The following is a 71600-nucleotide window of genomic DNA, read 5'->3' on the forward strand; positions in this document are numbered from 1 at the left end:
AGTAAATTAGCATGTTATGCCCCAGATGACGTTGCTACGGATGCAGCCAAGCAGGAGAAGTTTCTGGAAGGACTGAACGATGAGCTGAGCATGCAGTTGATGGTAGCCACCTTCAACAACTACCAGGAGTTGGTAGATCGTGATCTTATGATTGAAGGGAAGCAGCAGCAAATTGAGAATCACAAGAGGAAGTATGGACAAGGGAAGCACAATTCGGGAGCTCGGTAGAAGCCACGTTTCACCCCTAGACCGGGAGGACATTTTCAGCATACCCATGGAGGAGGTAGCTCGCACAACCACAATGGCACCAAAAATGGTAATGGGAATGGAGGAAGCAACGGCCAGAACCGCACCAACCCATCGACCCCAGCCAAGAGAGACCTGAGCCAAGTCACTTGTTTTAAGTGCCAGAAGACCGGACATTATGCCAATGAATGTCCTGAATCACAGAATAGAAATGGCAATGGAAGCTCTGGGAAGAAGCCGAACCCTTTCGGCAGGGGACAAGTGAACCACGTTAACGTGGAGGAGGTTGAAGAGCAGCCGGATGCAGTAATCGGTAAGATTTTGGTTAAGTCATTTACTGCACTCGTTCTTTTCGATACTGGTGCATCGCATTTATACATATCAAGGGGATTTGTGGATAAGTATAACCTGCCCACCAAAGTTCTTAGAAAACCTATATTAGTAAGCTCACCAGGAGCGGAGTATATGGCTAGCCAAGGATGTTTTCAAGTTCCATTAAGTATAGGTAGGCATGTGTTCCCCTCAGATTTGATAATATTGAAATCACAAGGTTTGGATGTAATTCTGGGTATGGATTGGTTGTCGATGTATGGAGGAAACATCGATTGCGCCAGTAAGTCAATCTTGCTTACCACCCCAGAAGGGAGAAGGATCAAGTATGTATCCCGGCATGAGCCGAAGAGGACTCAAGTAAATTGTTTAACAGGAGTTGTGCAGGAGGAAGTACCAATAGTGAAGGATTTCCCTGATGTATTTCCAGAAGAGTTGCCAGGCATGCCACCGGATAGAGATATTGGGTTTTTGATTGAGCTTTTGCCAGGCACAGGGCCAATATCAAAGAGACCATATAGGATGCCTGCAAAGGATTTGGTGGAGATTAAGAAGCAAATTAAGGAGTTACTGGATAAAGGGTACATTCGCCCAAGTTCATCACCTTGGGGATCGCCAGTACTTCTAGTGGAGAAGAAGGATGGATCATTAAGGATGGTTGTTGATTATCGAGGATTGAATGAAGTAACCATCAAGAACAAGTACCCACTACCTATGATCAATGATCTGTTTGATCGATTGCAAGGAGCTAAGGTGTTTTCCAAGATTGATCTACGATCAGGATACCACCAGTTGAAGATTCGAGAACAGGATATACCCAAGATGGCTTTTACCACCAGGTATGGGCTGTACGAGTATACCATTATGTCATTTGGTCTGACTAATGCACCTGCATATTTTATGAACATGATGAACAAAGTGTTTATGCAGTTCTTGGATAAGTTCGTCGTAGTGTTCATTGATGATATCCTGGTTTACTTAAAGAATGAAGAGGAGCATAAGGAGCATTTGCGTTTGGTTCTTGGAAAGCTCAGAGAACATCAATTATATGCCAAGTTTAGCAAATGTGAGTTTTGGTTGAAAGAAGTTGGATTTCTCGGACACGTTATATCCGGAGAAGGTATAGCAGTAGATCCCACTAAAGTTGATACCGTGACCAAGTGGGAAGCACCAACCACAGTTGGAGAGATCCGGAGTTTTCTTGGACTCGCAGGATACTACCAGAGGTTTATTGAGAATTTCTCAAAGATTGCGAAGCCTATGACGGAGTTGTTGAAGAAGGATACCAAGTTCATATGGACCGAGGAATGTGAGGCTAGTTTTCAGGAGTTGAAGAAGCGTTTGGTTACCTCACCAGTACTGATTTTACCGGATCGGGCCAAGGATTATGAGGTGTATTGTGACGCTTCACATCGAGAACTTGGAGCAGTGCTTATGCAGGAAGGAAGAGTTGTTTCATATGCCTCACGACAGCTTAAGCCCCATGAGTTGAATTATGCTACGCATGATTTGGAGTTAGCAGCCGTAGTGCATGCATTGAAGACTTGGAGACATTTTCTGATTGGAAACCATTGTGAGGTGTACACGGATCATAAGAGTTTGAAGTATATTTTCACACAGAAGGAGTTGAACCTCAGACAAAGGAGATGGTTGGAGCTCATCAAGGATTATGATATGAAATTGCATTATCACCCCGGAAAGGCTAACGTAGTAGCTGATGCGTTGAGCCGCAAGAGTCATGTCAACACCCTAATGACGGGAGATTTACCAAGTGAGTTAGCCGAAAATCTTCGAGAGCTATGTTTGGAAATAGTTCCAAGAGGATATGTAGCAGCATTGGAGATTCAGTCAACTTTGATGGATAAGATCAGAGAAGCTCAAAAGACTGACAAGGAGATTGCTTCTATTAAGGAGAAAATGAGCAAAGGAAAAGCTAAGGGATTTCGTGAGGATGAGCACGGCACCCTATGGTTTGAAGACTGTGTTTATGTGCCTAATGACTCGGAGATCAGGAAGTTAATTTTACAAGAGGCCCATGACTCACCGTATTCGATTCACCCACGAAATACTAAGATGTATTTGGATTTGAAGGATATTTTCTGGTGGACAGGAATGAAGAAGGATATTGCGGAATATGTAGCAGTTTGTGATGTATGTCAGAGAGTAAAGCCAGAGCATCAGAAGCCAGCATGGTTATTACAACCATTACCGATACCCGAATGGAAGTGGGATAACTTAGGCATGGATTTTATTACCGGACTGCCCAGAACACGTTCAGGCTATGACTCGATATGGGTTGTAGTCGATCGTTTGACAAAGGTAGCTCATTTCATTCCAGTAAAGACTACCTATACCAGTGCCAAGTTAGCAAAGATATACATGACCAGGATCGTATGTCTGCATGGAGTTCCAAGGAGCATTGTATCAGATAGAGGAACCCAGTTTACCTCAAAGTTCTGGAATCAGTTGCATGAAACTTTGGGAACCAGATTGGAGTTTAGCACAGCTTTCCACCCGCAGATAGATGGACAGACTGAGAGAGTCAATCAGATTTTGGAGGATATGCTAAGAGCTTGTGCGCTAGATTACGGATCTAGTTGGGATGAGAATTTGCCATATGCAGAGTTCTCTTACAACAACAGTTACCAATCCAGTTTGAAGATGGCCCCTTTCGAAGCCTTGTACGGAAGGAGGTGCAGGACCCCGTTGTCTTGGGATGAAGTTGGAGATCGTCAGTTGTTTGGACCGGATCTGATAAAGGAGTCTGAACAAAAGTGAAATTGATTCATGATAGGCTTCAGGTAGCCTAGTCCAGGCAGAAGAGCTATGCAGATTCTAAACGCAAGGAGACAGTTTACGAAGTTGGAGACAGAGTTTATCTTTGAGTATCACCACTTCGAGGAGTTAAGTGCTTTGGAGTTAAGGGAAAGTTAGCGCCACGTTTTGTAGGCCCATACAAGGTTTTGGAGCGTATGGGGGAAGTTGCCTACAAGTTGGAATTGCCCGAAGGATTGTCAGGAGTTCACGACGTGTTCCATGTATCCCAGTTGAAGAAGTGCCACGCAGAGATGGCTGACATACCGCTGAGAGATACGATACCACTGGAAGCAATTCAATTGGACAGTGATTTGACCTATGAGTTGAAACCAGTTAAGATTCAAGAGTATGCCAGTCGAGTCACCCGCAGCAAGGTTATCAAGTTTTGCAAGGTTCAGTGGAGCCACCACACGGAGGACGAAGCCACCTGGGAACGAGAGGAAGAATTGCTGAAGGACCACCCTCACCTATTTTCTAGCCAACTCGAATCTCGAGGGCGAGATTCATCTTAAGGGGGGTAGGTTTGTAACATCCCAAATTTTCAATTTGGAATGTTATACACTAGATCATCATTGCATATCATATTTATTGCATTTTGGTTGATCCTAGAAATTTCACGCAACTCAAGGACCCTCGGAGAGAGTTGGGGATTTCGTTATTTTCATATTTGAGTTGTCTAAAATTTTGAAAATAGGATCATTTGATTTTATTTATTTTATCTTCAATTATTTCTATTAAAAAATATGAGAGAGGGAATAAAATGACTTCCCCAAAATAAATAAATATTGAGCATTTAATAAAAAATCAATTAAGATTTTATTTTGGTTTTATTTGCTATTTTATTTGAATTAGGAAAAAATGCGCGTTTTTCAAAATTGCATTTAGGCCCCCAAATAAATGTTCATCCTATGCAGCTTGATTTTAGAAGCCGAGGAAAATTTATTTCGGGATTTTTGGAGTCCGTTTAGTATTCCTTTTGTTTTTTTCTGAGCGTAACTATTTATAAAAAAATGCAACCGACCTAACGGGCCGTGTCCGACCCGGACACTAGGCCCGTCCGGCTTTATAAGCCGGGGAGGCCCAGCCGGACCCCCCCCTCAAACCCTAGCGCCCCAGCCCCGCCGCCCCAGCCCCGCCGCCCTAGCGCCGCCACCGCCTTCGCCGCCGCTACCTAGCGCTGCCGCCGCGCTGCGCTGCCACCCGCCGCCGCGCTGCGCCACCGCCGACCGCCGCCGCCGACCACCGTCGTCGCCGGAGGTAGACCCCGCCGCCTCCGGTTTTTCCGATGGTTTGTTCGTTTTTTGTTTCGGTTTTTTTGAATGGATCGGTTTTCTGGTTTATTTAAATAGCGAGTGTTCGTCCGTTCGTTCTAACGAACGTTCGTCATTTTTCTTTTTCTCGTATTAAATCCGCGATTTTTCTGATCGCGATCTCTGATCCGATTTTCGTTTTAGTCTAACTTTTCACTCGTTTATCGGAATCAGGCGATTCAAGCGCCTGGAGTCTCGTCTCGAAACCCTCTTTCCGTTTAACCAACTCAAACAAGTTTTTGCCACTGTAAAAATTGCCCTACATCCAGAATAGTAAACGAAGCTTATTTCTTTTGCCGTTTGTCTTTCGTTGCTTCGTTCGATTTGATTCTTTTTGCCAACCGGAGTTCTTAAGTAGAACTTTCTGGTTAGATCTCTTATTTGAGTTTTACCTGTGCATTAGTTGAGTACTTATTGTATACTTGTTTGTTTGTGATAGAGTACCCGGAGTGCGCCGCTTGCTACTTCGAATCGCTAGGTTTCCCGGACCATCAGCAAGGCAAGTAACACTTTGATTATGTTTTCTCTCTACCCAGTTTTTATTGCATTAGATCAATCCTCACACATTGCATGATTAGGATCTAAATAACTGTGGGTTCTGGGAAGTAGTTGAGGTAGTACCTATTACCTGTTTATTATCAAACCTTTGGGAGTTACTTCTACGTTTCTTATTGTGCCATGCTATGCTAGTAGACGTGGATTGGGTGAGTGTATCCATGACAGATGTGAGATTGTTAAATTAATGGTTTATCTAAGGTGGCAACTTAAATACACATCTGGGTGGACTGAGGCACCTGGGTATTCCAGCGATTGCCTGTTTTTCTTTATGGACTGCCACCCAGGCTCAAAGGGATCATGAGATTATTCATGCTAGAAACTTCCGTGTGCAGCCACAAGCTATTATGGGCTCTAGCATAGTTGACTAAGTTGTGCGAACTCTTAAAGTGGTAGACTAGCAGATGTGGGGGAAAGTAGGTGTAACGGTCTACCCGATCGTAAGATGCTAGCGCTTCTGAAAGACTATGTCTCGGTCATCCGTCTTCTCAAACACCATGAAGTGCGAGAAACCAAACGGAGGCGATCGAGTCTTGTGGGGAAAAGTGCGCAAACCTCTGTAGAGTGTATAAACTAATCATGGTTAGCCGTGTCCCCGGTTATGGACATCTTGAGTATCTAGTACCTGGATTATCATGTGAATCTCATCATGTTACTCTAATTAATTTTGTTGGGTTTTGTTTAATGATGATGCTTAATTGGGATTGAGAATGCTGTCAACCATTCTCCGTGATTAACAACTACCATGATAGTTAAATAAAATTTATTCCTTTGCAGTAGGGAAAAATTGGCTTTCCGCAAAACTGTAACCATAGAGATTCCACCAGCCAAATATGCATATAGAATAGCCTGTTTCATTTCATTACTCTCTATGTGTTACTTTGCCAGCATATTCCATGTGCTGACCCGTTTTGGGCTGCAACGTTAATGTTGCAGACTTTTCAGACGACGATTAAGGAGTTTTAGGTCGTGGTTCTATACTCAGTGATGCCGTTGGAGTTGTTGGACTCACTTATCTTCCAAGCCTTCCGCTGTTATCATTATTAGATGGCCTTAAGCCATATTTATTGTAATAAGTTCTCTTTTGAGACACTCGATGTAATAAATGTGTGATTGCTACTCTGTTATAAATCCTTCAAGTACTGTGTGGTGTCATCATTACTGATCCAGGGATGACACCTAAGCACAGAGATTGGACCGTTTGAGGTCTGGTCGCTACAACACCATAGCCTCTCTGATGAAGTGTGAGTAGTTTACTTCAGACCTACGGGTCCATAGTTAGTAGCTAGATGGCTTCTTCTCTCTTTTTGGATCTCAATACAATGTTCTCCCCCTCTCTTGTGGAGATCTATTCGATGTAATCTCTTTTTGCGGTGTGTTTGTTGAGACCGATGAATTGTGGGTTTATGATCAAGTCTATCTATGAATAATATTAGAATCTTCTCTGAATTCTTTTATGTATGATTGGTTATCTTTGCAAGTCTCTTCGAATTATCAGTTTGGTCTGGCCTACTAGATTGATCTTTCTTGCAATGGGAGAAGTGCTTAGCTTTGGGTTCAATCTTGCGGTGTCCTTCCCGGTGACAGTAAGGGCAACAAGGCACGTATTGTATTGTTGCCATCGAGGATAACAAGATGGGGTTTTCTTCATATTGCATGAGTCTATCCCTCTACATCATGTCATCTTGCTTAAGGCGTTACTCTGTTTTTAACTTAGTACTCTAGATGCATGCTGGATAGCGGTCGATGAGTGGAGTAATAGTAGTAGATGTAGGCAGGAGTCGGTCTACTTGTCTCGGACATGATGCCTATATACATGATTATACCTAGATATTCTCATAACTATGCTCAATTCTGTCAATTGCTCAAGAGTAATTTGTTCACCCACCGTAGAATACTTATGCTCTCGAGAGAAGCCACTAGTGAAACCTATGGCCCCCGGGTCTATCTTTATCATATCAATCTCCTACTACTTAGTTATTTACTTTGCTATTTACTTTGTCTTTATTTTACTTTGCATCTTTACCATAAAAATACCAAAAATATTATCTTATCATATCTATCAAATCTCACTCTCGTAAGTGGCCCTATAGGGATTGACAACCCCTATTTGCGTTGGCTGCGAGGATTTATTTGTTTTGTGCAGGTGCGAGGGACTCGCGCGTAGCCTCCTACTGGATTGATACCTTGGTTCTCAAAAACTGAGGGAAATACTTACACTAATTTGCTGCATCATCCCTTCCTCTTCGGGGAAAACCAACGCAGTGCTAAAAGAGGTAGCATAGCATAATTTCTTTGAGCATTGTCTAGAGTTTTACTAGCATATTGAATACCATTTAGTTTCTTATCAACTCTTTGTCCTAGAATAGCACCTACAACATAATCACTAGCATCACACATAATTTCAAAGGGTAAATTCCAATCAGGTGGCTGAACAATAGGTGCAGAGATCAATGCTTTCTTAAGTATTTCAAATGCTTCTACACAATCATCATCAAAGACAAATGGTATATCTTTTTGTAATAAATTAGTCAGAGGCCGAAAGATTTGTGAGAAGTCCTTAATGAACCTCCTATAGAAACCGGCATGACCAAGGAAACTTCTTATACCTTTGATGTCCTTGGGACATGGCATCTTTTCAATAGCATCAACCTTGGCTTTATCAACTTCAATACCTCTTTCAGAAACTTTATGCCCCAAGACAATACCTTCATTAACCATAAAGTGGCACTTTTCCCAATTCAAGACAAGATTAGTTTCTTCACATCTCTGCAAAACTCGATCAAGGTTGCTCAAGCAATCATCAAAAGAAGATCCACAGACGGAAAAGTCGTCCATGAAAACCTCACAAATCTTTTCACAAAAGTCAGAGAATATAGCCATCATGCATCTTTGAAAGGTAGCAGGTGCATTACATAAACCAAAAGGCATACGTCTATAAGCAAAAGTACCAAAAGGGAATGTAAAAGTAGTCTTTGATTGACCTTTGGCTGACACAGGTATTTGAGAGAAACCAGAATAACCATCTAGAAAGCAAAAATGTGTATGTTTAGACAATCTTTCTAGCATTTGATCGATAAAAGGTAAGGGGTAATGATATTTTTAGTAGCCTTATTTAATTTGCGGAAATCAATTACCATCTTATAACCAGTAATAATTCTTTGAGGAATCAATTCATCTTTATCATTAGGAACAACAGTAATACCTCCCTTCTTAGGGACACAATGAACAGGACTTACCCACTTACTATCACCAACGGGATAAATTATACCTGCCTCAAGGAGCTTTAGTATCTCCTTTCTTACCACTTCTTTCATTTTAGGATTCAGATGGCATTGATGATCACGAACTGGTTTAGCATCTTCTTCCAAATTAATTTTATGTTGACATAGAGTGGGACTAATGCCCTTAAGATCATCAAGAGTATACCCAATAGCAGCACGGTGCTTCTTCAGAGTCAATAATCTCTCTTCTTCATGCTCTGAAAGGTTGGCACTAATAATAATAGGATATATCTTTTTCTCATCAAGATAAGCATATTTAAGATTATCAGGTAACGGTTTAAACTCAAACACGGGATCATCCTTGGGTGGAGGAGGATCCCCTAGGATTTCAACAGGTAAATTGTTTTTCAGAATAGGTTCCTGCTTAAAGAATACTTCATCTAATTCCCTTCTTTCATTCATAAACATATTATTTTCATGGTCTAGCAAATATTATTCTAAAGGATCACTAGGAGGTACGGCAATAGAAGCAAGACCAATAATTTCATCCTTACTAGGCAATTCTTCTTCACGGTGTTGTCTACTAAATTTAGAAAAATTAAATTCATGAGTCATATCATCTAAACCGACAGTAACATCCCTTTTGCAATCTATGGTAGCATTAACAGTATTTAAGAAGGGTCTACCAAATATAATGGGACAAAAACTATCTTGTGGGGAACCAAGAACAAGAAAATCAGCAGGATATTTAGTTTTCTCACACAATACTTCAACATCTCTAACAATTCTCATTGGTGAAATAGTATCTCTATTAGCAAGTTTAATTGTGATATCAATATCTTCTAACTCAGCGGGTGCAATGTCATGCATAATTTCTTTGTATAAGTCAATAGGTATTGCACTAGCACTAGCACCCATATCACACAAGCCATGGTAACAATGATCTCATATTTTAACAGAAATAACAGACATGCCTACCACAGGTCTAGGTTTATCTGTATCACGGGGTTTGGCGATTCTAGTAGTTTCATTACAGAAATAAATAACATGCTCATCTATATTATCAGACAATAGATCTTTAACAATAGCAATATTAGGTTCAACTTTAACTTGCTCAGGAGGTGTATATGTTTTAATATTGCTTTTACGAACCACAGTTGAAGCTTTAGCATGATCCTTTATCCTAACAGGGAAATGCGGTTTCTTAACATAAGAAGTAGGAACAATAGGATCATTATAAGTAATAGTCTTTTCTTCAACTTTAATAGGTGTAGCTACTTTTACTTCTATGGGAGGATGATATTTAAACCACTTCTCCTTGGGGAGATCAACATAAGCAGCAAAAGATTCACAGAAAGAAGCTAATATCTCAGAGTCAAGTCCATATTAGTGCTAAATTTACGAAAAATATCGGTATCCATAAAAGATTTAACACAATCAAAACTAGGTGTCATACCTGACTCCTTACCATTGTCGAGGTCCCAATTTTCGGAGTTGCGTTTAATTCTTTCCAATAAATCCCATTTGAATTCAATAGTCTTCATCATAAAAGAGCCAGCACAAGAAGTATCAAGCATGGTGTGATTGTTACCAGAAAGCAGAGCATAATTTCTTTGAATTATCATTTCTCTTGAGAGCTCATGATTGGGGCATGAATATAACATTGATTTAAGCCTCACCCAAGCTTGAGCGATGCTTTCTCCTTCGGGAGGCCAAAAATTATATATATAATTGCGATCACGATGAAGAAGATGCATAGGATAAAACTTTTGATGAAATTCCAATTTAAATCGTTTATAGTTCCAAGACTCCATATCATCACATAGCCTATACCATGTCGGTGCATCTCCCCTCAAAGATAAAGGGAAGACCTTCTTCTTAACAACATCTCCGGGTACACCTACAAGCTTAAATAATCCACAAACTTCATCCACATATATTAGATGCTCATCAGGATGTTTTGTTCCATCTCCTAAAAAAGGATTAGCTAGCAGTTTTTCTACCATACCCAAAGGAATTTCAAAGCAAGCATTTTCATTTTCAGTAGGTTCAGTAGGTTGAGGAGCAACTCTTTGCTCTACTGGTCGGGGTGAAGATACCCCGAACAAGCCCCTCAGAGGATTACTTTCCATAGTAACAAGTGACAGTAAATTTCAGCACACTATATAAATTTTTCCTTACCAAATTCCACCTACCAAAGGCGCTTCACTCCCCGGCAACGGCGCCAGAAAAGAGTCTTGATGACCCACAAGTATAGGGGATCTATCGTAGTCCTTTCGATAAGTAAGAGTGTCGAACCCAACGAGGAGCAGAAGGAAATGATAAGTGGTTTCCAGCAGGGTATTCTCTGCAAGTACTGAAATAAGTGGTAATAGATAGTTTTGTGATAAGATAATTTGTAAGGAGCAACAAATAACAAAAGTAAATAAGGTGCAGCAAGGTGGCCCAATCCTTTTTGTAGCAAAGGACAAGCCTGGACAAACTCTTATATGATGTAAAGCGCTCCCGAGGACACATCAGAATATCGTCAAGCTAGTTTTCATCACGCTCATATGATTCGCGTTCGGTACTTTGATAATTTGGTATGTGGGTGGACCGGTGCTTGGGTGCTGCCATTACTTGGACAAGCATCCCACTTATGATTAACCTCTATTGCAAGCATCCGCAAATACAACAAAAGTATTAAGGTAAACCTAACCATAGCATGAAACATACGGATCCAAATCAACCCCTTACGAAGCAACGCATAAATTAGGGTTTAAGCTTCTGTCACTCTAGCAACCCATCATCTACTTATTACTTCCCAATGCCTTCCTCTAGGCCCAATTAATGGTGAAGTGTCATGTAGTCGACGTTCATATAACACCACTAGAGGAGAGACAACATACATCTCATCAAAATATCGAACGAATACCAAATTCACATGACTACTAATAGCAAGACTTCTCTCATGTCCTCAGGAACAAAAGTAACTACTCACAAAGTATAAACATGTTCATAATCAGAGGGGTATTAATGTGCATATAGGATCTGAACATATGATCTTCCACCAATTAAACCAACTAGCATCAACTACAAGGAGTAATTAACACTACTAGCAACCTACTAGCACAAATCCCGGACTTGGAGACAAGAATTGGATACAAGAGATGAACTAGGGTTTTGAGATGAGATGGTGCTGATGAAGATGTTGATGGAGATTGCCTTCTCCCGATGGGAGGAGCGTTGGTGATGACGATGGCGATGATTTCCCCCTCCGGAAGGGAAGTTTCCCCGTCAGAACAACGCGCCCCGCCAGAACCCTAGATTGGCTCCGCCAAGGTTCCGCCTCATGACGGCGGAGTTTCGTCTGAGAAGATGGCTTATGATTTCTTTCCCATCCAAGGAGTCCATATAGAAGAAGATGGTCACCGGAGGGCCACCAGGGGGCCCACGAGGTAGGGGGCGCGCCCCCACCCTCGTGGGCAGGGTGTGGCCCCCCTGGTGAAGTTTTTGCGCTCAATATTTTTTTATATATTTGAAAAGTTTCAGGACTTTTGGAGCTGTACAGAATAGGTCTCTAATATTTGCTCCTTTTCCAGCCAGAATCCCAGCTGCTGGCATTCTCCCTCTTTATGTAAACCTTGTAATATAAAAGAGAATAGACATAAGTATTGTGACATAATGTGTAATAACAGCCCGTAATGCAATAAATATTGATATAAAAGCATGATGCAAAATGGACATATCAGTACCCAATAAGATGGAAATGTGTGTGTGTGTGTGAGTGTGTGTGTGTGAGAGAGAGAGGGAGAGGGGGTGAGAGAGTGAGGAAGAGGGAGGGAGAGAGAGAGTGTGTGTGTGAGGATTTAATGGTAAAAAAGGTCGCCAATGTCACTTGATATGTATGAGAATATTAATATTGAACTTTTAAAGTTAATGTGGCCCCGTTGCAACGCACAGGCGTTCTTCTAGTACGAACTGGAATCCATTCCAAAAAACTAAAGGGCTGCAAAGAAATTTTTTCTACAAAGTTCCTATCCTTTACAGTTCCTACAATCTTTCCCTAATAATTAAGCACCTATTGCTTCTGGTGGTATGCCACAAAAATTGCTCCCGGAGTTGCCTATAAATTACCCACTATGCCACCCCTAAGTGAAAAAAAATGGTTCGATTTTATGTCAGGATCGCCGCGGCGTATGGTTCTTATATAAGATGATACACTCATATAACATAACATTGTCATGAAACCAGCGCAATGGCCAAGGCCTCGGACTTCAACACGGGAGACCAGGGTTTGATCCCTGTCGTGCATCCGTTTTTTCTCCCCTTTTCTCTTATCTCTGCACGCGGTAATGGGCCGGCCCATATGCCTGTCGTGACGCCCTCTGATTTTTTTGCTTTTCCTTTGTCATTCTTGTTTCTATTTTTCCTTCTTTAAATTATTACGGGATTTCCAAAAAAAATAAATTTTGAAACTTGCGAGTATTGGGAAAATATATAGATAAATCATAAAATGTTTGTGCATTCATAAAACATTCAGAAAATCATAAAATGTTCGTGATTTTCAAAAAAAATGTCCGCATATCATAAAACAATCATGAAATAAACAATGTTCTAATTGTTAAAATATGATCGTGTATTCAAAATATATTCGGGAATTTTAAAAAATGTCCATGAAATTTTAGAAAATGTTCAAAAAATGTAAAACCGATTTGTAAGTAACTAACAAAACGAACCATCACTTGGTAGTGGTTTTATTAGGGGATTCGTAAATGTCGTTTTATGATTTTATTTAATCCCTCGCACGTCGCGTAAGAAAAGGTTTTCGTGTATTGTACAACACCGAGCCCCCAAAAAATTGGCAGAGCTTCCTATGGGTTAGTTTTTGTAAACTATATGAAAATGACTAAATGTCTGTTTTGCCTTCATACACAACAATTCTGGTACCACGCTTTTACTGGTTATGAAAAACACCACTACGTTAGGTCAAAGCGGGACACATCATGCATCAGTCTAACTCAGGCAAGGGGCCATTGTCATCACATTTTCAGTTTTTGAAATGACTTTTTAAAAATTCTTTCTCATCATGACATCACTCAGACATAATTTGTGAAATGACATATTGGAAATCCTTTATCTCATCCTAGCAGTTGATTCAGATTTTTTTTATCTCTATCATATTTGCATAATCTGATTGTTTTTCTTTGCTTACAAATGCATGGGCGTATTTGCTAGTATTAACCAAAGAAGGGGTTAATATTTACTCTAGGTTTGCTTAGCCCCCAAAAAAAATTTGGGAGAGAGAAGAAACATTATCCCCGCGAATAAAATGTCTCTCCGGTCGCCGCGGCTTCTCGTCCGCTCCGCTTCCGCTGGATGCACGGACGCGCGGGCAGGGCGCCGGCGGGTCGCCGGACTGTCCTCCGTCTCTCTCCCCATCCGTACGCCCCCAATCCTATCGCTCTCCTTCTGGGTTCCAAGATCTCGCGATCTGTTTTATCTCATTTCGATCTTTTGTCAAATGCTTTGTGGAGAATCCCGCTCGTGGCTGCTGCCGCTTCTGGCTTCTGAATCCCGCTCGCGGGGAACTGGCGACGGGGAGTGGAGAGCCCCTCGATTTGGGCGTTGGGGGGATTTTTGCCCCACTAATTTTGGCGAAATTCAGTGAGTGAGTGGAAGTACCATGCTGCTGGTTGCTGGCAATCACTCGGAAAGAAGTTGTTTGTTTCTTTTACCATAGGTAATGCACCATTGTGGCTAATTAGTTTCTGAATTAGCCTTCATAAGACATATTAGCACTCTCTGAATTTTGACAGTGAAGAGTATTTATTTTGACATGTTTCTCTTTTGGAGAATATGCAATGTTGTTCTGAAAGTACTCAAAATATGCTGGTAATAACATTTTTCTTGATTCATCGCTTGTATATTAGCAAGGTCTCGTGGGATGTTCGACACCAGCCCATACATATTCACGCCTGAGTATTAAATTGTTGGGAACGTTTGACTAAAATGGATTCAGCAAAGATAGAATTAGGCATATCAATACAGACACTGATGCATTTTCTGAAGAAACAAAGAAGATACAGAAGTATTATGGCGCTATTTGTGGCAGCTAGACGTAATTGCCTGAAATACAAGGTAGGCATTATTCTTCAAAGTCTAATCGAAATTTTTCTTGATTCAGTGTTTACATATCAGCATCACATTGAATGATTGTTTGATGCCAGTCGCCCAGACCATGTAGATATATAAAACTTCTATTAGTTACTAACCATATGTATTATGTATTCACCTATACCCCTCTTCTAGTGTAGAGAATGATTTCTTTCTGTTTACGAGGTATTGTATAGAATGTATGACAAAAACAGGTCAGAGATATAAGTAAGCATATAAATAGATATACAGATGCATTACGAAAAGAAGATACAGATGTTTTACAAAAAAAGAAAAGATACAGATGCATCAGTGATGCTATTTGTTCAGCTAAACATAAGTGCATTAATTCTGAAATACTATATTTGCCATTATTTCTGAAGCTTCAATAGAAAACAGTATCAGATTATCTGCGTATTGCATAATCTTGCTTCATGCTACAACTTACATATTTGTTAACAAGCAGGTCACTACGGAAGTGAACTGATGAAGGAAGAGGGATCCGGAGGCGTGGGGATCTGCACTGCTCCATCAAGCATCTGTGTCACTTTAAGCATGGTTGGCCGCATAGTCGGCTCCTCCTGGAGGCACCAAAGGGCGACAGCCACGAATCGCTCTGCCTTTTTTATGTTGAAGTTTGCCTCATCGTCGCCTTCCACCAGCAAGTCGATCCTCCCAGACCTGTAACAGTCGTTTGCCCAGTAAGTTAGTATCGCCTGCTCTTCATCGTCGATCTCTACCTCCACATTCCTCCTGCAGCACACAAGCTCAAGCAGGATCACACCAAAGCTGTAAACATCGACTTTGGAGGTGATCCCTATGTTCTTGAACCACTCTGGGGCAACGTAACCTCGAGTACCCCGGATGCCGGTGTTTGTCTGTGTCTGGTTGGCTCGAAGAAGCTTCGCCAGGCCAAAGTCTGCAATCTTCGCCATAAAGTTGTCGTCGAGAAGGATGTTCTGTGGTTTTATGTCGCAGTGGATAATCTGTGTGCTGCACTCCTCGTGCAAGTAGAGCAGCCCTCGTGCCACTCCAAGTGCAACTTGCACACGGAGACTCCAATGTGGCCGAGCATCACCAAAGAGGAACTCGTTCAGCGAGCCATTGGTCATGAACTCATATACAAGCAGTCTGTCAGTTCCCTCATTGCAGAAACCAAGCAGCCTGACCAAGTTCTTGTGAAATGTCTGCCCGATGGTTTGCACTTCCACCATGAACTCCTTCTCAGTCTCTTGCTGGAGCTTTCCAATTTTCTTGACGGCGATGCTGGTCGCATGCTCATCTTGCAGCCGTCCTTTGTACACAGTACCAGAGGCACCGCTGCCAAGCACCTCATGGAAACCACTGGTTGCCTTCTCCAGTTCATTGTAAGTAAAAATCTTTGGGGGCAATATAGAACTACCTGACAATTGTGGTGACTGGAGTTTCTTCTTGGAGGTGATGCAGATACCGCAGTAAGTGCCAAAGAACAGAATAGAGATAAGTAGAAGGTTTAGCAATACAGAACTCCCAAAAAACAATGAACTCCCAAGAATCCAATACTTCTTCTCCTTTTTCCATTTGCTAGAGCCACTGCTGAGCTGCGACTGTGTATTGTTGCTCCTACGCACCTTGATAAGAACCATCCTGTCTACGCTTTCCGCCATTTTCCCATTTGATAAAGGGAGCTTTTTCTTCCAGCAGGTATTTGTGCTTGCATGAAAGACGGCTGTGGCACAGAAGCAATCAATTATACACAGTCTCCGGCATTCAGTCAGATCTATGGGGCTGTACTCCTCATAGTCGGCTAGAGGCCAGTCAACATTATCAATCTGAGTCATCTCAAACTGGGCTTCCGCTGCTTCCTCATTCAGGTCACAGCTTTGTGGTTCAAAGTCTGGCCTGCACCCTTTGTATTTTCTCTCCTCGTCAAAGAACTTGTAATGGTCTGGGCATTGGCATATTGTTGTCTGATCCTGGGTGCCATCAAAGCTGCAGTAACTGTTGAAGCCACATGCCCCACTGCCGGCATTGTTTGCCATTATCACCTGGCAGATGTTCTGGGGAACTGAGCTCACCGCCGTCCATTGCAAGCCCCATAATCTTGCGGCCTGTCTGCTCTTTGGGTAGACATATTGCCGAAATACACCGTCTGGGTCAAGCGTGGCACGATTGAAGTAATCACCCATTGAGTTCACCCCTGCTGAAGTGATATTGATCTGTGTCCCATTTGTGGTTGTGAAGTATATCCTGCCAGTTTCATTGAACACCAACTTTGAGCCGTTCCCATCTGTACCAGATGCCCAGTATGCATCGTACCGTTTTGTGGTAGGCTCGGCAACTGGATAGAACACAAGATTACCATCAGATTGCACAGCTAGGAGAAACCGGCCATTGGTGTAGTCCGTGGCGATGAGACGGCTTCTAAGTGCCTTGTCCTGCTGACCCACAGGAAGCACTTGTGTGGGCAGGATGGTATCAGCCGGGAAATCAAAGGTCTTCCACTTTGGTTTGCCATCTGCACCGACAAGCCTGAAGTCGCCTGTGTCGAGCATGCTGGCGTAGGCCGCACCAGTGACCCGGGGACTCCAGACCTCATCGTTAGATGGGTTGCGAAGCGAGAGCAACCCATCAGTTGTGAGCTGGAGCACAGAGCTGGATGGCACTTGCACCAGTGTGTCTTGACTGCTCTTGGCGTACCAAGCAACAGTCTTTTCAGGGATCTTGTCAAACCAGACGGCAAGGAGGTACGAGGAGGTGTTACCTTCCACTGGCCGGAAACCGAACGCGAAGTCGCCGGAGGGCGAGAGCCATGAGCTGTTTGGCCCCTGGGGCGTCAAGGAGGAGCCCAGGGTGATGTTCACCTGTGCTTGAGCAGCAGATGAAACCCCCAGCAGCAGCAGTAGCAAGAACTGGAGGAAGCGCCATGGGAGGCGAGGTGCCATTGCTTTTGCTTTGGTTGGTGCCTCTACTGATGAGAGCAAGCTTATGCCCCTTGGAGAATGGCACTTAACAGTGGTCAGTCATCACGCGTCTTCTTCGTGGAACAGTGTGGGACATGGAAATGGTGTCCATAAATTGGATTTTGTGTGGAGCAGTCCATGAGGCTGGGGTTGAATTGGTCAATTCCTCTCCCTATTAGTGACATTTCATTGTCATGCGCAGAAAGGTCTCGCTGCTGACTGTTCTGAGCTTTCTAGAATGATTGTTTCGTCTTTACCAAATTACCATCAACATACGTTTCAAATGAAAAGTGCCAGTCTGGTTCCAAAAACATTTCTGCAGAGGACCTGAGAAAACACTGCAATTTATTTGTCCCTTGATACAGAAGGCGTCTTCTGTCAGTCTGAACTCTAAATCCTGATAAAAGCTTCAGCAATTCTGGCCATCGTCTCCTACTTGTCAATTATGATTTTTCTCATGGTATTCAGGAGTTTCCATTGACTTGACTTGGCATGTGACAGCTGGTCACGGGCCAAACACTGTAATGAGGACAGGGACAGTAGGCTAATGTCTACCACCAACAGGTCAGTGGTGGCATTGAACTGCTCGGCTGTGACCACTGGCATCGATTCCTTTTCTTTGATGGGGAGGATGCATCTGACTGTGACGTGCTGGATCTTTTGGCATCGAGTCCTTTTCTAAGCTGTAATTGGTGTTTCCGTGAAGGCAGGGGCACAAGGATTGGACCCATTGGCCTACCGGAATAATGGAAATTATTGTGTAATGAGGACAGGGACAGTAGGCTAATGTCTACCACCAACAGGTCAGTGGTGGCATTGAACTGCTCGGCTGTGACCACTGGCATCGATTCCTTTTCTTTGATGGGGAGGATGCATCTGACTGTGACGTGCTGGATCTTTTGGCATCGAGTCCTTTTCTAAGCTGTAATTGGTGTTTCCGTGAAGGCGGAACAAGGTAGACCACTCAATTCCCCTTTTCTAGCCTGAATTTCTGAAGAAAGCATTTAGTTTTTAGTAATTTGTGGTTAGTGAGATTTCACTTTTTTGAGGGAAACGCGGATTCATTTTTTTAGGGAAACTTGGATTTTTTGTGGAACAATCCATAAGGCTGGGATGGAATCGGTCAATTGCTGTTACAAGCTTCTGGAGATATATAGTTCATCCTCTGTTTGTGTCCCCTGCTGACTGTTAGTACACTTTAAGCAAGACAAAGGAGAAAATAAAAAAGGTATTCCTGACTACCATTTCCATCCTCTACCCCTGCTGGCCTGTTAGATCTTGGTTCAGAAAAATAGGTATGCCCTATTAAACTGCAGCCTGGATATGGGCATGATAATCTTCTGGTCAGCGAGAAATTTGTTCAGATTTACAGAAACTGCTAGGTTGCTACTGCTCTGAGCTTTCTAGAATAATTGTTTTGCCTTTCCTGAATTGCCATTAGCGTGCATTTTAATTGAATGAAAAGTGCCAATCTGGTTCCAGAAATATTTGTTGAGAGGAATTAAGGAAACACTGAAATTTATTTGGCCCTTGACACGGAAGAACTCTGAATCCTGCAGAAAAGTTTACCTGAACTCTGAATCCTGGAGAAAAGTTTGCACAATTCTGGTTCTGATTTCGTATGTCCGAAAATTACGATGTTTTATCGATTACGCATCTCACTGCATCCATGAGTTCCCGTTGACTTGACTTGACTTGACTTGGCATGGCACAGCTGGTCACCGGTCGAGCGCTTTATGAGGAACAGAAACAGATGGCTGATGTCTGGCTGTTCTTCGGTATACCACTAGAAAATTTGACCAGCAGCAGATTAGCGACAATGGACTGCTCAGCTGTGTGGCCAGTTCTCTATGACGGGGATCTCTATGACGGGGAGGATGGCTGTGACTGTGACGTGTTTACACTACATTGGCGTTTCCTTGAAGGCAGGGGCACAAGGACTCGACACGGCCACGGACACGGCCACGGTTAGCTCCACGTTTGAGTTTTTGGAAAAAAAGATTTGAATTGAACTGCAAAAACCGTCTTATGTTTAGTTACAGAGGTAGTAGTAGATACTTGGCCGTGCATTGCAACGTGATGTAAATAGTATGTTAGATTGTGATTTATCTGCACATATTAATTTGATTATGTCAACAAATAATATATTATTTGGTACTCCCTTTGTAAAGAAACATAAGAGCGTTTAGATCACTATTTTAGTGATCTAAATGCTCTTATTTTCTTTGTGGACGGCAGTAAGCACTTATTTGACTTCCTGAAGAAAATAAAATTTCATTTGGTAAACCGATAAGAGGTGTTGACGTGATTTTCAAGGAAAATCGGAAGAAAGAATTAGAGATTTGAGGGTTTTTCTTTTTCAAAACATATTGTTAGTGCAGTCTCCCCTATAATAATAAAGCATGGAGTGCTTCTGCCCGTACGCCATTAAAATTGCCTCCGAAGTTGGAAAAAGTTACCCACCAATGCCACCTATAAGTTATAAAAAACGTTGCACACAGAAAAATTCGGACTGGGCCGGCCCATTTCAGAATATCTAATACTACGCCCAGCGCACAGAAAAAGACACACCTTGCCTGGGCCGACCTATATATGGGTGATCAATTTTTTATTTTTTATTTTTATTTTCCGTCATTGCTTTTTGTCTACTTGAAATAATTTGTGAATTCAAAAAGGTTTCCAGAATTTGAAACCATGAATTTTAAAATAATATTTAATAAATCATAAATGTTTGTGGCTTTAGAAATTGTTTGTGATTTTTCAAAATATTAGCAAATTTTCTAATAAATGTCCGGAAAATAAACATACATTAATGAGTTTTTCTAAAAAAGTTCATGTATTTAAAAATGTTTTAAAATTTCACAAACTTTCGTCAATTCAAAAAATATTCATGTATTAGAAAATAGCATAAAATAAAACTGTTCATCTCCCCTAATAATAAAGCACGGAGTGCTTCTGCCCGTACGTTATTAAAATTGCCCCCGAAGTTGGAAAAATTACCCACCAATACCACCTATAAGTTATAAAAAACGTTGCACACAGAAAAATTCGGACTGGGCCGGCCCATTTCAGAATATCTAATACTACGCCCAGCGCACAGAAAAAGACACACCTTGCCTGGCCGAACCTATATATGGGTGATCAATTTTTTATTTTTATTTTCCGTCATTGCTTTTTGTCTACTTGAAATAATTTGTGAATTCAAAAAGGTTTCCAAAATTTGAAACCGTGAATTTAAAAATAATATTTAATAAATCATAAATGTTTGCGGCTTTAGAAATTATTTGTGATTTTTCAAAATATTAGCAAATTTTCTAATAAATGTCCGGAAAATAAACATACATTAATGAGTTTTTCTAAAAAAGTTCATGTATTTAAAAATGTTTTAAAATTTCACAAACTTTCGTCAATTCAAAAAATATTCATGTATTAGAAAATAGCATAAAATAAAACTGTTCATCTCCCCTAATAATAAAGCACGGAGTGCTTCTGCCCGTACGTTATTAAAATTGCCCCCGAAGTTGGAAAAATTACCCACCAATGCCACCTATAAGTTATAAAAAACGTTGCACACAGAAAAATTCGGACTGGGCCGGCCCATTTCAGAATATCTAATACTACGCCCAGCGCACAGAAAAAGACACACCTTGCCTGGCCGAACCTATATATGGGTGATCAATTTTTTATTTTTATTTTCCGTCATTGCTTTTTGTCTACTTGAAATAATTTGTGAATTCAAAAAGGTTTCCAAAATTTGAAACCGTGAATTTAAAAATAATATTTAATAAATCATAAATGTTTGCGGCTTTAGAAATTATTTGTGATTTTTCAAAATATTAGCAAATTTTCTAATAAATGTCCGGAAAATAAACATACATTAATGAGTTTTTCTAAAAAAGTTCATGTATTTAAAAATATTTTAAAATTTCACAAAATTTCGTCAATTCAAAAAATATTCATGTATTAGAAAATAGCATAAAATAAAACTGTTCATAAATTCAAATATATGGTTTTTGATTCACAAAATATACGCGGACTAAAAAATGTTCACTAATTTAGGAAATTATTTTATCAAATCTTAAAAAAATGTTAGCCGATTCTAGAAATGTTCGCAGATTAAACAAAATGTTTGCATACAATATGTTCATGAATTCAGAAAACGTTCTTGATTTTACAAAATGTTTGTGAATTTTAAAAAGTTCACAATTTCAAATATGCTCATGAGTTTAAGAAAATGTTCATGATTTTTAAAAATTGTTCATGTTTTCACAGAAATGAGAGTGATAGTGTATATCGATGATGTAGTAAGATGTGATCATTGCCATTCGAAATTATGATTTTTTTTTCTCTCATTGGAACACACGGGCATGTTTACTATATTAACTAGAAGAACACTCGTGCATTGCAACGGGGCCACATTAACTTTAAAAGTTCAATATTAATATTCTCATATATATCAAGTGACATTGGCGATCTTTTTTACCATCAATTCCTCACACACACTCTCTGCCTCCCTCTTCCTCACTCTCTCCCCCTCTCCCTCTCTCTCTCTCTCTAACACACACACATATCCATCTTATTGGGTACGGGACCATAATCCATCTATTTCACACACACACACTAGTACATAACAATATGGATTATGTGTATTATATTTGCCACCACAACTGAGGGAATTAATTTCATGTAAATCGGCCAGCCACAGCTCCAAGAATACGCGGAGGAGGTGGCCCGGGTCGGCGTCGGCGCCGTCCGGCATGGGCCACGGGCCCGCTTCCAAGCGCGTCTGCGCGTCGGCCACCCACGCCGTGTCCTTCAAGTGCCACTTCCACCGCACCAACTCCCAGGGTCACGGCCATGGCCAGGGCCAGGGAAGCCGCCCTTCTTTGCCCCCTTCACCGGCCGCGGCACCCGGCCTCGCCGTCCTCGTCCTCCAGCACCGTCGCGACCCAGTGACGCAGCCCAAGCATCGGCCTCGAGAATCAAGAACGCTCGACAACGTAGAGGGAAGGAAAGGTCATATACATGTCATAAGAAAGGGAGTTTATTTACTGCTCCCTCGATGTATTGTTTCCTTTGTTTGGAGATTGATTACCATTCGTGAGTTAAGGTAAGGTTTACGTGATTGAGCGATTTTTTGAAAATCAATTATTTGTTTTCTAATTAATGTAATTGAGTGATTTAAGGTAAGGTTAATTAATTTAGATTTGATCTTTAGAGATTGTTCGTGATTGATTCTACATTACTAAATAACTTGCGCCAGTATGGAAAGTTCTGATCTGTTTAGATTTCTTTCGTTGTGTGAGAGGGTGACGCGAAAATAAACCGATGAAGTGAGGGGAGGGGACGGAAAAAATCTACGAAAAAAAACCAGCGAAGGTGGGAGGAGGTATCAAAAAAACCATGGAAGATGGGAGGAGACTACCAACTGCTTCATTAGGAGTAGAAATTATTAGAGATTAGAGGTTATTTGTTTTCTGAAAATCTATTATTTGTTTCCTAAAGCAAATTGCATTAATGAGAGAGATTTCGTAGATTTGGCTAAGGTAGGAAAGAATCTATTATTTGTTTGCTAAAGCAAATTGCATTAATGGGAGAGATCCGTTGATTTGGCTAAGGTAGAAAATAATCTATTATTTGTTTGCTAAAGTAAATTGCATTAATAGAAGAGATCCGTTGATTTGGCTAAGGTAGGAAAGAATCTATTATTTGTTTTCTAAAGAAAATTGCATTAATGAGAGAGATTTTTTGATTTGGCTAAGGTAGGCGGTTTTTGCGGTTCGTGACGGCTTAGTGTGAGGTGGGACGAGGTATAAAAAAAAATCATAGAAGGTGGGACGAAAAAAACCTGGGAGGTGGGAGTTGTCCCTGATTAACCTACGAAATTTTGTAGATTTTTTTAGGACGAAAAAAAACCGTGGGAGGTGGGACTAAAAAAAACTGGAAGCGAGACTACCAACTGCTCCCTTAGAAGTAGAGATAAAATATGCATTGCTTCTGCCCGTTCACCAGCAGCATTTTTTTACAGAAGACCCCCTTTGTTTTCAGATAATTAACTCGCTATATCAGTTAAGTGAGAAAACGAACACTTTTTACTGTTTTATAGAAAACCCTTTTTTTTTGATAAATAACCCGCACTCCCAGAAAACGTATCGTTTTTGCCTTTTTTCTATAATTAACCCGCATTCCATCTAGAACAAATAATACTTTATCAAAATACATCTTTTAAACCCTAACTCCAATTTTAACATGTTATATATTAAATTTGATTAGAAAAATATGTAGAATATGAATCTGATGTTATTTTACCTGTTAAACATTTTTAAAATGCTATTTAAGGTGCAACCTTAATGAATAGCGCATGATCCATCTTTCTTTGGTATCGACACCGACCCGGATTACAATGAACACCCCATCAAAGCCAAATTAGAGACAGAAGAAACCGTCGATAACCTTGCATGTACGCCTCGGCAAAATATTGCATGAAAATAAAGCAGATTCTCATTTAATGCCGAAAGAGACGCCTCGGCAATATTTATTGGGGTCTTAGTCATGGTTATTGGGTTAGGGCCGTGCGTTATTTTCTTTTTCCGTTGCAACGAACGGGCTCTTTTGCTAGTAAGTAATAGTGAACGGAAAAAAGCAAAGCTGGCGAATGAGCTAGAGGGCGGAGATGGAATTGGGTAGCAGCCCACGGACTAGCCTACCTAGCGCCGGTTCCCCTTTTTGGCACCTGAAATGGTGAAATTGCTAATAGAGGAGTACTTTTTTCAAAGATCATTTCCACCTCTTCAGGTTGTGACAAATGACGCGCTGTATGTACGTCATTTGTCGCAACCTAATAATTTTTTCTTTTTCCGTAAATCCATTTATCCAAATCGTTTTATCTTCTAAACCATGGGTAAAATCTCATGTTGATTGGTTTTGACAAACTTTTTTCATGAAAAAATCGTGCCTCTCACGGAAGAAAAAGAATAGAAAACGATTTTTTTTCCGTTTCCAAGAGGCATGATCGTGCGACTCATGGAAGGAAAAAAAATAAAAGGCGTTTTTTTCGTCACGAGAGCCACGGCCGTACCTCCTACAAAAGGAAAAAAATGAAGAAAAACCTTTTTTTTCCGTTACCGAGAGGCATGGCCATGCCTCTCGCGGAAGCAAAACCATGGCTCTCACGACAGAATTTTTTTTTTAACTTTTTCGAGAGTTATAGCCATGCCTCTTGCTGAAGCAAAACCGTGCCTCTAACAGAAGCAAAACTGTGCCTCTCACAGAAGGACATGTTTTTCCATGCAAAAATTTAAAAAATGAGATTTTTTATCCAAAATCTAAGAAAGACAAGTGGAAAACCAAATAAAATGGTCTAAAAAGCCGAAAACACATGCGGAAAAATAATAAAAGAAATCCGAAGGGAGCTCCCAAAGCACGACACGTGGTGGCGGCTGAGAGCACATTAAGTGGCGCTCTCACTCTACCCTCAAGTGATCTTGGGAGGCTCCCGAAGGAGTGTTCGTCAACTAGTTGCTCTCCTGAAACGGCGAATAAGAGGTCTCCCCAATGGGACTTCCTATTCGGTGCCTTAAACATCAAGGGAGCTCCTATTCCAAACCTTAAGCGCTAGATCGCTAGCCAGCGCTCATGCTATCGTCTGTTGGGCTGACCCATTTAAAGTGTGCCCGTGCATCGTTCAGCCATTCAACACACACCGGCTTGCATGCTCGGTTGATGACCAATTTTTTGAAAAGTTCATAGGATTTTAAAAAGTTTAGTTTTTTTTAAAATAGCAAAAATGCAAAAAATGTTCATGAATTCAAAATTTCATGAACATGAAAAATGTTTGAAAATTTTAAAAAATCTCATCAACTTGAAAAAGTTCATGTGTTCCAAAGATATTTGGGGGATTTGAAAAAGTTTGCGTATTTGAAAAAGTTCATTGCTTTAAAAACTATCATGCATTCAGAAAATATTTGTGGAACTGAAAAAATTCTTTATTTAAGAAAAGTTCATGCATTTGAAAATCTTCATGGATTTTGAAATTTTCATGAATTTGAAAAAAGTTCACACATATGAAAAAATAGTGTAAATTTGAGAATGCTTCATGCATTAAAAAAATCTTTGGATGTGAAAAAAGATAGGGCCTTCGAAAAAGTTCATGGATTTGAAAAGTTCATGAAATTGTAATTCATGCACTAAAAAATAACTAATTCGAACCAGGAACTTTTGAGAAAAGTTCAAAAAATCCGTTGACCATTCAGCATTAAAAAAAATCTTAAATTCAAAATTTTCGATAAAACGTTCAGTTATTGGAAAATCCCCAAATTTTAAAAAGTTCACAAAAATTAAAAATAGTCCATAATTTGAAACGTCCACCAAATTAAAAAAAAAATCATGAAATAGTTTTTTTCATAAACTTTGAAAATACTGCGTGAAAATCGGGAAAAAGTTAACAAAATTCGAACCAAAAAAAAAAGGAAAAATGTTCACTGATTTTGAAAAGTTCGGGAATTTGGACAGTTTCAAATTTTATGAATCACACATTTAGAAAGAAGAAAAATAATGGAAATGAAAATGAAAGGAAAAATAAAATAACCAACGAATTGTTTTTTGTTTTAGAGGTATCACCATGACTAAGGTCCACGGCACAGGGGCGGACGTGCGCGGTGCAAAACTGCGGAGTTTCTTCTAGCTTTTTTTTTTTGAGCTAGAGTTTCTTCTAGCTGCAACCTCTCTTATCCCACCCCGAACCTGTGGCTCTCGGCGTCGGTCCCCATGTCATCCCCGGCGTGCCGTCCCGGCCTCCCGGCGCCTCGCCGGCAGGCGCCGCTCCTCCCCCGCCTAGCCGCTCCCCCGTCCGGCTCGAAGCGGGCTGTTCATCGGACAAGACCTGCTCACTCCACCTTCGAGTTCTCCTCTCCTGGCCGCCGCCGTCGTACTCGGGTCATCTCTTCTTGCCACGGTAAGCGGCTCTAGCTTGCTTCGATGGATTGTTGCTCTTATTCTGCGCGGAAAATTGCAGATTGTTTGAGGGGTGCATAGTTTCAGATTGTTCATGTCGATCATACTTGAGATGCTTTGCTAGCACTGCTGTCTACAGAAGTTAGAGGTCGAACTGAAGCGCATTGGAGTGCGCCCCCTGTCAAGGACTGTGAAGTTTCTGTAAGATGCGATTGTTTATACAGCTAGTAGGATTTAGAAGCTGAATGTAGTTTGTCTGAGTGTTGAAAATGCAGAACTGTAACTGGTAGATAGTACTTACTGTATTTTGAAATCAGGTTACCTGCTACATTTCTATGGATGGAAAACTCAGAATAAAACAATCCAGAACTGAATAGCAAATGACCATCCAAATTGTGTGGAACCAATATATGTATATGTCATCTGAAACTCGAAATTGCCATTATAGGCCTCTTTAGGCAGCATCATTTGGGGCTTCTGATCTTGTACTTGAAGCTTTATCTCTAGCTGCCGAAGAGCAGACACGCCTTTTGATAAGACAATTCTCGTGGTCTTCAACGACCGTGGGGTAATTTCAGACACAGATTCTGTAGCAGTTTTGCATCATAAAATGCGCGTGTTACGCATCCCCAAATGGCCCAACACTGGTAATCCAGCCCAGTCAAAAGTAATTGCTGCAAGTCTGGCTAGACACTGTTACCCCAAGAACTTATTGATACCATACCAGTATCATGATTCCTTGAATATGTTGTGACCGAGGGAAATAACTAAATGGCTGCATGCCCCCCAAACAGCATTTGCATTACAGTAGTGAAACGAAAAGTGGCCGAGATATGTGTACTGACAACAGGATCGGAGTGGGGTGCTAGGACAACACCAAAGATGTTTGCTTGGCTTATTATATTCTTTTACCATGGAAAGATGTTAGTTTTGGCTGCAATTATTTTCTTCCCAGGACTATACATTCATTTCCAGACGGCCATGCATATTTTAGTGGATAGTGTACTGCAAGATTGTTTCCATTGGGTATCACTTCATACCTCCTAAACATGTTTTGGAAACTTAATTTAGTTTTCTTATTAATTCTACTGATTTGATAATATTTCCAATGGTACTGACCTTGGCTTCGTTCTTTTACTACTTTTTTTACAGGTGGTTTGGTAGAAAGAAGGAGACTACTATTGATTCCTGCAATTAGTCTCACCATTGGCTCCCTTCAGTACAGTCTGGAGAAGGGAGCAGCAAAAGCTGAATTTACTGACAGTGAGTTTTCAATCAATATCCTCCCATCTGAAAATAGGCAGGTTTTTCTCTACTATAACACATCCTTTGAAGTTTCAACCTATTAAGACTGTATTTGTAAACCTCATAGATATCAGGTATCATCAATGCTGAGCTGACATATAGTTTTACTGAAATCTGTTACATTGACATTGTAGAAGAGACACTAGTTGTTAGACTAAAAATAATTTTACCTTAAGGCCGTGATCTGTCATACCTTGTTTTTCACATATTTACTAGACATTATTTTGTTGGTTTGTCTCTTGGTACTACAGAAAAATCTTTCAACTTAAGAAGGTACTGGGGGCTGACATATATAGCTAACTGCTGCTAAATGAGCTTCTGTTTAAAAGTTTGAGTTCATAAGTAAAATGTGCAATCAAGCCTAACTCTTTGATATTGCAATTATAGTGCCAGCGCTTCGTGGGAAGGATTATGGAAAGACGAAAATGAGTTATCCAGATTACACTGAAACAGAATCAGGCCTCCAATACAAGGTGCTTACACTGACATTCGATGGTTCCTGCATAATACTCAAAAGTGCAGATTTGTTAGGTTCACAATTCTCATGAGGAATTACAGGACTTGCGAGTTGGAGAGGGCCCATCCCCAAAGAAGGGAGAGACAGTAGTGGTGAGTAGCAAGCATCACATTCACATTGGATTCTAGCTCATTTTGCATGTATGTTCTTCAGCTTTATTTGTTGAGGTGTGCAACCACGATGTTGACTTGGGTTTGTGAATGCACATCAGATTGATTGGGATGGGTACACAATTGGATACTACGGTCGCATTTTTGAAGCTCGAAACAAGACCAAGGGTGGTTCTTTCGAGGTACAAATGCTGCCTGAAGATGAACAAAAAAAAGAAGATTCTCAGCTTCCTTGGCATATATATTTGTTGAAGTATAAACTGAGTTATTCCTTCAGTTCGATCAATTCCCCTGTTTTATATTTCCATGTAGGGTGGTGATAAAGAATTCTTCAAGTTTAAGGTTGGATCAGGACAGGTGATTTACTAATTACACACTAAGTACTACTCAAATACACCCCTGGTTTTCTATTAGTACCATTTTGGAGGTCGGCATGATCTCCAAAATACAACTTTGACAAATAATTTCTATAATAGTATATTTGTAAATATCACAAAATTATATATTGGGATATTTTGTATGTATCAAATCTGAACACTTTAAAATATATTGTCGGTCACTATTTTGGAATTAAATTTGTCTACGATCAAAACAACAGCTTCTCTAGAACTTGGGTGATAGTTCGCTTACACTTAATTACATTTAGAGAGGTTTCGTTCCATTGTGTATTCTGAAGCTACTATTTGTTACTTGCTGACAAGTAGCATTCTTAATAACATCAATTAGGTAATACCAGCCTTTGAGGAGGCTATGACAGGCATGCGTCCCGGTGGAGTTAGAAGGTCAGTCCCACATTTCCGTAAACACAATTTCTAAATGTATTAACACAACTTTTAACCGTATTACTGATGCCCACACCCTCCAGGATAATAGTACCACCGGATATTGGATACCCAGATAATGACTTGAACAAGTTAGGCCCCAAACCGACAACATTTTCGGTAATATATTGCCCTGAATTTCGAAGTTTTTCTATAATTTTGATGATTAGATAACAAAAGTACAATATTTTTCTTACAGGGACAAAGAGCTCTAGATTTTGTTCTAAGGAATCAAGGATTAATAGACAAAACTCTCCTGTTTGACATTGAGCTTATCAGGATAATTCCGAGTCAATAGCATACAAGGTTCCTCCCTTCCCCCAAAGTGAATCTTGTCATTTTCTCTTGTTCATCCTGTTCAACTGAGTAAAATGTTAGGAGCACGGGCTATTGCAGGGTAATTTTGATGACCAAGAAGCATACAGTTTGAGCACGGAATCAAATCATTGGATGATCATGGGATATGTAAATATATATACCATATACTTGAGTATTAATAAAAAGCTTCGATATTGTCCACCCATTTTTTTGTTTACCGAAAAAATACTAATGATTTTAAAGTGCAACCAGATAGATCCAATCTATTCTTGAAATAGGCAACTTTCACACACTCCCTACAATGGGTTAATAGTTGGATAAATACTTGCAGCACACAACTTCCACAATACGAAAAATTATGTACTCTTCATGCACATTCCCTGCCTTTTATTTTATTTTGTGCACTACCTAGATTAATTTTAGGGTTTTTTATCATTTATGCCACTAGTTGTGCCCCACTACTCAGTTTTGCCATTAGAAATTACAACTACTCAAAAATGCCATCGATTCGTGAGATGCTTGCTCAAAAATGCCATTAGATATCTAAAAAATGCCATCGTTCCTTTAGATGTTTGCTCAAAAATGCCATTAGACATTGTTATTTTCACGTCAAATCCGTTGACCATGTTATATGAAAAAAATAAGGCTAGACCCACATGTCAGTTTTATCTATCTCACAATGATAAATGTGGCCCCACTTGTCAGGAGTAACCAAGCGAATAATTTTACAACAAAATAAGAACATTGTTGGGAACAAGTGGGCCCCACACTTTATTGTAGCGAGATAGAGGGAGAGCTGGCATGTTGGTTCATAGGTATTTATGTCATTATAACATGGCAAAAGAGATTTGAGATCACAATAATGGTGTCCAGTGGCATTTTTGAGTATGTGTCTAACGAAGCAATGGCATTTTTGAGGAGTTGAAATTCCTAGTGGCAAAACTGAGTAGTGGGACACAACCGATGGCATAAATGATAAAAACCCATTTTAAAGCCTAAATATTAGGGATTGAGAGGGAAGCATATATCCATAATACACCCTCTGTTCTCTAAATATAAGACATTTTGGCAGTTCAATTTAAACTGCCAAAACGTTTTATATTTAGAAACAGAGGTAGTACCTAGAAGAGAGAACATGTGCAACTAAGAGCGTATGCTTCATTTGTTTTGCTCTTTTTTTTTATATGTCTAGGAGCTGAAAGCTTCAGCCTCTGTGATCTGTCCTTAATCTGTTTCAGTCTCCTGCAAAAGTGAAGCTTTTGTAATCAAAATTTGACTGGACACTCGCAATCTGCTTTTCTTTTGAATTTTAATATCACGAATTGAGCATATAGAGTGGATTTTATCTGATATTTCCCCCAATATGTATTTCTTTTATCTGCCAAAATTAGAGCAGCAAGTATAGATCAAATTTTATCTGATATTGTCATTTATTCTGAAAATATGGTTGTTCAAATATTGTGTGTGAAATCATGTTTTTTCATGGAACATTCTTGTAGAACTTCTGTGTTTCAACCAAAGCATATAACTTTGTCAACGGGAAAAGTGAATTAGTTGGTATTAAATTTTGCCCCGCAACTAACATTTGAAGCTTTGGGCCGATTTTTTGAATTTTTCCCACTTCAACTTTTGCTCCAGACAGATGGATGATCGACTGAGAGTAGGTTTGACCTTCCCTAGCTTTAATGATTTCGATTTGGAGCTTCGGAACCTTTGTGTCATTTGATCTAAGGTCCTATTCATTCGAGGTCATCTTTGTATCTCCACGTGAGGTTTTTGCTTGCTTTCTGTTTTATTTAGCCACACATTTGTTATGTTTGAGTACCTCACCCGTTAAATTTGTATAAGTGATTATACACAATGACTAAATAGTCTTTTAGTAACTCCTTGTATCAACTTTGCTTTCAAGACATGCATCAATGAACAGAAAACACTATTTGTCCCACCCAATGACCCGCGTCTTGTTTGAAGCTATATATGGGCTAAACAACATGAATTCAAATTGCACTGCTAAGTTTCCTGGTGCTTCCTAACCCCACCAAGTCAATTGTGTGCTTTGATGGTATGCAGTGTAAAGGAAATTCATGTTATTACAATTTACATACATAACCTATTGTGCTACGAGAGCATAGGATTTATTGCCCTTGTATCTTCTTGAAACTTCTCCCACTAAAACACCCTTATATGCAGTGTGGGGGCAGTTTAGAGAACTTGGGCAGACTGAAGGCCTTGATGAAATATCATTAGTGAATGGTGACCATATTAAATACATGAATTGAGAAGATTTGTAATTTTGTAAAATCCCTTGATTTAGACCATGTTCTGAATGTGTATCCTGCCAATTTGTGCCGGATTTGTAGTTCATGTAAAATCCTCGTGAAATTCATTCAATTGCGACGATGGAAGGGGGGATTTATGGGATATCAAATTTCGTTTCTGTTCATCCGGCAACTAAGTTTTGAAGTTTTTTGTTGAATTATGAATTTTTCCACTCATCAGTTTGTTTGACATAGATGGGCTTTAATGTTTTTGAGTTCTGGCTTCTCAACCTTGTTCACTTGGTCTACATATCACCCTACTCATGTGTACTGCTGTCTTTTATGCTGATTTGTTAATGGTGGAGTTGTTAACTGCTGTCTTTTATGCTGTTTTGCACATTTGAGCACCCTTCAAGCAAATAGCTACACCAGTGCGAACATGCCCAACACTCCAATACCATAATGACCATGTGTATTCAAGTTACATCAGCCTGGCCTATTTGTTGTCTCCCATGAGTCAGGGTGTCAAGTGCATTACACTTCTAATTAAACCTGTGCCCTACAATGTACCCGACATATCAATATATATACCCTACTTTTTTCAAAAGTGCTAGCACAATACCCAATGTTTGTTATTCCTACAAGAAGAACATGGAGCTCCTGTGATATGCTATCGAAGAATACTATGGGCTTAGGAAGCATCAGAAAAAGTAGCAGTGCTGCATCGTCTTTGGTAGCTAGAGAATCCTACAAAAATTGTCTGCGGTTCAACTTTCAAATTTCCGTGGCATATATTATTTCCAGCAAAAGTTAACTCTAGATCTATTAAGGGGGAAATGCTAACAGCAAGGCAACCCTATCGTTTCTTTCTAATAAATGTAGGCCAGATAATATGGCAATAACTCTTGATTAATCTGTTCGGTTTTCCTCTTAATTTATGTTATGATGCAGTGGTCGAGACACTCTTCACTATCAATAATACAAGCCTGCCAAAATCGCCATCTGAATATGTTCAGTTTCCTCTGTCTCAAATGTGTCTCAAATGCAACGGAAAAAATGTATGTTTGTGAACCAATTAATGGCTGAAGCAATGATGGAAATGGTGGAGGAATCAGAGGTGCACATTCGTGCGCAACAACAACTGATTAATGTTTTCAGAGACAGTGTAGCAAATCAGCAAGAACTTGCGCACATGCTTATGGGCGTCATCCGCGCTGAGGTTGCAGATATTGACATTGTAGATCGTTAGGTTCTGTTCATTTATTTGCACTGGCATCAATCTTTGATTGCCCAGTGGATGTAATTTCCTGTAATATATGCTGGATGTGCAACATTTTTCCCTGTATGTCGTACCTTAGCTTGATTGGTTTTGCACCTGTGCATAATTGCTCGTCGTAATGGGCTCAAATTATCTAATTGGGCCTAAAGACATGTACGAATTTTGGTGGGCCCATTAAGTTAATGGGCCGTTACCAAGCCAAAAGTTAATGGTTGGCCCTTTACCTCTCGGGTCATTAACAAGCCGACATCTAAGCGGGCAACAGGTGTGCCCATTTGATTTCACGGGCCATTAACCGGCCGATACTAAGGTCGGGCTACATATGGCCTAACTATACTGTGGGCCTTCAGCAGGCCGAAAGAGACAACGAACTCGTACTCGACCATGAAGAGCATGGGCCGCTAAGAGGCCGAAAGTCAGGTCGTACTGTAAATGGCCCAACCGTGTTGTAGGCCTTTAGCAGGTCGAAAGAGAAACCGGGTTGGTATTGGACCATGAAGAACATGGGCCGTTAAAAGGCCAAAACTCAGGTCTGACTGCAAATGGCCCAACTCATTTATGGGCCGTCAACAGGCTGAAAAACACATCGGGCCGGAAATTGGCCCAACACTTAAATGGGTCGCTAAAAGGCCGAAAGATGTACATCCTGAAAATTGGCCCATCCCTTGAATGAGTCGTTAACAGGCCGAAACCATATTGGGCCGATATTGAGCCCAAATATATAGCGGGCTGTTAACGGGCTCGAACTGACGATGGACTGCAATTGGCACATCTCGTATGGGTCATGAGCTTAAATGGACCTGACACAAGTAGGCCTTATATGGGCCGGCCTGCTAATTTTTACTGGGCCGGCCTTTTTCACCGGAATGGGCCACTGTTGGGCCGTGCCACACGTCGACCTATGATAGGCGCCTTCTATCCAATGAGTGGATGACATCTGTCCCAACGGTGAGCCAACACATGTTTCCTCCGCCAATGAGAATTTTACACATGGAAAATCCCCATTGGTCTGGGCTATTAACGGGTTATCGGATCCAAACAAGAACCCGATAGCTTAACGCCGACCCGTTACGGTGGATGCCACGTGTCGGTCACCCTTGAAGAAAGCGCTTCTATGACGTGCGATTTGTCATCATGGAAGTGGACACTTCCGTGATGATAATTTTGGTAATGTCATGGAACACTTCTACGACAACACAGGTATGACTATCTTGATTCTGTCATAAAATCGTCATGGATGTACATGCATGAAAGAAAACGTGACCTACTATGACAAACACGTATCATCACAGAAGTGTATTTTTTTGTAGTGTGTTTACGTGTGTTGCGTGGTTCTCCTACTGGTTCGATAACCTTGGTCTCATCACTGAGGATAATACCTATCGTTGCTGTGCTGCATCATCCCTTTCTCTTTGGGAAAATACCAACGTAGTTCAAGCAAACATCAATATAGCAGTAGCGCGAGTAAAAACGCGCTACTGATAAACGTTAGCAGTAGCGCGGTGCCCCGCGCTACTGATAGCTCTTAGACCCACACTACCGCTAGGCTTTTCCCTAGTAGTGTGCCTTGGTATTTTCCTACGGGGTCGGCGGGCGTACATCTCCGTCATCGTAAGTGAGCGGAGATGTAGCCACGCGAGGAGGCACTCCTCGTCATCGATCATCACCGCCAGCCCATGGTGGCGTTGGGAGGACTGTGCGACTGCATCCCGATCCGCCGTCCTCTCCTTAGCCCGCTACCACCCGTGGCGGGTGGCGCGCGCCTCGGATTCGGGCATGCGTGTCTGCAGTGCCGGACGAACGGGCACTAAAACCCACCGCTGCCCTTGCGAAGCAGCGACCGGAGGGTTAGGACGGCGGTGTGGGCGAGTGAACAATGGGTCAGCGGCGCGGAATGGGTGAACTGCGCGGTGCGAGAAGGGCATGCTCCGGCATCAGCGCTGCGTGACTGGCAATATGGGACAGAGCATAGTCAGAGCTGCCGCCCGTGTCCACCCGCGAGCGCTGCAGTGCGATGCGGAGGGCCAACTGATATTTTCCAACGTATCTATAATTTTTGATTGTCTAATGCTATTATATTATCAATCTTAGATATTTTATATGCAATTTTATATCATTTTTGGGGGACTAACTTAATAACTCAGTGCCTATTGTCAGTTGTTGTTTTCTACTTGTTTTTGGTTTTACAAAAAATCTATACCAAACAGAGTCCAAATGCTACAAATTTTTTGACGATTTTTTTGGACATAAGAGACACTAGAAGTTTTGGGGGAGGACCAGAAGACCTACGAGGAGACGACAAGGCAACAGAGCGCACCCTGATGCCTTGTGGGCCCCTCATGGCTCTGTCTAACCTAATTCCACCGCTATAAATTCCGAAGTATTCCAAACCCCTCAGAGAGCCACCCAAAACAATTTTTCCGCCGCCGCTGCGAGTCTCGGTTCCGCGAGCGATCCCATCTGGAGGCCTTCTTCGGTACTCTGCCGGAGGGGGAATCGATCATGGATGGCTTCTACATCAACCTTGATGCCCTTCTAATGATGATTGATTAGTTAACCATAGACCTACGGGTCCATAGTGATTAGCTAGATGACTTCTTCTCTCTCTTTGATCTTCAATACAATGTTCTCTTTGGAGATCGATTTGATGTAATCTTCTTTTGCGGTGAGTTTGTTGGGATCCGATGAATTGTGGGTTTATGATATGAATATTTTTTTGAAAGTAATTGAGTCTTTTCTGAACTTTATGATGCATGATTGTTATAGCTTTGTATTTCTCTCTGATCTATCTGTTTGGTTGGCCAATTAGATTGATTTATCTTTAGTGGGAGAGGTGCTTTATAGTGGGTTCAATCTTGCGGTGTTCTCACCTAGTGGCAGAAGGGGTAGCAAGGCACATATTTGTATTGTTGTCACTAAGGGTAAAACAACGAGGTTTAATCATATTGGTTGGTTTTATTCTATCTACACTATGTCATCTTTCTTAAAGCGTTGCTTTGCACGTCATGAACTTAATATCATAGATGCAGGCAGGAGTCGGTCCATGAAAGTGCTAGTGATCGACTAGAAGGGGGGTGAATAGGCGATTTTTATGAAAGTCTTCAAAACATGGAAGTTTCGAAGACAAACGATAGAAATAAACCTATTACCATGCAGCGGAAGGTAGACTACACTAAGCAAGCCATAGTCAAGTATTCAATGAAATGAAAGCACAAAGACTAATAGCAGCTAGGCAGTATAGATCAGGATGGAAGATAGTATGAAGCCAATCAGAACAAGCAGTCACACAGTGAAGACAAATAGATAATGCAAACATGCAATGACTTCACAAGGACCAATCTACAAATAAAGAGATGGGAAGGATAGAACCGGTGGCTCGTTGAAGACAATGATTTGTTGGACCAGTTCCAGTTGCTGTGACAACTGTACGTCTGGTTAGGGAGGCTGATTCAACTCAGAAGACCGCGTCTTCACCTTATTCCCCTTGAGCTAAGGACACCCAGTCCTCGCCCAATTACTCTGGCAAGTCTTCAAGGTAGACTTCCAAACCTTCACAGACTTCGTTCACCGGCGATCCACAATGACTCTTGGATGCTCAGAACGCGACGCCTAACCGGCTGGAGGATTCACAGTCCTCAAGTGTAATAAGTCTTCAGATCACACAGACAAGAAGACTTAAGTGATGCCTAACACTCTTTGGCTCTGGGTGTTTAGGGCTTTGTCCTCGCAAGGATTTCTCTCTCAAAGGCTTCGAGGTGGGTTGCTCTCAAACGACAAAAGCCGTGCACTAACTCTGAGCAGCCAACCAATTTATGGTGTAGGGGGTGGGCTATTTATAGCCACTAGGCAACCCAACCAACCCTGGGTCACTAAGGAACTGACACGTATTCCAACGGTCAGATTTCAAACACACACGTCAACTTTACTTGAGCTACAAGCAAAGCTAACTTATCCAGCTCTGGATAATATTTGCTCTCATTGTCTTCGCTCGAAGACATTGGATTTTGGTTAAGCATCACTTCAGTCATTCTGACTGGTTTACTTGGACCCCACTTAACAGTACGGTCGTTCCTATGTCTCAATAAAGAAGAAAAAGAACGACGAAGCAACTAAGTCTTCGCGCTCCATAGTCTTCACGCGATGTCTTCTCTTGTCATAGTCTTCAATGTGAATGTCTTCACATACCACCTTTGACTTCAATGTCTTCATACATTTTTAGGGGTCATCTCTGGTAGGAAAACCGAATCAATGATGGACTTCTACCTGTGTTATCCTGCAATTCTCACAAACATATTAGTCCCTCAACCAGGTTTGTCGTCAATACTCCAAAACCAACTAGGGGTGGCACTAGATGCACTTACAATCTCCCCCTTTTTGGTGATTGATGACAAACTGGTTGAAATTTTCAACGGGAATAGAAATATGTGAAATTGTAAAGGATTTAAGTATTGTCTTCGTAAGTAGCAGAAAGGCTCCCCCTGAAGATGTGCATATAAGTATTTTGCTTTTGAATGCAAATGCACATGGCAGGTTGTACTTGCGAAGCTCCTCTTTTACTTATGAAGACAATTCATCATGCATGAAAGGATATATCGAAGATAATGACATGCATAATGAAAAATGGATGTCTGCAAAATGACCTAAGTGCGGAAGTTATCATCGCACATGCGGAATTTATCATCGCATCACAGAATAGCAAATAAGTAGCAGACGACCATCGAGTTTAAGTGTTACAACTCAAAGAACCAAATGTATCAAAAAGCGAGAGTTGTAGACACTAGGAAAAAATATAAAGCAACCGCCCATATGGACCCGCTTGAAGACTATCAACTCATATGCTTCTCCCCCTTTTGTCAGTAAGGACCAAAAAGGTTTGAAGACATAGAGCTTCTACTCGTCCCCAGAGGGAGTAGGTGAAGCAGCAGGGTCGTCGTTGGCGTTTGGCGTGCAGAAGAACTCGGCGCAGTGTCGATATGTGGCGATGCAGGCGTTGGAGAAGTCACATCATCTTCATCCTCGATGACTCTGGCATTTACAGTAGCCGCTGAAGAGGAGTATTCAGAGTCTTCAAGAGATGGAGTCCGTCGCAGAACTGCATTCCTTGGAGGCGTTGAATCAAACTTATATCTCTCAGTGATGCCATCCGCTCTTAAACCATCTTCAGAGCACAGAAGTGTCAGACTCTTCCAAGATCTCCGACAGGTTTCATGTGTAACAAAGGCATTCTTGGTGGCAGGATTGAGAATGCGATTGACGTCCAGCAAGAGGCTTTGCATCTGACGCTTAAGCCAGTCATGATGCTTATCCTGTTTCTGATGTAGCGCGACGAGAAACTCTCGGTCATTGAGAACACGAGATCGCTTCCGAGGCCTTTGGGCAATGGTGATTCCAGTGGCGTCAGTTTGGGCACGAGGGACACGTGTGTTACCAGCCAAGGGATAAACACGAGAGACTGCCGGAACTCCTTCAATGGGCTGGGTGAAGCTTTGACGATCAACATTGTGAAGATAAATCGGATCCTTAGCACACTCTGGGTAAATAGTTTCAACAGACAGATCAACCTTTGGCAAGAATACAAGATGATTGCGCGCAGACGGCTGATAGTTGAAGGCAGAGTGAAGCTTGATAAGACGCATTACCCATGGAGCATAGAACTTCAGACCAAAAATGTCGGAGCCAGATGCAGCCAACTGTCTGATGAAGAAGTCTTGAGCATTGAAGCTGATGCCATTGAAGATATAGAAAACCAAAGTCTTCATTGGTCCTTCAAGCTTCGCTGCAGATGAATGTCCTTTGACAGGCCAGAGAGTTTTCCTGATGATATGGTAAATGGTACGGGGCAGATACTCTAGGTCTTTGACAAAGAATTCCGTTGGGTATTCAGCGTCGCGTGGCAGAGGCTTCATCATGCTTAGCATTTGGCTCATGTTGGGTTCTGGCTTCTGAAAAATGCTCTCCAAAGCATTCTGGTGTTGTTGACAACCTGGTTCATAGTATTCACCAGGAGTGGGCAGGGCTGTGAGCTCAATGATGTCTTGAGCTTTAGCTTCATGATGAACATCTCCTGTCATCCACTCAAGGATCCAAATCTTCGGATCCCTGTTGTATCCACGAATGTGGAGGGTAGTATAGAATTGAAGCAGAAGTTCTTCATTCCAGTGTTCCTTGTCAGTCATAAAATTAAGCAGACCCGCATCACGGAAGCAGTCAAGGGCTTCTTCAAGGCATGGCAGTCCAGCAATGGCTTCACAATCAAGATGCATGTGAGGGAAGATGCGTCCCTGATTGTACAAGATGCATGAATAATAGCTTCGCTGCTGATAACTCCAGAATCGGTCCGAAGAGATTCTTGGCCTTGTGTAGGGTTCTTGGCACTGTTGAAGAATGTGTTGTGTGCCTTGAATCCATTCAGATTAAATGATAATGGTGAAGTTGCAGTACCTGGAAACCGTGGTAGCCTTGGCTTTGGCTTCTGGACCTGAGGCATGTGCTCCACATGATAGGCAAACTGAGGTCCGGGAGCAGGCGGAGGAACCAGGATTGGCCAGCGGACAGTAACAAGCTGTCCACGATCATATGCTTGCTCGATGGTGTGTGGCCTTGGAGGAGGTACAGGAGAAGAGGCATTGGCTTTAGGCAGCGGATTTGCTTCGGGTGCTGCATTGGCTTCAGGTGCATTCACTTCTGGCACCACATTAGCTTTAGGCGCTACATTAGCTTCAGCCATGACAATGTTATTGGCTTCAGTGTTGATGTTGTTGGCTGCCTCAGTATTGGTAACCTCCACTTCAGGAGCTGGAGGGTCGGACACGTTCTCCTCGAGAACAACTTCAGGGTTGGACGGGGGTGCACCAAAACGTTCTTCTTCTCTTGGTTCTTCTTCATGGTCATCGGCTGATGCAGCCGGAATATCTTCAGCCGTTTTGGCTTCAGATTCAGGAATGTTCACAGTAGGAGAGGCTTCAGGAAAGACTTCGCGTGAAACGGATTGGCGCTCTTCTCCTTCTGGAACACATGACAATGTGACCTGTGGCCTTGGTCCTTTGCGAAGCCTGTGAAATGCTGGCGACGCCTGTGAAGATAGAGTTGGTTGGGCCTCAAAGTCTTCACTGTCAATCACCGGAGTGGTGACCTGTGGTGGGGGAGTGACTGGTGTTTCTTCAGCACGAGGGGATTCTTGAGGGTGATCAGCCCATGAGTCATCTTGAGCAATTGGCGTCAATGGACGACCAATCCTGATGAGTTCGCTGTTCGTGAGAACAGACGATGATACCAAATTGTGCTCGATCTGAGGAAGGACTTCATCATCTTCAACATTGTCGTGAGGACCAATGTCTTCAGCTGTGGTGGGGTCAACAGCTGGATTCTCTTTAGATTCAGGAGCCTCTGTGAAAGCAGGCTCATGAACTACCAGACGACGTTCACGTTGTTCAGACGCAGGACCAGCAACAGAAATTGGCTCGACAATAAGGGGCTCTGTGGAAGCAGCCCGGTCTCTCTTCTTTGTTTTTCTTTTCTTAGTTGGGGAGCATCATCAGTGGTGGCTTTGGTCTTGCGCTTTCTGGCTTCGGCTTCAGCTGCTCTAGTTTTCTTGAATTCTGAAGCCACTGTGGGGACCTTAGGCTTCAAGCCTGTCATACTGGCTAGGAAGACAATGCGAGGTTCTTCCTGCCTTGATGCTTCTGGTTCTGCCACAGCCGGCATCTTCTTCTTCTTGGCAGCCATTCTGGGGTCGATGCCTGGTCGCCCCAAGGCCTTGCGCTTTTCAGCTTCATTGTAGCCTTGAACACATTTGGCAGCAAGATTCTTCATGCGCTCACGAGAACCTTTTGCTTCTTCTCGTTTCTTGTGGAATGCCTCCTTGAGCTCATGCATCATGACCTTGAAGTTTTGAATGTCTTCAACATTGAGCTTGGCCATGTGCTTCTTGAACTGAGCCTTTTCATAATCGATCTTATGCTTCAGCTCAACAATTTTCTGAGCAAGAGCCAGCTCAGGAGCAATGGCTCCATGGAAGGAGACGCTGAGGCCAATTGGAAGCTGAAGATCATCAAAACTGACATCTGGGCTGTCAAACCACTCATCAATAAACTTGTATAAGATTTCCACATTAAAGAGGGGAAGATCATTGAAGATTTCCGCCTCTTGCTTGCTCTTTATCAACTGCTCAAGAGCGTCATTGCCAAGATCGTCATCGCTGGACAGATCAATGGCGTCATTCTCGTTTCTCAAATCAGCAGCAGGGGTCAGTGCTTGACTAGTGGGTTGCATGAGCTTTTTCAACTTGGAAGACTTGGAGATGCGTGAGAGATCTTCAGACTGCTCACTGGCTTCAGGAGGTGCAGTGGCCAGAGGCTTCGCCCGTGAGACCTTTGGTGCAGAGGGGGCTTTGAAGCCTTTGGTTTCTGTTGCTTCACAGGCTTCGGAGGTGCAAGCGCTTCATCAGAATCAGAGTCATCTGCAGAGTGGTCCACGGCTGCCCCTTGAACCTGAATGTGAGTGATGAGACCTTCTAAGTTGTAGAAGGGCCCAATAAGATTGGGTTCAGCTTCGCGTGTGCCATCAGCTCGTGGTGCAGAGGGGCCTGGGTTGAAGTCTAATCCCAAAGACTTCTTGTTTTCCTTGGCCGAGTTCTTTGCAGCCTGATAGTTGCGCTTGAACAGATTATCTTCACGACACCATAACAGAGAGGATGGGTCGGCATTAGCAGGCTGAGGTCCACTAATCATGCAGGGGTAGAAGCCTTGAGCAATAGCTTCGGACTTCGACTTGGGCTAAAGAACTTTGTATATTATATCTCCCCAGGGGGCCTTTAAGGCATTCTTCTCAGCATACTCCTTGGTGACGAATCTGTACTTGAACCATTCCTCTGCCCAATGTCTTCGAATCCATTGGATTCGGTTCTTGCGTTCTCCATAGGTTTCTTCTAGATCTGACTTGTATAACTCATAGAGATCCGGTGGCAGGTCCTTAGCAGTGTTTCCACGGCATTGTCTGCCGCCCTTCCTGACTGATTTTGAGTTTTCATGAAGTTTAGACTGAAAGGCTTCAACACTGTCGAAGTCTTCCGTCTACTGGTCAGACAGGAACTGGCTTCAGGAGAATTTATGTGACGCTGTAAGAACTCTGCAAATGAATGCAGACTATGAGAACCAAGGGATTCTCCCACGGACATGTACCTGTGACAGCATTAGAGATGCGAGGGAAGGGGAAGAGGTCATATGCATTCTCAGAAGATTTTGAAGATAAATCAGTTAAGAAGACATTGACTTCATAGTGCGAAGACATTCACTCATATGTAGAGAGTTGGTTCCAGATTTGTACGAATCCACGAATAAGTACAAGTGAGGAATCTAACTACTTTGCGAAGCATAAGTGAACATACTAGGCATGGTATGAGATGCAGAATGAGATAGATCCAACTTGTAGGAACAGAAACCACTTGTGGTTGAAAAGGATGAATCTATCGGATCAAAAAGACTGTAAAAAGAGGTTTTATTTACCACACGAGGAACTGCTAGACGGAGTGGGAGAGGAGGCCGAGCAGTTCGATCTTCCGTGCCCTAACTTGGCGACGGAGGACACCTACGGCGACGGCAGAGAAGACGATGTCCGCGGCCGGCGTGAGGATGGCGTCGGTGAGGTCGCGGCAGCTAAGCGCTTCGTCGCCGGCGTCGTCGAGGGCTAGTGGTGGCGCTAGGGTTTGTGTGAGAGTGGAAGAAGAGATAATGACTGGGGTGAGGCGTGTATTTATAGGGATAGGGACGGCACAGTGTTATTACACAGGTGCCCCTGGCGGTTCACATCTGAAGGACACGTGTCGATCATGCAACACATTGGAGGTTGTTCCATGTTCCCACGCACGCCTGGATTGTCGGGTGGTCGTTCCCACTTCTCCGGGTTTCAGGTAAAAAGGATTGAGCATTGAAAACAGATTAATGTTTGTCTCTGTGTCTTCTGCTGACAAGGACTCAGAGAAGACGTTTTGACAGTTTCAGTAGAATGCATATGATTTGGATAGATAGACTTAAGACGGGAGCATAGAAAGGTCAGGGTCCGATCACATTCACTTAGTTCAAAAGATTCAACTAGAAGACATGGCTATAAGTGAATGCTGTAGAGGACATAAACCAAATCAGTACATTTAAGATAAACATGAGGCCATGTTAACATTGAAGACAAATAAAATACGAAGACTTTGCAAATGTAACGCCAATAGAAAGTATTCCAAACAAAAGTTTGGTGGTGGCGTTACCCACCGTATAGGAAATATTAGACCCAGACACGGCGCACAATTATCGTGGCGCTCCGAAGTCAAATTCCGCGTTAATGTATTCACACTTAGAGTGTAAGTCTTCATTAATTGAAGATATACGTTACTTCGTGTGTTTGCACATCTAAGTCATCAACATGCATCAGTGTTAGGATGTGTGCATGATCATAGGACATTTGAGGATTCCAAGATATTTAGCTCACACCGCAACTTGCAAAACCTTTTCTCATCCAAGGGCTTTGTGAAGATATCTGCCAGTTGCTCTTCAGTGCTGATGTGAATGATATCAATATCTTCCTTCATGACATGATCTCTGAGAAAGTGATGACGGATCTAAATGTGCTTTGTCTTTGAGTGTTGAACTGGGTTGTTGGTGATCTTGATGGCGCTTTCATTGTCGCAGTAGAGTGGCACTTGCTTCAGATGAATGCCATAGTCTTTGAGTGTTTGCTTCATCCATAGAAGCTGAGCGCAGCAAGATCCAGCAACAATGTATTCAGATTCAGCAGTGGAGAGAAATACATAATTCTGCTTCTTTGAAGACCAACATACAAGTGATCATCCCAGAAAGTGACATGTGCCTGATGTAGACTTGCGATCCACCTTGTCACCAGCATAATCAGCATCCGAGAATCCAACTAGATCAAACTCTGAGCCCTTTGGATACCATTATCCTAGTGTTGGGGTGTGAGCCAAATATCAAAGAATTCACTTCACAGCTAAGTGATGCGATTCCTTTGGTGCCGCTTGGAATCGGGCACACATGCAAACACTAAGCATGATATCTGGCCTAGATGCACATAAATAAAGCAAAGAACGAATCATGGAGCGGTATACCTTTTGATCGAACTCTTTACCATTGGCGTCAGAATCTAGATGATTCTTGGTAGGCATTGGCGTCGTGTAACCTTTGCAGTCTTGCATTCCAAACTTCTTCAGGCAATCCTTGAGGTATTTCTCTTGAGATATGAAGATGCCGTTGCGTTGCTGTCGTATTTGAAGACCAAGGAAGAACTTCAACTCCCCCATCATGGACATCTGATATTGCTCTTGCATCATGTATCCAAACTCATCACTACATTTCTGATTAGTGCAACCGAAGATAATGTCATCCACATATATTTGGCACACAAACAGTTCACCATCATATGTCTTCGTGAAGAGCATGGGATCCAGGGAACCAGGTTTGAAGCCTTTGCTCCTCAGGAAGTCCTTGAGTGTGTAATACCAAGCACGAGGGGCTTGTTTGAGGCCATACAGTGCCTTGTTGAGCTTATAAACCATGTCAGGATGTTTTGGATCTTCAAAGCCAGGCGGTTGTGCAACATACACTTCTTCAATCTTGCCATTGAGAAAGGCACTCTTCACATCCATTTGATACAGAAGAATGTTATGATGATTTGCATAGGCCAGCAGTATGCGTATAGCTTCAATCCTAGCCACAGGAGCAAATATTTCATCGAAGTCAATTCCTTCAACTTGAGTGTATCCTTGAGCAACGAGACGAGCCTTGTTTCTGACAACTTGACCATGCTCATCTTGCTTGTTGTGATATATCCATTTAGTGCCTATGATATTGTGCTTACGAGGATTAGGACGCTTGACCAGTTCCCATACATTATTCAGCTCAAATTGTTGAAGCTCTTCTTGCATAGCTTGAATCCATTCAGGTTCCATGAAGGCTTCATCAACTTTCTTGGGTTCAGATATTGAGATGAATGCGAAGTGCCCACAGAAATTTGCTAGTTGTGTTGCCCTTGAACGAGTGAGTGGACTAGGTGCATTGATGCTATCAATTATTTTCTCAATCTGTACTTCATTTGCAACACGAGGATGAACAGGGCGAAGATTTTGCTCTTGCTGATCATTGTCATCGTTAGAAGGATTGTCTTCAGGCTGAGCATTGTCTTCAGGTTGATCAGGTGCAGAGATGATGAGTTCCTCTTCGGGCTGTGCTTCAGACGGTATGATTTCTCCAGTTCCCATAAGCTTGATGGATTCACTGGATGGAACTTCATCTAGCATATTTGGCAGGTGCTCTCTTTGCGAGCCGTTAGTCTCATCGAACCGCACATCCACAGTTTCAACCACTTTATAGTGAAAGAGGATGAAGACTCTGTAGGAGTGCGAATCCTTTCCGTATCCAAGCATAAAACCTTCATGTGCTTTCGGTGCAAATTTTGAAGTGTGATGTGGATCCTCGATCCAGCACCTGGCACCAAATACTCTGAAGTAACTGACATTTGGCTTCTTACCAATGAGTAGCTCATAGGATGTTTTGTTCAGAAGCTTGTGAAGATAAACACGGGTGATGATATGGCATGCAGTATCAATGGCTTCAAGCCAGAACTTTCTTGGAGTCTTGTATTTATCGAGCATCGTCCGGGCCATCTCAATGAGTGTTCTGTTCTTGCGTTCCACGATGCCATTCTACTACGGCGTGTACGGAGCTGAGAACTCATGAGTGATGCCCAAAGTATCAAGATAAGTGTCGAGGCCGGTGTTCTTGAATTCAGTGCCATTGTCACTTCTGATGTGCTTGATCTTGACGTCATAGTTGTTCATGGCTCGATTGGCGAAGCATCTGAAGACATCCTGCAATTCAGTCTTGTAGAGGATTATATGCACCCATGTATATCTTCAATAATCATCAACAATGACGAATCCATAGAGACAAGAAGTAGTAGTAAGAGTTGAGTAGTGAGTGGGACCGAAGAGGTCCATGTGTAGCAGTTCGAAGGGTTGAGTCGTTGTCATGATTGTCTTCGAGGGATGCTTGGCCCTCGTCATCTTTCCAGCTTCGCAGGCGCCGCATAACTGATCCTTCTTGAACTTGACGCCCTCGATGCCTATGATATGCTTCTTCTTTGCAAGAGTGTGCAAATTCCTCATGCCAGCATGCCCTAGCCTTCGATGCCAGAGCCAGCATTCTGAAGCTTTTGCAAGAAGACATACGGCAAGCTGTGGTCCTGCTGAGAAATCTACCATGTACAAATCATCTTTCCGATACCCTTCAAAGACTAGAGACTTGTCAGATTCCATTAGAACAAGGCAACGATATTTTCCAAACATCACAATCTTGTTTAAATCGCAAAGCATTGAGACAGACATTAAGTTGAAACCAAGGGATTCAACAAGCATCACTTTATCCATGTGCCGATCCCTTGAGATTGCAACTCTACCTAGACCCAATACCTTGCTTTTACCAGTATCAACAAATGTGATGTGACTCTTGTCAGATGGGCGTAAGGTTGAGTCCATGAGAAGACTTCGCTTGCCAGTCATGTGATTAGTACATCCACTATCAATAATCCATTCTGAAGCAGCTGGTGTCATACCCTACAGTGCAGTTAGGGGGATAGGCTTCACGAAGAGAATTGTGAAGCATAAACATTTGACGAGCAAGTGGATTAGGAAAGCTTAGATCAAGGTTAGGACTGATAGGGCAAGTAGCAAGCGACTCAGGAACAAAATACATAATAAGACCATTTGGGCATTTGATCTTGCGCTCTACAAGATGTTTAAGGTCCCCAGCAATAGCTTCAGACGCATTTGATTTTCGGTTGGAGACCCTTCCCTGCAAAAAAATTTAAGCTTTCTTAGCCACCCACATCTTCGAGGGTGGCTTCAAAGAAATGTGTCTAAGTGCAGCATCTGAGAACTTTGGCTTTGGAGCCCTAGCAAATAGTCTTGCAGGTGGACAATAGTACTCATAAGAATAAGCAGAGTAGTTCTTGGTCTTATGAACATGGCGGTTTGATGAAACGCGCTCATATTCATAGGCCTGAGTATGGTTTCCCTACAAAACATTTGCGTTAGTGCGACTCAGGTGAGTCCTCTATCTGTATGAAGCCTTTGGACCATATGAACCCCGTGGTCTGGGGTTTGTCTTTTTCACTTGTGGTGTCATGACGACATACACAGGAAGATTTTCCAGACACTTTTTCGGCACCCAGACTTTCTTCATAGGTGGCCCATTCCTGCAGTTAGTACCAATATACCTGGCAAACACTTCACCATTTTGATTCTTAAACAGTTTATAGTTTGCATCAAAGATTCATCAGTAACAATGGGATTAGCACAAGTGAAGCCAGATAGGGTGGATGGATCCACTGAAGGTTCCTTTGCAGCAACCCATATGGTTTTGGGGTATTGCTCAGGTTTCCAGTAAGAGCCATCAGCATTCATTTTCCTTTCGAACCCAACACCCTCTTTCCTAGGGTTTCGGTTCAGGATCTGCCTTTTTGAGGACATCACATAGTGTCTGATGCCCTTTGAGACTTTTGTACATCCCTGTTTCAAGCAATGTCTTCAACCTAGCATTTGCATTAGCAATAGCAGTGGCATCCTCAGCAGAGGGGTTAGTTACCACATCAACAGTTGAAGATATTGCAACAGTAGTAACAGTAGAACATCCAGCAATAGAAGTACCATTGTCACGCTCAATGCATTTAAGACATGGTGGTTCAAATCCTTCCTGAGCGGAACTGATCTGTTTGGCGCGAAGTGACTCGTTTTCCTTTTGAAGATCTTCATGAGCCGCTCTCAATTTCTCAAGATCTTGCTTCCTTTGAAGATAATCATAGGAAAGCTTTTCATGAGTTGTTGAGAGCGTTTCATGATGACTTTCAAGTTCCTCATACTTAACATGAAGATTTTTTATGTCTTCAATTAAGGACTGAGATCGAGTCATTTCAGCGTCTAACATGTCATCGCTTTTGTCTAACAGTTTTTGAATATGTTCCATAGCTTTCTGTTGTTCAGTTGCAATTTTAGCAAGTGTTTTGTAGCTGGGTTTGGAACCACAATCAGAGTCATCTTCACTGGATGTTTGATAGTGAGTAGTGCGTGAGTTTACCTTGGCACCGCGTGCCATGAAGCAGTAGGTGGGAGCGGAGTTTTCCTTGTCATTAGCATCGGCGTCGGTGATGAAGTCATTGTCTTCAATGTTGAAGATGGACTTGGCAACGTAGGCTGTAGCCAGACTTGCAACGCCAGAATCAGACTCCTCCTCAGACTCCACCTCCGCCTCCTCAGAAGCAGACTCCTCCTCTGAATCCATTTCCTTGCCAACAAACGCACAAGCCTTGCCAGATGAGCTCTTCTTGTGTGATGAAGACTTTGATGAAGACTTGGAAAAAGACTTTGAGTATTTCTTCTTCTTCTTCTTCTTCTTCTTCTTCTTCTTCTTCTTGTCGTCAGAATCATATTCCTTGCTCTTCTTCTTCTTCTTCTTCTTCTTCTTCTTCTTCTTCTTCTTCTTCTTCTTCTTCTTCTTCTTCTTCTTCTTCTTCTTCTTCTTCTTCTTCTCATTGTCCTACTGCGGACACTCAGAGATGTAGTGACCAGGTTTCTTGCACTTGTGGCATGTTCTCTTCTTGTAGTCATGAGCAGAAGCTGAAGGAAATATGCCCTAGAGGCAATAATAAAGTTATTATTTATTTCCTTATATCATGATAAATGTTTATTATTCATGCTAGAATTGTATTAACCGGAAACATAATACATGTGTGAATATATAGAGAAACAGAGTGTCACTAGTATGCCTCTACTTGACTAGCTCGTTAATCGAAGATGGTTATGTTTACTAGCCATAGACATGAGTTATCATTTGATTAACGAGATCACATCATTAGGAGAATGATGTGATTGACTTGACCCATTCCATTAGCTTAGCACTTGATCGTCTAGTTTGTTGCTATTGCTTTCTTCATAACTTATACATGTTCCTATGACTATGAGATTATGCAACTCCCGTTTACCGGAGGAACACTTTGTGTGCTACCAAACGTCACAACATAAACCGGTGATTATAAAGGTGCTCTACAGGTGTCTCCGAAGGTACTTGTTGGGTTGGCGTATTTCAAGATTAGGATTTGTCACTCCGATTGTCGGAGAGGTATCTCTGGGCCCTCTCGGTAATGCACATCACTTAAGCCTTGCAAGCATTGCAACTAATAAGTTAGTCGCGGGATGATGTATTACGGAACAAGTAAAGAGACTTGCCGGTAACGAGATTAAACTAGGTATTGAGATACCAACGATCGAATCTCGGGCAAGTAACATACCGATGACAAAGGGAACAACGTATGTTGTTATGCGGTCTGACCGATAAAGATCTTTGTAGAATATGTGGGAGCCAATATGAGCATCCAGGTTCCGCTATTGGTTATTGACCGGAGACATGTCTCGGTCATGTCTACATAGTTCTCGAACCCGTAGGGTCCACACGCTTAAAGTTTCGGTGACGATTGTATTATGAGTTTATGTGATTTGATGTACCAAAGGTAGTTCGGAGTCCTGGATGAGATAGGGGACATGACGAGGAGTCTCGAAATGGTCGAGACGTAAAGATCGATATATTGGACGACTATATTCATACATCGGAAAGGTTCCGAGTGATTCGGGTATTTTCGGGGGTACCGGGGAGTTACGGGAATACGAGGAAGAAGTAATGGGCCTCATGGGCCAAGTGGTGGAAGAGAGGAGGCAGGGCGCGCGGCCCCCCTAGCCCAAACCGAATTGGACTAGGGGGCCGGCCCCCTTTCCTCTTTTTCCTCCTTCTCCTTCCTTCTCCTTCTCCTCCTTCCGTTCCTCCTCCTAGTAGGAGTAGGAAAGGGGAGTCCTACTCCTACTAGGAGGAGGAATCCTCCTCCTGGCGCGCCCATAGAGGGCCGCCCGGCCTTCCCCCTTGCTCCTTTATATACAGGGCAGGGGGCACCTATAGACACACAAGTTGATTAGTTGATCTCTCCCAGCCGTGTGCGGTGCCCCCTCCACCATATTCCACCTCGGTCATATCGTAGCGGTGCTTAGGCGAAGCCCTGCGTCGGTAGCAACATCATCACCATCACCACGCCGTCGTGCTGACGGAACTCTCCCGTGAAGCTCTGCTGGATCGGAGTTCGCGGGACGTCATCGAGCTGAACGTGTGCTGAACTCGGAGGTGCCGTGCGTTCAGTACTTGGATCGGTCGGATCGTGAAGACGTACGACTACATCAACCGTGTTGTGCTAACGCTTCCGCTTTCGGTCTACGAGGGTACGTGGACAACACTCTCCCCTCTCGTTGCTATGCATCACCATGATCTTGCGTGTGCGTAGGATTTTTTTTGAAATTACTACGTCCCCCAACAGAAGCTTCATCATTCCTTGAGCTAGATCGTGAGGACTTTCTGAAGCCTTTCTTCTTGGTGAATTTCTGGAACTTCTTCACAAGCATAACAAGCTCCTTTCCAATGTCTTCAGGATCATCAGAACTGCAATCAGATTCTTCTTCAGATGAGGAAACAGCTTTTGCCTTCAAAGCACGAGTTCGCCCATAGTTGGGACCATAGATGTCTCTTTTCTCAGAAAGCTGAAACTCATGTGTGTTGAGCCTTTCAAGTATGTCAGACGGATCGAGTGTCTTGAAGTTAGAGAGTTCTTGAATCATCAGGGCTAGGGTGTCAAACGAGCTGTCAAGTGATCTCAGGAGTGTCTTGACGACTTCATGCTTGGTGATCTCAGTAGCGCCGAGGGCTTGAAGCTCATTTGTGATGTCAGTGAGTTGATCAAACGTGAGCTGAACATTCTCATTGTCGTTTCTCTTGAAGCGGTTGAAGAGGTTGCGAAGGACACTGATTCTTTGATCTCTCTAGGTTCAGACGCCTTCGTTGACCTTGGAGAGCCAGTCCCAGACTAGCTTGGATGTTTGCAGAGCACTCACACGGCCATACTGTCCTTTGGTCAGATGACCACAGATGATGTTCTTGGCAGTGGAATCCAGCTGAACGAACTTCTTGACATCAGCAGCAGTGACACCTTCACCAGTCTTGGGGACGCCATTCTTGACGACATACCAGAGGTCGACATCAATGGCTTCCAGATGCATGCACATCTTATTCTTCCAGTAGGGATATTCAGTTCCACCGAAGACTGGGCACACAGCGGAGACTTTGATTATCCCTGCAGTCGACATAACTAAAACTCCAGGTGGTTAAACCGAATCACACAGAACAAGGGAGTACCTTGCTCTGATACTAATTGAAAGTGCTAGTGATCGACTAGAGGGGGGGGGGGTGAATAGGCGATTTTTATGAAAGTCTTCAAAACATGAAAGTTTCGAAGACAAACGATAGAAATAAGCCTATTACCATGCAGCGGAAGGTAGACTACACTAAGCAAGCCATAGTCAAGTATTCAATGAAATGAAAGCACAAAGACTAATAGCAGCTAGGCAGTATAGATCAGGATGGAAGATAGTATGAAGCCAATCAGAACAAGCAGTCACACAGTGAAGACAAATAGATAATGCAAACATGCAATGACTTCACAAGGACCAATCTACAAATAAAGAGATGGGAAGGATAGAACCGGTGGCTCGTTGAAGACAATGATTTGTTGGACCAGTTCCAGTTGCTGTGGCAACTGTACGTCTGGTTAGGGAGACTGATTCAACTCAGAAGACCGCGTCTTCACCTTATTCCCCTTGAGCTAAGGACACCCAGTCCTCGCCCAATTACTCTGGCAAGTCTTCAAGGTAGACTTCCAAACCACAGACTTCGTTCACCGGCGATCCACAATGACTCTTGGATGCTCAGAACGCGACGCCTAACCGGCTGGAGGATTCACAGTCCTCAAGTGTAATAAGTCTTCAGATCACACAGACAAGAAGACTTAAGTGATGCCTAACACTCTTTGGCTCTGGGTGTTTAGGGCTTTGTCCTCGCAAGGATTTCTCTCTCAAAGGCTTCGAGGTGGGTTGCTCTCAAACGACAAAAGCCGTGCACTAACTCTGAGTAGCCAACCAATTTATGGTGTAGGGGGTGGGCTATTTATAGCCACTAGGCAACCCGACCTGATTTGTCCGAAATGACCCTGGGTCACTAAGGAACTGACACGTATTCCAACGGTCAGATTTCAAACACACACGGCAACTTTACTTGAGCTACAAGCAAAGCTGACTTATCCAGCTCTGGATAATATTTGCTCCCATTGTCTTCGCTCGAAGACATCGGATTTTGGTTAAGCATCACTTCAGTCATTCTGACTGGTTTACTTGGACCCCACTTAACAGTACGGTGGTTCCTATGACTCAACAAAGAATAAAAAGAACGACGAAATAACTAAGTCTTCGCACTCCATAGTCTTCACGCGATGTCTTTTCTTGTCATAGTCTTCAATGTGAATATCTTCACATACCACCTTTGACTTCAATGTCTTCATACATTTTTAGGGGTCATCTCTGGTAGGAAAACCGAATCAATGAGGGACTTCTACCTGTGTTATCCTGCAATTCTCACAAACACATTAGTCCCTCAACCAGATTTGTCGTCAATACTTCAAAACCAACTAGGGGTGGCACTAGATGCACTTACAGTCCACCGTGTATTGTCATAACTATGCGCTTTTCTATTAATTGTCCAACAATAATTTTTCTATGCACCATATGTTATTTTTTTAAAGAGAAGCCTCTAGTGAAAATTATGGCCCCGGGTATATCTTAATCAAATTACAAAAACTAAAAATAACTTGGTGCAATTTTACTTGTTTTATTTTACTTTGTAATTTATCTATTTATCATTAACATATTTAATCCTTGCAAGTAACGAGTTCAAGGGGATTGACAACTCTCTTGCCCGCATTGGGTGCAAGTATTTGCTCTTGTGTGAGTCGGTACTGTTCAGTAGGCATTTGCGTGGCTCTCCTATTGGTTCGATAATCTTGGTTCTCACCGAGGAAAATACTATCCACTACTATATTGCTTCACACTTCCTCTTCAGGGAAATCCCAACGCAGCTCACAAGTAGCACTTGCTCCTCCTCGTTGCCCACCATATCTTGGAGGAATGGATCCCAATCGTCACCGGATCCATCACCTTCGCCGCTACTGGAGATGGACATGGTGGATGGGGAGGTGGAGGATATCGGATTGGGAAAATGGGAGGAGAAGAGACGGAGAGTGGAGCGAAGTGAGTGAGCTACGGTGTGCTCCGGGTTGGGATTTTATGGTGACGAAGTAGGGTTGTGGTGGGCCAGCATGGTCCGACCTGACGTGACCGACGCGCCCGGGCACGCCCTGGCATCCCCATATCTGCCCAAGATTTGGGCAGCATATGAGGGGTGACGGACAACCCTGGCGTTTGAGGCCGTTTAAGGCGTCCGGGTGGGTCATATTTTTTTGATTGGTCAATGAACGGTCCATCGGCCTGGGCGTCTGGGGCCGGTTTGATGCGTCTGGCTATAGATGCTATTCACTTCTAATTTTAAGCCGTGGCCTACAATGTATATGGCATATCGATATATATGCCATACCTTTTTCGACGGTGCTAGCACAATACCCTATGCTTTGTTACTCCTACAAGATGAACAGGGAGTTCATGTGGTATATTCTATCAAAGAACACTACGGGGTTTGGAAACATCAGGATAAGTAGCAGCACAATGACTTTTGTTCTTGCTAGCGGCTACTTGGTGACTTGTCCACGATTCAGCTTTTAAACTCCGATGTCATATTTTATTTCGAGAAAAATGTTAACTCCAGATCTATTAGGGGATTAAGGAGGGAATGGTTTTTTGCTGAATTGAGGGCACTTTCTACTTGGTTCATCCGATTGATTTTACTGCAAAGCTGTTAAAAGTTCGCCACTCAGTGAGTAGCCCTTTTTTTTGTTGAGCAGAAAGTCAGTGGGTAGGCGATGTCTGCTTCAAGTAGCCTCGTGATTACATACCCGTAGCTCATTGCTCATCATGCAGTTTTAGTGGGTAGGCCATGTTTGTCGTTTGAGCACAACATAGCTGGGTCGGGATTGCGAGTTGTTAATACTATATTGCTCTTGTATGTTGTGCATGGTATTCCAGAGAGATAAAGTGTGATTGGTGATCATACTCTAGCTGATTGCTTCACACCATCTTTGCTACGAACGATGAATTTAGATTGAGCTATATTATCAATTTTCTTCATGGAAGAAGTCAGAACATGTGTACCTATGAGAAGTACGCGGATTATGGCCTCCATGTGTTCTTGCCGGTTACTGTAGGGATCTAGCTACTCATGTAAAATCCTCACAAAATAACAAGTCCCAGTTGAAGCATTGAATCATAAATTCGGAAGGGATGATCCATGGGATGCCAAAGTTTGCTTATTTTCACCTAGTTAGCAACTTATATTTGAAGTTTCTTTTTTGAAATGGAAGCTTTTATTGAATTTCCGTTCATTTTCCAGTTATCCCTTTGTCATACTAAATATATGGGTAATTCTAGGTTTGACTTTACCCGGCTTTAGTGTTTCTGTTTTTAGCTTTGAAACAGTGATGACTTGATTATATTGTATTCCAATGTATAGATCGAGGGTGAGTGACAGTATATAAAAGATCCAAAATGTTGCTTGATCGATACTTCAAATGTGAAACTTCGTGATTTTTTTCCTCTTATAATTTTGTTCATCAAGTCTTCCCCTCTTAAAAATTGTTCATCCAACTGTCCAAAAACATTTGGACGCATAGTCACATTTCTCTATAGTTGGGCATCTCTCGTACATTTCTTTTCTATTTTAATGAGCAAGTATAGTTGCGTGACCTGTATATTTGCGTGGTTAGATTTGGTATACTACGTAATTGTCTCTATGTCTTTTATGGCAAGTTATTATTTGATTTACTTTACCCACTACTTTACCACTGATATACCTATTTAAGAAAAATAAAAGAACCCATGCTTTCTAAAATGCAAAAAAAGAAAGAAATTTGCAACCTTTTGACTTGGTGAATTGCCCAACTTATGAGTAGTTCATCTTTGCGCTAATGTGCCTGAATGTTGAAATTGTTGCTTGTTGTCTTTTGTGCTCATTCGCATATCAGTTCACGCTTGGGTCTCCTACACACACGCACACATGTCACTGCACGCACACATGCACAAACCTTGAATTTCAGTAGATGTGGTTACACGTGGATCTATAGAAAATAGCTTTCTACAGACGCATTGTGTCAAATTTCTTCTAGGACCTATGCCAATGAGCACATGCACTGCACTCCACCAGTACCATATTGACCATGTGCTACTCAACGACGGCATTTGCCTGGCAAGTTTGTCGCAGACCATGAGCATGCATATTACTCTTCTTATTTAAAGCTGTGGAATGAGGCATGATTTAATATATTTTCATACGATATATTTTTTTATTGTGAAAGTTTACATTGTTTTTGGTAAATTTGGTCAAACTTTATAAAGTTTGATTTGTTTCAAAGCTAATATGCGGAGTAAATAAAAACGGACGGAGTACTATATACGCCCCATGGACTATGCGATAGAGATAAGTTGCTCCATAACAATCCCTTAATATTTGCTCCCTGTAATAACTAGGGTCAGAGCAATTACCAAAGCATCAGACATTCTGAAATTTACAAGAAGGGCTCCACCATTTTGGCCCGAAATCTCACAGACAAACTGCTGGTCAGGTGTCGCGAGTCGTTTTCAGGGGTGTGGGTGGAGATGCTCTGCCAACTGCAGCGATGACTTTCATGCCCGGGAGCTCGACCGCGGCCCGCCAATGTTTTTTTAAGGTAAACAGAACTTTATTAAGCAGTAGGTTCAGCAATATCGCTGGCAACAAGAACGTTGTGATGCACTTAGGAGGTGGTTACAGGAATGGTATCGGTAATCAGATTACACAGTTTCAAGAGGTGTTATGAGTTCTTTCCTAGTTTGTTTGGTTCGCCACGGTAAAGGAAACCATGCAATCCGGACATTTTGTTGACTTAGTAACGGTTTGGTGATGGCCGTCTTACAAGGGACATTATGTAGTTTGTTACTTCAACTTGCTTGCACAACTAGTAAAGCTTGTGGTGCACTAATGATCTTGTAGATGACAAGATGCTACTGCCTGGAGGCGCAGGCTGGACCTAGTTTGCACGACGATCCCAAACACCTCGCCCATGTCCAGCGTCTCTGGGCCTGCCCCACCCGGAATCGCCCAGTCAAAGTGGTACAGGAGGTTTGCCAGCACAAGCTCCATCGTCGTGCTCGCAAACAGGGCTCCAGGGCACTGCCGACGGCCCGCTCCAAATGGGATGTACTCCATCTTTGGCCCTTGCTTGTAGTACTCCACGCTCATCTCCTCGAACCTCTCCGGCCTGAACTCTGCTGCATCCTCACCCCAATGTGCCGGGTCCGTGCCAACAGCGAAGGCATTGATCATTACGGAGGTGCCCTTGGGTACGTCGTACCCCATCACTTGGCAATCCTCCATGGCCGCCCTGTGTATCAGGGACACAGAGGGGTGCAACCTTAGCGTCTCCTTGATGACCATCCGAAGATAGTGCAGGTCGCCGAGCTCTGCGCTGGTGATGGTGGACCTGCGGTGGTGTCCGAGCCTCTGCTGGAGTTCGAGTTTGGCCCTTGCCATTACGTGTGGGTTGCGGATGAGTTCTGCCATAGCCCATTCTAGCGTGGAAGCAGTAGTGTCCGTAGCAGCTCCAAATATTTCCTGTTGCAAATTATTGAATGTTAATTTTAAGCAATGTTGAATTGCATGTATCAAACAGTTCATCTAAAAGTCGGGGAAAAAAAGTCCGAACTGATGAGGAAAGTCGAACAATATATATATATATTTTTGGAAACAAGAATAGGTTACTACTATCTAAAAAGATTTGGTTGCAAATGAGTCATAGTATGAAGAAGCGGAATCACTTACAAAGATGACGGCCCCGATGATCTCCGACGTCAAAGGGAAACTGAGAGTGTCTTCCTCGTGCAGCCTAAGGAGCACGTCCAGCAGGTCTTCGTTCTCTTTAGGTGTAGGAGTAGGAGTACCAGTAGCAGTAGCAGTAGCCGAGGCATTATTTTGTTTCTTCTCCTTGCGCTCTTGGATGATATCTGCCAGGATTCGTTGTATCCGGGCGTGGCTCCTCCTCAGGTCGCGGGAGTCGCCGGTCAGCCACCGCACCAGCCGCGACGATGGGTAGAGTTCGACAAGGCTGAACCCTCCCACGAGCGAAGCCAACACGGCGAGCTCTCGGAGGTACGCCTCCTGCTGCCGACACTTGCCGCCAAACGCCGCCCTGGAGATGATGTTGTTTGTCAGCCTGGCTAGCTCCTTGCCAATGTCGATGATGGCGGACGACGAGGCAGAAGACGCGGTAGCCACCGACTCCATGAGGTGTGTGACCTCGGCTTGCTTGATGGAGTCCATCCGGCGCACCTGTCGTGCGCTGAGCAGCTCCATGATGCAGAGCTTGCGCATCTGCCGCCAGTGGTCGCCATAGGGCGCGAAGGCGAAGCCTTTGCCCCCGCAGCTGACGATGTCCAGCGTGGGACCGCTCGGGCGGGTCGCGAAGGTGAGGTCACTCGTCTTGAACACCTCCATCGCCGCCTCGGGGGTGGACACAATGACCCTGGGCACTTCGCCGAGCCTCAGCAGCATGAGTGGGCCGTGCCGGCGCGCCAGGCGGAGGAATGCGCGGTGGGGCGGCAGTTTTGTGCCGACGAGGTGGTGGAGACTGCCAATGATGGGGAGGTTCCATGGACCTGGAGGAAGCTTGGCTCCGGTGTCCTTACCACCCAGAACCTGCCTCAGAATCAAGGACATAAGAATGGTGGCTACGGCCACCAGCCAGAAGCTTCCGTAAGGGAGTTGGTCAGTATCCATGGCGACTGGAGGAAGCTTGGTCTCCGGTTGAACTCGGTACTGGATGTTGGCAAGCAATTTAACTGTTATGTACTGTATTTATAGTGTAGTGTGGATGGACTTGCTGCACCCAAGACAGGTCATGCAAGAAAATATCTGCCACACCACCGAAAGTCCAGACCATGTCGTAACGACAACAACGTATGGGAGCTGAATAATTCAAAATGTACATTTTCCTCATCATACCAACAGACTTAGCTGTAAGTTGTAAACTTTCTTGGTTTCAATTGAGGTTCTTGCTTCCAGGTTTTAGGTTAGTCCTAAGTCAAACTTCCTTAAGTTTGACCAAGTTCGTAGAAAATTTAAGTAATATATATCCACAAAAACATACATACATACATATATATAATGGCACTGGTTTAGCGTTGTAGATTTTGTTACATTTTTTGTAGACCTGGTCAAACTTAAAAAAGCTTGATTTAGGACAAACATAAGACTTCAAATATTTTGAAACGGAGGGAATAGATACACCCTGCAGGCCTGCACACATCGCTACTACAAGCACAGACTAACACAGTACTTAGAAATACTGTATTAAAAATTTATGAGGTGCTTACCAAAGTTATGATATTATGCACACCCACTTTATTAAAATGACTAGAATATACAGTAGGCCTTATGTTTTTGTGACTACAAAGTAATGACCACATATCGTATGCTCATAAGACTTATTTTCCATCACACACAATAAAAAAAGGATATATATATACATAACATATTGACTGGGTGCGGCTTGCCGCGGCACAGGCTAAGCTAGTATTGTACAACAACCCTAGCTAGAGCATCAAGATCCTTTATGTATCCACCTCAAGTTTTTTCCCTCGTTATTTTTTCAGGCTCCAAGCTGGACTGGAGGGATAGTACACGTCTTCTTCAAGCAAGATGTTGGAATCAACTTCCAAAATCCATCACATCTATTGCACGCCAACCATGAATTTCCAATCTTATTCCATGCACGCTCTTGACCTTTGATTTTTCAACTATTACACGTGGCCACACAATTACATGTGGCCACACATACCCTTGAGAGACTTGGAAAATTCCTCGTCTTACAAGTGTACAGTTGGGTGGACTGAATTCATTATCGTTTTTCAATCCACGTGATCTGCAAGAAAAGACTTCCATGCATGCATGTTTGGCAGTATCAATCCTGATATTGTCAAGTCACTAACAATACGTGGTGAGTGGTGATACATATAGAAAGTTCTGATTAGTCTAGATAGGCTAAACAGTTGACAAATCACCTATAATCTGACGTTCGTATGTCTTTTATTATGGCTACTAGCTGATGTGTACATCCAATAATATTTTTCCCACAAACTAGTTTTCATATTTCCTTTTTATTGAAGGAGGAGGGTAATAACCACTAGCCTCTGTGTCCACTCATACTTGCATCCATTTTCTCTACTCATAATAGAGCAGTTGGTAGGATTGCGTCCATTTTTTTCGTCCCACCACTTTCGTTTGGTTTTTTTCAACCGGTTATTTTACATCCCCTCCCAGCCCCCTTCCCACCCTACACATGCACTGCAGAAGGAAAAACCAGCAGGAAACACCACTCCTCCTGATCTCCCGTCCAAAAGAAAAACGCCACGACGAGTCGCTCCTGTCCCTAGCCCCTCGTGCGTGCTAGGGTTCCTCACACGCTGCCGTCACCACCGCCGCATGGGTGTTCGTCGACTGGCCCTGCCTCCGGCCGCCGCTGCCCACCTTCATCCTCTCCCCACACCGGACGGCCTCCACTCCACTCCTCTCCCCATCTGTTGGGAAAAGTAGCCATTGAAGGCGGTCTAATTGCCGGCAAATACAAACCGCCCTTGAAAGTCCTGTCGGGGAAAGTTATTCCCGGCAGTTAGTGTGAACCCCGACAGATCCTCCGCCCTTCATATTCATACCATTGCCGGCAGTTAGAATTATTACCGGCATACTGCTCTTCCCCGGCAGGCTGACAATTCAGGGTAGTTATAAGATTTCCCGACAACTATTCTACCTGGATTTGAGTCCACTCCGACCACACAAGTCTCCCATACATGTATTTCAACAACTATTATCTAATGTCCATTTTGTGCCATCTATATATAAAACAGACATGCATACAGTAATAAAGATTGCATCACACTTAAGAGGTAATATGTGCATATACTTATGAGCAATCCATCATCCATAGATTCACAAGTCTCCATCCATACATAATCCATACATATATAGTTTCACAAGTCTAGGACAACCAAAAGCACAACCATCCATCAGGTCTACATGCATACAGTTGTAGGTTCATAAGTCAAAATATTACATCACAGACAAAAGCGCAAAATATACGATCGAGTTTTAGGTAGAAACATATCCCAGTAGAAGATCCTTTTAGCTCACCAAACACACATCTTGAAACTTGTGGATACTAAGGCAGCATGCTGGTGACCTGTAAAAAAATGGTAATGGCCAAATAGATCAGCTCGGAAGAACACATCTTCCAAACATAGAAGTTGCATGGGTTGAAAAAGAAAATCAACTCATCCAAATGAAAAGACACATGTGTTTTACCCTGTACTTTGCATTGCACAAGGCATAGAAACAATGTGTGGATGTACTCATAAGAACAGATTGTGCACAATGTATGGATCATCAGGAAAATCAATGTAACCTATCACTATAAATATATGCCAATAGTCATCTTTTGGTGTAGTATAATTTCTCTTGATTGCTGTAATGTAAACAAAACATTCAAAAACTGCAGGGAGGGATTAATTACTAGCAATCCAGTGGCAATGCAGGTTGTGCACCGTTTTATTTTCTTGTACATGTTTGTTATGTGTCGTGTGCAGTGCTGTACCCAAGAATAAAACAGGGTCCCAGTGCAAAATTGGAACTTAGGCCCTCTATGGCATTCAAAATTAGAAAGAAAAACTTTATAATATATATCACGTTGGCAGCGCAATTGTTTGGAGAACTACATGCTATCAAAAAGTGATTTTCACTGTAACTCAAAAGTAATACATTCTAGTGCTAGAAGACATTGCAGAAAAGGAAACTATATTACAGAAAAACGGCGACTAAATAAACAGATGGGTTTTAGGGTAAATAACCAGATGGTTGGGTGAGGCCTTGAGGGTGATCCCCAAGCTAGTAATTCGTCAAGTTTATTGAGTAGTCATTAGGATTGTCATTAGTAATACTAGCCAGGAGTCAGGATTACTATTACGTGCAAAATTGGGCCCCTAATAATTCGGGATAGTCATCAATAGTTATGAGAATGTATACCAAGTGAACAGCCCACTGATTAAGTTTGCGCTTGGTTTCGGGAAAAGAGTTTGCCGGAACATAAATGTCTGTGCAAAGTTTAAGTAGTAGCTGTAGAATTATTTAAGAAACATAGTTGCTAGTTATGATTCAGAAGTAGGCACATTTTTTTATCGACCCTGGCCTAAATATCGCAAGCCAACATGAATTAGTATTTTTTTTTTACAAAACTAAGGCATTGAAATCATAATTGCAAACCAAAGCAACCTTCCAAGTATTTAAAATATAGTTAAAAAATTACCATGTAATGAAAGAAACAAATAATTAGATATTCAAAATATAGTCAAAAGAAACCACACAGTGATATAGAAAAATCAAATCCTCAGTTACGATAAGACTCACCAAAGGCTGCAAGTGGCACTTCTTTGGTTATTGGTGGTTGCAGCTTGATACTTCTTCCCTTGCCAACTTTGCTCTCGATACTTGTTTTTCAAGATCAGTTTAGGCCGGTTAGCCTGCAAACCATCCAAATATAATTAACATGGGTGGAGAATAATCAACAATTATCCTACAATTATCTATCCAATATCTATTTTTTTGTTAGCAAATTATATCTTGCGTTCATCATGCAGCTCATCTCTCACGCACAACTAGTCTCTGTAATTATCCTAGTCTCTGTAATTATAATATGTCACCCATTGAGGTGTGTTCTCACATCTCTCAAACTATGGTCTGGTGATGCAAGAATAGTACAAAATGTCAGATCAAAAAACAGATTTAACTAATGCTAAACAAAATGATGATTTTCTCAAAAATTGATCCAGGAAAAGACACACATCTTGCTGATCTTGCAAATGTAGTCTTCTACATGAATGGAACATTCACAGAAGTCGGCATGCCCGTTATCTTTCCTCTATGACCATTCGCTCGCCAACCTGCTGCAAGCCTGCAGCTGCACGATGCTGCAATTCTGAATGTGCAAGGAAGGATATAAAATTCCATGTTGCTGGATGCACTTAATCTATACTACTATTAAACAAGCGAACATTTTCTTCTCTAAACACCCCCGTCTAATGTACACACAACAAATTGAAGCAATTATAGCCTCACGATCAGACTCACTTATTTAGATCTAACTGTTAAAATAACAACTAACCTCGTCCAGAGTACGTTTAGCTATTTTTAGGTGCGGGCGAAAACTCTGCCATCAGCGAGCGGACGTTCAAAAAAAAAACTCGCTGGGTAGTTTTTTTTTTTTTTTGGAACGAAGGCTCCAGAGGAGCCCGGCTTTGAATTAACAAAGCCATCAACCGGCCAGGAATACAACTCCAAACAACACCAAGCACCAACTAAAGAAAATAAAACATACAACAAAGATACAGGGGCGCCAGGAAACAGCTCACAAAGCACATACAACAAGCTAGAAAGAAAGATTGGCAAAAAGCATATAGCTTGGAGATGCCACTATCCTCTTGCACGCCGAAAACCAAGGCAAAAGCGAAGTCCTGGTCAGGAGAGTGCACCGTTGACAATGCAAGGCACGCCGTTGCCAAAACCTGGGCTTGAGAAAGACACATCCATCCAGATCCGTCGTCAAAGAAGGCCCCTGCCTCCTCGCCTGGCTCGAAGGCGCCGCACCGTTGATCGATGGACATGCTCACCCTAGAGCCTAGATGGGTGGCCTTGAAGAAACCACTTGTGCGGAACCAGGCGTTCCCGGCATGCCGACCACGAACTCACCTAGAGCAGAGCACCACCAAATGCCAAAGTTCTGACTTGGAAGAGGGCGAGCGGTCAGAATGCACCAATGGGCAACAGCTAGGGCCAAAACCAAATTGGGAGCTTCGGCTCGCTCGACGAGCTGAAGTTCATCCACCGTAGGAGGGGAACCCTATCCCCTCCTGTCCTGGAAGATCCAAGGGCACCGGAGGAATAACCTGCAGCCCGGCGAAGAGCACCATAACACCTTGACCCAGCACCAAGGAAGACACCGCCACCGTTGGACGCACGCTGCCGCCGCCACACACCACCTAGACCACAGCGAAGCCCACAACCCATCTTTGTTCCCACAACAGCGCCTTCAAGAAGGTTACGGCGCCAAGGGCGTCGCCGCTACCCAACGGGATTGAGGATTTCTCCCGGGAGACAAATGGGAGGGGAATGGGGAGCAAGACCTGAATCGGCGCCTCCGGGAAGGTGCGTGGCGCCCGCGGGCGTCGCCGCCGTCGTCGCCGGCAAGGCGGCTGGGGATTCCCCCGGTCCTGCATCCGGACACCCACTCCCATCCGAGCAGACCGAGGCCCCGTGATGAGGCAGGCCAGATCTGGGGAGGGGAGGAGCTTGCTGGAGGGGGAGGGCAGTGGGGGCGGCCAGATCTGACGCAGCCAGAGCACACGCAGCCGCCACGCGCTGGCCCGCATTCTTCGGGGATCTTGTCGTCCACACGGCCGAGAACCGCCGACCTGCGCCCGCGCCACCGGATGCCGAAGCCGGCGACGCCTCACCAGCCGGGGCCGCCGCCCCAGATCCAGAAGCCTCCCACGAACGAGGCGAGGCGGCGAGGGCCCCGCCGCCACCTTCATCGGCTGCGCGCCAAGCTTGCTCGGCGTCAGCAGTCTCCGGCGGCGGCGAGGGGAGGGCGAGCAGGGGAGGGAGGCGGCGGCGGGGGTAGGGTTTCACCCCTACACCGCATTCCAACTCGCTGGGTAGTGGCCACCCTCAATTAGCGCTTACTTCCCATCTAATCCCACACGAGCGGGCGGGACGGCAGGAAGTCCGCCTCAGCAGGAGTCCACGCCACAGGAAGCACAGGATAACCACGGTCGCCGTTGCCTTGGCCGGCAAGAGCATCGAGGCTGCTTCCTCTCCGTTCAGGACGCCGGTCGGGCGTCGAGCCGGAACAAGGTGTCATTCTCTCTGTGCCGCGCGCCGTCTGTTCTCGGCACGAGAGGGCTACGCCGCCGTCGCAGTTGGCCGTGTTGACGGAGACAACGAGGCCGCCACCAGGTCTATGTGCCGCCTCGGCCCCAGTAGCCTGGAGTCTAAGGGGACCGTGCCGTTCGATGATGCAGACCCGTGCGCCGTCGTCCTTGGCCGCGCGGGGCTGCAGATCACGCCGACGGCCAGAGGCGACCACCCGTGCGGCTGCGTTCAAAGGCGCTGTGCACAGGGAGATGGCCGGCCTCCGGGAGAGGAAGACACCGATCAGAATCTGCTGAAATTTAGTCTATTTTGGGCAGCCCAATAACTATTTGAAAAATTCCTAATAAATTCTAGAGGCCCACTTAGCCCATTTGTGCAAGGAAAAGGGTACTACTAAAGTTTAGTCCCACATTGCTAGTTTAGTGAGAGTTGGACCTCTTTACAAGGATATCCACGCGCGCTCCTCTTCCGCCGCCCGCCTCGCCTCGCCTCGCCTCGTCACGGCGCGCCGCGCCGCGCCGCGGGTTGCGGGAATGAGCCGAGCCGATATCTCAATTTTTGCCACGCACGACGGGTATACGAAAGGTCACGTGGGAGTTGAAACGTTTTCTGGACACTGAATTCGAACGGCGCGCCTCTTCGGTCGCTGCATGTTCGCTTCGTCTCCCTTTGTTGCTTCACCTCTTGCCGCAACCTCTTCGCGTCTTTCTCTCGTGCCTATATAAGAGAGGTCGCTCCTCTCCAGAGAGACACAACAGAAGCTCCTCTTCCTCTCGCCACAAAGTTCCGACCACTGTGCTGCTGCTACGTTCTTCCCCATCCCATCTTGCGGCGTGCACCGCTGGTCGGGACAGTAGGCCTCCGAAGCCGCACCTTTTGAGTCCTGTACGGGAGAAGGGTGCTAAGGTTTTTGGGGAGCGCTCAGCGCGACTACTGGCTGCTTCATCACGGACGATCCGGTCGCCGACGACTACTTCCCCGACGACGACTTCTTCCCCGACGTCCACGACCTCCTCGACGACATGGCAGGCGAGGACACCGACCCCAAGTCCAGCGCTTCTGCTGCTGCTGTCCCGTACGTGTTCTTGTCTTTTCTGTTAAAGGTTCTGCCGCAGTTCCTTGTTCTAGTCCTTGTTCTACACGTGATAGGTTTTACTTCATATATATACTACTTGCTATACTGTCTGCTTTAGATATGATAGACTACGGCTCATATATGCAGAAGCTATTTATCTTCTCTCTGTCAAAACGCATGACTTGTTTTATCTCTACTATATTAGTCATGCTTTATTTAGTATTTTTGTTAATAAAATCATTTAGTAAATTGCTCATATTTCCAACAGAATCGACATGATTTTCTTACCATGGTGTAATCTTGAGCGCGCAAAGGCGCTGTGCACAGGAGATGGCTGGCCTCCCGGAGAGGAAGACACTGGTAAGAATCGACATGATTTTCTTACCTTATTCAAACCAAGACTCTTGTGCATCGATATTGCTTGGATTTATATCTTGTGTATTCATACCAAGACTGTACGTCCAGAACCTACATTGGTTTGTTGAATCTTTTGACTGAGGCATCAATAATGCTTGTTTGCCACACCAACGTGAGTTCCCGGATGACACCGAGTAGGATGCAAAATTTCCATTGGATTTCAATTGTGTTCTTTCAAAAGAAATCTGAACATTTTTAGCTGGTTCCTAACTTTCACGACATCCTTTTGTAAGGTACTGAACTACTTGCCATTAGCTGTTGGTGATGTGGATTCAAACAAAGTCCACAATTATTTTGCTAAGTTTGGATAAAATTGTACATATGATTTGTATTTTTTTCATGTTTGTAATATGCTTGGGACAGTCCGAATTATTCACAACATGACTTACATATGCAGGATTAGTGGCAGTATTTTACTCTCAGAAAATAATTGTTTATTATTGGATAATGTACTTAGAATTATTTGCAACACGCCGATGCGGGTGAATAGTTTTGTACTATCAACTGGAACAAGATGTACCGGGTATCTACATCCTCCCCTTCATTACTACTCCGTACTATAGTCCTATCAATGGGAAAATGAAGTGCAGAAAGGTCTGCAACAAGATATACTAACTTTGTTATCTACCTTGTTATTTCAGTAATTGAATTCACGGGCCAATGAAGTCTGATAATTTTTCTTGCGTCCACATCAAATCTTCACTTCGATTTTGACTACAGGACTGACCACTTAAAGGCCATAACCCAAATTTAGGTTCGGTTTTGCTTTCTCAGTTCAACAGCAATAAGATGTACCGGGTATCTACATCCTCCCCTTCATTACTACTCCGTACTATAGTCCTATCAATGGGAAAATGAAGTGCAACAAGATATACTAACTTTGTTATCTACCTTGTTATTTTAGTAATTGAATTCATCGGCTAATGAAGTCTGATAATTTTTCTTGCGTCGACATCAAATATTCACTTCGATTTTGACTACAGGACTGACCACTTAAAGACCATAACCCAAATTTAGGTTCTCTTTTGCTTTCTCAGTTCAATAGAGTGGCCCAAAGAACTGGTTTTGAAATTTACACTACAAACTGAGCTCTAAGAGTGTTTGCAGGTCATTGTTGAGACTGCAGCAGTTTCGATATCATTGTCTGCAACTAGATTTGATTTGGTGTGTCACGGGAAAGAGGAGGCAGCGGCGCCGATACGTAGTAGACTGGACTGAAGGCGGAGCATCAGAGTCCTCTGATCTACCACAGTGTCCGATTGATTCTGCCCACTGCTCTTTATATATCAGGTAAATACAGATAATGATTATTGCAGCCACGAACCTGTTGAGTCTATATTTCATCCCGTCTTCATGCACGTGATAGTCCCGCCTTTGCAGGCCCTTGATATATATGCAATGGATTAAGCAAAGGGCCTCTCTTGATTCACACGTGTTCTTATTTGAAGCTATTTGAGGTGTTAATCTTGAATTTTATGTTCTTATAATTTCTTAGCGGATTGATTAGGACTGATTTGGTTGTATTTTGTTTGGGCAAGTGGAACAGCTTGCGAAGCTTTACACTAATTCACAGTCTCACTATGTAACAATTAAAGGGTGATTGATAGTTCCAACTTTTACTGTTACAACTCCGGTTATTACCTTTTCCAATATATGCATATTTAATATTTCTCTCTGCACATCATTTAAGCAGTTGGCTCCATTTGATACATTTAGGAAGAGTACGGTCTTTTCAGATTTTAATTGATATCTATATTGTTTCTTTCATATAATGGGCAAGTGTGGAAACCAATGCTAATAGAAGGCATGCATTGCACATGTATTCTCTTATTAATCGTGCACATTTTGGAGCATGATTATTGTCAAATGGATTGAGGAGACCCGCATGTCTGTCCAGATTCTTAATATGGAACCAATAGATGATGGATGGCCATTTTTTGCAATATCTGACCGAGGAATAATGATACAATTGATAAGACAAGGGCTGGACTTCCCTCCGCAACAATCTTCTTTGCTCAAGAAATTCAAGGTATGTTTCATTGACTTTCTGAACATGACACAACTCCATGCTCCTAATTCGTATATATCTGGTCCTCGTGGCACAGTCCTATTTTTCATGAATAATTCAGTCATATATTGATGCATATATACTACTGGGCAACTGCACGTTCAACATTCCTATAGGCCAATTTGTGGAAACCTGGCAATTTCAGATGTTTATGAACATCATTACGTGCCATCATGATCTCAACAGGATCGGCACTTTGTTTTGATTTTTTTTACCAGAACCTTTATTATCGATTTATATGTATGTGTATGATCTTTAATCATTATAGCTGATGATAATTAACATGTTTCATCATTTGTACTCTACTATGTAAAGTGACATTGTCATGCATGGTGTTACGTAATGGGCTGGAGAGTTTCAAAATTATGAGTTGTGCATGATTAAGAGGTGTCGGGACCTCTCTACTTCATTTATGGCCGTTGGTACCTGGCATAGCAAGAAAGGAACACCAAAGAAGGTGCTAAAATGGATGGGAGAAATTTCCAAAACATGTTTAGCTATTTAAAAATAATCAGGTGTATTCTAGAAAGAAAATAATTGTAGAAGTTTCATGGAGTAACACATTATAAATTGCCGCAAGTATGTGTTCATTTTCATGGAAGTTCGTCCAAGATCCTGGATGAGACATTGTTTCTGCACGCAGTACGTATCCAAGTGCTTAGCGATGCCTTTCGTGGACGAATTTAGGTTTTTTGACTGAGCAGCTTGATACTTTTTTGTGAATGTATTCGAGTGGGCGAAATACTGCCCACCTGTTCCAAGAGGTCCTGGTGTAGAAGCTTAGCACTGGGTCTGTCCTTCATTGAGGCAATAATAGTTTAAATACACCAAGTTTCATCTATGTTGTTGGCAGTGCATGATGCATCTTGTCTAGAAAAGGATAATTATATTTGTATACAGAAAAATAAAGCTTTTGGTATTTGAATAAAAAAGCTTTATTGTTCCGTGACATGCCACAATTCGATCTTTTGTGCTTGCTATCGGTTTGAGTAACTTTGTATTAGTTCATATGTACATGTCGTATGCGTGACTTACAATTTGGATGGACAATGAATTATGTATTTCACAACAAACAATAATTTTGATGACCGTCATGTTTGTCTAATTTTATGTTAATCTAGACGTGCATCGCACGTGCACACTTACTAGTGCAATAAAAAGGTTCAGCAGCGAGCTATACAAAATTAACTAGTCTGTATGTCAGGAATTGAGGAAAGAATTTGAGGATTCAGATTCCAATGGGGGGACTTGCTCACCGCTGCCTCATTTGCTCATCGTTGGCTCGTACACGGCTATGTTACGTCATGAATCACTCTGCTTCTTCTCCAGATGGAGGATGAGCAGCTCACTTCCCAGCCACAATGGCCGCTCGTGCTCCACCCAGTCTCGACGTGGCACGACGCATGACTGCCACCCCGCAGAGAACGCCGGGGCGCACGGTTGTCCTTCTCCCCTACCTACACGATGCAACCGTGTCCACCACCCTCGAAGTGAAGCCCTGCTCCAGCCGCAATGGTGCCGCCCCGTGCTCCTGTTCCCTCCTCCACAACAAGGCCGCGGCCTGTGCTCCTCCACCGATCCTCGATCGTGGCGGCCAGATCCGGCACGGACGCGCGCGGCGGCACCCAGATCCAGGCGTGTGGCGGCCCCCAACGACCGTGTCCTCCCTCTCTGTCTCAATCGCCGTGGGTGGGGAAGCGGGTGTGGCGGCGTGGCGGTGCGGAATGGACCAGTAGCCCTGGGCGCGGCTATGTGGATGCGGCTGTGTTCACGGCGATGAGTGCGGCGGCTCGGCGGTTTCAGAGGGAAGAAGTCATTGGTAGTGGGGAAAGAAAGTAATTATAGGGTCTCTTGGCACGTGGAGGCTGCTTCGCGTAACTTCTGATATTTTGTTTGTCCCACGGTCGCGCGTTTTTCCCTCAAATTTTCTTTTTACCCCGCGCCCACTTGGTTACCGGCATTGTATTCACCCTCGTTTTGATTCCAGGGCAGTTGCGCTGACCTTGAAGTTGCCGGCAGATACATTGCCTTTCTTATGATATTATTCCCGGCAGATATGTTGACCTACAAATGTTTGCCCGGCAGTTAAAGTATTACCGACATTTAATTGCCCTGAAATCTTTACTTTTCCCGGCAATTGATTGCCCCTATAGTTTTACCGTGGTGTAGTGCTCCTCCCTCTCTGCTCATCTTGTGTTGTGGTACAAAAAAAAATCAGACTCAACATGTGTAGCAGTTGGCCTGAGGGTGCATCTCATGTTTGCGCTGAGGTAGTTCTCGATTTTACAAGCATGTATTGATCTTGGTTTTGTTTTGTATGCAGGGTACTCACTAGTAGAAAAAGGGTCAAACGTGAAGCACATTAGTGCCGGTTTGAATTTGAGCCGGCACTAATGTGTACATTAGTGCCGGTTCCAACGGCTAGCCGGGCCGCTCTCATTAGTACCGGTTCGTGGCGAACCTTTAGCACCGGTTCGTGCCACGAATCGGTACTAAAGTGAGTGGTGATAGGATGTTGTCAGTCCGGGGCCCCTCCAGCACCTTTAGTACCGGGTTGTATCACGAACCGGTACTAAAGGTTGTCCTACATAGACCCTTCGTCCACCCGAGCTCGCTCTGTTCTTCCCCTTTCCCCTCTCCTCTCTGTTCTTTTCCCTCTTCCTCTCAAGCTCATCACATATTTTGCCCAAGATTTGCAGGCCCCCATCCATTCAAATGATCACAAAGGTTAGCAACTTTTTCCTTTCATCTCTCATTGCTAGATTAGCTCGTGCAATGCTTTATATAGTGATTGATTTTTGAGTTTAGTAATTTGGGAGGAATTATATATATATGTGCTAGTATTTGATTTATATGCAATTTGAGGTCAAAAATAACACTTAGTTTGCATATGTAGGTGTGGTTTACTTAGTACCTTCTAAATCTCCGTCGTAACCACCGTCGATCACTCGCAACGTCCCGTCGCCGGCACCACCTTGTGGTGAGCCTCTTGTTCATGAAGTTTTATATAAAAAATTGATGTTTGTGTGATTTGGATATATAATTACTCGTATAATTATCTTACCCATACGTTGTTTGTTATACATAGTGCCATGGTTTTGATATCCGTCCCCGTCGGCCCTCGTCCGGGTTATGATTCGGATGTGGTATATTCTCTTTTAAAACTATTCATTGCATTTCGTGTTTATGAAAAATTATGCCCATCAAGTTGACATAGATATTTGTATGTAGGAGGTAGTTGAACCGGAAATTCCAACCGACCCTATTGTCGAGAGGTTAAATTTAGTTGAAAGAGAAAACGAGGATTTGAAGGAAAAATTGAAAAGAATTGAGGGGGAGAAGATGGAATTGGAGTTGCATGTTGCCGATGTCGTCGATGATCACAAGATTAAGATGGAGAAAATGCGCTTGAAGATTAGAAAGATTAGAAAATATGCCATTCATAGTGAGGCTTGGTATCATTATGCTGTTGGATCAATTGTTACCTTAGTTGCGATCTTGATCGCATTTGTTGTTACATTTAAATTCTTTAGCTAGAGAGTTATTTGTTTGTTGCATTTAAGTGTTGTATGATCTTTATGTATTGTATTAATTTGATGTTTTCGGTGCTGTGTATTGAAGATGAGCCGGCAATGGATGTACGATGACCGATGCTCTCCCGAGTTCATTAATGGCATGCATACTTTTCTGCTTGCGGCTGAGGCAAACAAGCGAGCGGATGGTTTTATGCATTGTCCATGTGCTGGCTGTAAGAATGGTCACAATTATTCTACGTCAAGAACCATTCGCGTCCACCTGTTTGAGTCCGGTTTCATGCCCCACTATAATGT

General features: G+C 43.1%; 3 protein-coding genes across 9 annotated transcripts; 1 reads left to right on the top strand and 2 right to left on the bottom strand.

The window, feature by feature from the left end:
• Positions 1-14842: 14842 nt before the first annotated feature.
• LOC125535275 (G-type lectin S-receptor-like serine/threonine-protein kinase LECRK2) lies at positions 14843-17547 on the bottom strand. The gene has a single exon (XM_048698334.2). It carries the CDS (start codon positions 17539-17541, stop codon positions 15088-15090), a length of 2454 nt encoding a protein of 817 aa, XP_048554291.2. The 5' UTR covers positions 17542-17547; the 3' UTR covers positions 14843-15087.
• An 8664-nt stretch (positions 17548-26211) lies between these two features.
• LOC125535277 (FKBP-like peptidyl-prolyl cis-trans isomerase family protein) lies at positions 26212-33225 on the top strand. 7 transcript variants are annotated; one of them, XR_015615604.1, is made up of 11 exons: positions 26212-26512; positions 27664-27774; positions 28204-28289; positions 28375-28425; positions 28545-28625; positions 28756-28800; positions 29170-29225; positions 29309-29384; positions 29464-29570; positions 29661-29729; positions 32792-33225. XR_015615604.1 is itself a non-coding variant. In XM_087542872.1 (10 exons), exons 1-9 carry the CDS (start codon positions 26326-26328, stop codon positions 29560-29562), a joined length of 792 nt encoding a protein of 263 aa, XP_087398998.1. In that variant the 5' UTR covers positions 26212-26325; the 3' UTR covers positions 29563-29570; positions 32792-33225. The 7 variants fall into 7 exon arrangements, 4 of the variants coding, with proteins under 4 accessions (XP_087398998.1, XP_048554293.1, XP_048554294.1 ...); XR_015615606.1 differs by lacking the exon at positions 32792-33225 and adding an exon at positions 31773-32025 and having other exon boundaries at positions 29643-29729; XR_015615605.1 differs by lacking the exon at positions 32792-33225 and adding an exon at positions 31773-32025.
• Positions 33226-56088: 22863 nt separating this feature from the next.
• On the bottom strand, positions 56089-58059 carry LOC125535254 (desmethyl-deoxy-podophyllotoxin synthase). The gene is made up of 2 exons (XM_048698306.2): positions 57059-58059; positions 56089-56851 (listed from the first exon to the last, which is right to left on the bottom strand). Exons 1-2 carry the CDS (start codon positions 58010-58012, stop codon positions 56216-56218), a joined length of 1590 nt encoding a protein of 529 aa, XP_048554263.2. The 5' UTR covers positions 58013-58059; the 3' UTR covers positions 56089-56215.
• Between the last annotated feature and the right edge of the window lie 13541 nt (positions 58060-71600).

The sequence above is a fragment of the Triticum urartu genome, chromosome 2A (genome assembly GCF_056163025.1).
Source record: "Triticum urartu cultivar PI428250 chromosome 2A, HENAU_Tu73, whole genome shotgun sequence".
Taxonomy (NCBI): Eukaryota; Viridiplantae; Streptophyta; class Magnoliopsida; order Poales; family Poaceae; genus Triticum; species Triticum urartu.

Bases quoted from the DNA above. Each gene is read 5' to 3' on its own strand.
- LOC125535277 (XM_087542872.1), top strand. From the start codon at position 26,326: ATGTCATCCCCGGCGTGCCGTCCCGGCCTCCCGGCGCCTCGCCGGCAG. The intron at 28,290-28,374 runs GTGCTTACACTG...GAGGAATTACAG, and splicing joins AATCAGGCCTCCAATACAAG to GACTTGCGAGTTGGAGAGGG. The intron at 28,426-28,544 runs GTGAGTAGCAAG...AATGCACATCAG, and splicing joins AGAAGGGAGAGACAGTAGTG to ATTGATTGGGATGGGTACAC.
- LOC125535254 (XM_048698306.2), bottom strand. From the start codon at position 58,012: ATGGATACTGACCAACTCCCTTACGGAAGCTTCTGGCTGGTGGCCGTA. The intron at 56,852-57,058 runs GTAAGTGATTCC...AATTTGCAACAG, and splicing joins TCATCGGGGCCGTCATCTTT to GAAATATTTGGAGCTGCTAC.
- LOC125535275 (XM_048698334.2), bottom strand. From the start codon at position 17,541: ATGGCACCTCGCCTCCCATGGCGCTTCCTCCAGTTCTTGCTACTGCTG.